Source organism: Populus alba, chromosome 8, assembly GCF_005239225.2.
Source record: "Populus alba chromosome 8, ASM523922v2, whole genome shotgun sequence".
Lineage (NCBI taxonomy): Eukaryota > Viridiplantae > Streptophyta > Magnoliopsida > Malpighiales > Salicaceae > Populus > Populus alba.
The window spans coordinates 15,866,643-15,938,731 of NC_133291.1; the positions used below are offsets into that span (position 1 = coordinate 15,866,643).

The following is a 72,089-nucleotide window of genomic DNA, read 5'->3' on the forward strand; positions in this document are numbered from 1 at the left end:
TGATTTAAGGTAAATAAGATTGGAGGATAGACTAGAATGATACTTTGATAAGTCGATCTGGACGCCACAAATATCAATCTAGGATTTCGACGCCACACTCTTTGTGATTGAAGAGTGATAAGTCAGGTAGGGTTCTTCACAAAACGAATTTGGAAGAACAACTCTAAATTCTCTGAATTAAGTTTTCAAATCTTGGCCAAAAGTGTTTATTTCATATTCTGATACATATTTATCTTTGGAACATCCCTCCAAAGTTAGGTGAATTCAACATGACAGAAGTCAAGCCTAAAAACTAGACTTTTAATAAAGCAAGTAGACAAATTTAACTAACAGACGTTTTTTTTTACATTTCTAAAACATATGCAAACGAAATTTAAAACAGCCATAACTTTTGACACAAAAGTCCAATGAAATCATGGTTGGACAATATAGAAAGATCACGTTCTGAACTTGAATTTTACCTACATAAATCTTGTTTTCACATGCATTGGATGACTTCAAATTCGGGTTCAAATCCATCTACTGTTCTGACCGTAAACAGCATCAATTCCTTCACTTGCATTATCAATCCAAATACAAGTAGTCCAGCATGAAAAGAACCATTAAGGGCTTTTCCCATCTCCAAGTTCCAATTGTAGGCAAATAAGCACCCTTGAACCAATTTCAAACTGATTGCTAATTTTTAACTCCGACGCAGCTTCAATAATTGCAATTTGATTTGTCAAGGCCCGTTGTAGTTGTTTCACTCTCGCTCTTGTCATTGGACCATATGAATCCTCTTGCATATTAGATTCAGCTTTACGAGATGGATTATAATTCCCATGATGCACATCACTAGCCACATAACAAAACAAAAACTTAGACCAACTAGATATGCTAGGGGTACAAAAACAACCAGCTAAACATCAAATTAAGAGTCCATGTTATTGACCCTCCAAAGTCTTTGGATCCTTATGTTTTCATCTGTTGGTTGAACATTCCTCATCAAAACAAGCTTATCGCGAATGATACATTTGATTTGATCAAAAACCAAATTCGAAGCTTTAGACAAATCTGCAAAGATCCTTGCGTTATGTTCTTGCCAGATACAATACACTGTAGCTGCGAAACCCAGTTTACGAGAAAAGTTGACGAAACTTTTGCCATGCCAAGAGACAGTGGCCAATCGAATCCATTCATCCAAGCTTTTTGTCATTCTTGGAATGTCGCATATGTCACAAACATTCCACCATAATGCTTTCGTGAAGGAGCATTTAAAGAACAAGTGGTTGTGATCTTCATTATTGCGGAGATAGAGTGAGCACCTATTGGGACCATGAATACCAAACCGATGAAGTCTATCCTGCGGATTAAAGATTAAAGAACCTATCAGATGAAGATTAAAGAAGCGGATGTAGCAGAGACCGCATTTAGAACTCGTTACGGACACTATGAATTTTTGGTGCTACCGTTCGGGTTGACGAACGCCCCAGCCCTCTTCACGGATTTGATGAATCGGGTTTTCCAACCATACCTTGATAAGTTTGTGGTGGTATTTATTGATGATATACTGGTGTCCTCGAATTCTTTCGAGGAGCATGAAGAACACTTGAGGCAATCCTTACAAACCTTGAGAGATCACCAATTATATGCAAAACTGAGTAAATGTGAATTTTGGCTTAAGAGAGTGACGTTTCTAGGATACGTCATTTCAGTCGAAGGTGTTTTTGTAGACCCCCAAAAAGTCGAAGCAGTCTTGAAATGGGAAAGATCGACTTCGGTCACCGAAATACGTAGCTTCCTGGGACTTGCGGGATACTATCGGAGGTTTATCGAAGATTTTTCCCTGATTGCAACCCCTTTGACCCAGCTAACTAGGAAGAATAAGGAATGGGTGTGGTCGGAAGAACATGAGAAAAGCTTCCAAGAATTGAAGAGGAGGCTCACCACTGCTCCAGTGTTAACCCTTCCCTCAGGGACCGAGGGTTTTGTGGTATATAGTGATGCTTTGGGGAAGGGATTGGGGTGTGTTCTGATGCAACATGGGAAGGTGATCGCCTATGCAACATCAAGACAGTTAAAGACTCATGAGGTGAACTACCTGGAATTGGTTGCTGTATAGAGCTCATTAAGGATTATGATTGCACCATAGAATACCACCCGGGGGAAGCAAACGTGGTGGCTGATGCCCTCAGTCGTAAAAATAAAGCCACCCTGGGAAGGTTAACAGTGGGAAAGGAGCGGCATTTGGAGGAATTGAAAGAGATGGGCGCAGATTTGGACATTAATGACGGAGGTAGGTTAGTAGCCCAACTATTGGTGCGACCAACGTATCGGGAATAGATAATACATGCCCAATTCCATGACAAGGTGGGGTCCAAGATTAGGAAGAATGTGGAGGCCGGGGTAGAAATGAAATTTTGAGTAGCGGATGATGGATCCTTGATGATGGGACAACGGTTGTACGTGCTTAATGACGAAACAGTCAAATGAATGGTTCTACAAGAAGCACATAAGTCCAAGTTCTCCATACATCCTGGCAGTACTAAGATGTATCGAGACCTGAAACACCTCTATTGGTGGCCTAATATGAAAAGGGAAATAGCTGAGTATGTATCACAGTGTGGGATATGTCAACAAGTCAAGGTTGAACACCAAAGGCCAGCGGGACCATTACAACCATTACAAATTCTAGAATGGAAGTGGGAGATGATCACCATGGATTTCATGTCAGGATTTCCCAAAGGGAGGAAAGGAAATGACACGTATGGGTCATCGTAGATCAGTTGATGAAATCCGCACTATTCTTGCCTATAAAGATGACCGACTCGGTGGACAAGCTTGCCAAGATCTACATAAATGAGGTGGTATGGCTTCATGGGATTCCAGTGTCCATTGTATCGGATCGAGATCCCAGGTTCACCTCTTGACTTTGGCCGAGCATACAACATGCCTTGGGGACAAGATTGGACATGAGCACTGCGTTTCACCCTCAAACAGATGGCCAATCAGAAAGAGTCATCCAAGTCTTGGAAGACCTATTACGGGCCTGTGTGCTAGAATTTGGAGGAAACTGGAAGGAGCACATGGCATTGGTGGAGTTCACGTATAACAATAGTCACCAACCCACAATAGGGATGGCCCCATATGAAGCCTTGTATGGTAGGAGGTGCAAAACTCCTTTGTGTTGGGAGGAAATTGGGGATCGAAAGTTATATGGCACGGAGTTGGTCCAAGTCACCACGGAGAAAATGAGAACTATCAGGGATCGCATCAAAGCTGCACATGATAGATAGAAGAAGTATGCTGATGTGAGGAGAAGACCTCTCGAGTTCAGTACGGGGGACCAGGTGTTCCTGAAGGTAGCCCCATGGAAGAACATATTGCGGTTTGGATTGAAAGGGAAGTTAACTCCCCGCTTCATCGGACCCTTCAAAATCTTATAGCGAGTAGGACCAGTAGCCTATAAAGTGGACTTGCCCCCACATTTAGCCAAGGTCCATGATGTGTTCCATGTCTCCTTGTTAAGGAAGGCTGACATGAGGAAACTTGGGAGAGGGAGGTTGAGATGAGGAAAAAGTACCCCAATTTATTTGAACTATCAGGTATGGAGTATGAAACCTCTTAAATTTCGAGGACGAAATTCATATTGGGGGGGGGAATGAAAACACCCAAGAGAAATATATATATATATATATATATATATATATATATATATATATATATATATATATATATATATATATATATATATATGAATTGATGTCTCGGTTTTTCACTGCCGATTTCCTGATCGTTTAAATAGTTTAAATGTTTAAATGAAAGATAGTTTAAATGTTTTAAAATTATAAAAATAATTTTTTAAAAAAAGTAAGTTGAATCTCGGTTTCTTATACTTGAAAGATAGCTTCAATGTTTTAGAATTATAAAAATAATTTTTTAAAAAAAGTAAGTTGAATCTCTATTTCTTATACTTGAAAGATATTTAAATGTTTTAAAAATATTAAAATATTTTTTAAAAAAAGAAGGTTGGATTTGTGTTTCTAGTAGTTGATTGATAGTTTGAATGTTTTAAAATGATAAAAATAATTTTTTTAAAAGAATAAGGAGAAGCTCTGTGTCTTTACTTAAAAGATAGTTTCAATATTTTAATATTATAAAAATATTTTTTTAAAAATGGTAAATAGAATCTCTGTTTCTGATACTTGAAAGATAGTTTCAATGTTGAAAAATTATAAAAATATTTTTTTCTAAAAAACAAGTTGAATCTTTATTTCTGATACTTGGAAGATAGTTTAAATGTTTTAAAATTATAAAAATAATTTTTCAAAAAAAGTAAGTTGAATCTCTGTTTCTGCTACGTGAAAGATAGTTTAAATGTTTTAAAATTATAAAAATATTTTTTAAAAAAAAAGTAAGTTGAATCTCTGTTTCTGATAGTTGAAAGATAGTTTAAATGTTTTAAAAATATTAAAATATTTTTAAAAAAAAAAAGAGGTTGGATTTTTGTTTCTCGTAGTTGATTGATAGTTTGAATGTTTTAAAATGATAAAAATAATTTTTTTAAAAGAGCAAGGAGAAGCTTTGTGTCTGATACTTTAAAGATAGTTTCAATGTTTTAATATTATAAAAATAATTTTTTATAATAGGTAAATAGAATCTATGTTTTTGATACTTAAAAGATAGTTTCAATGTTTTAACATTATAAAAATATTTAAAAAAAAAAAAACAAGTAGGATCTTTGTTTCTTGTAGTTTATTCATAGTTTATATGTTTTAAAATTATAAATTTTTAAAAAAAAAAAAAAGTAAGTAGAATTGATGTTTCTGATAGTTGAAAGATAGTTTAAATGTTTTAAAATAATAAAAAAAAATTAAAAAAATTAAGATGAATCTCTATTTCTTGTACTTGAAAGATAGTTTATATGTTTTAAAATTATAAAAAATAATTTTTTTAAAAAAAAAGTAAGTTGAATCTCTGTTTCTGCTACGTGAAAGATAGTTTAAATGTTTTAAAATTATAAAAATAATTTTTTAAAAAACGTAAGTTGAATCTTTGTTTCTGATAGTTGAAAGATAGTTTAAATGTTTTAAAAATATTAAAATAATTAAAAAAAAAAGAGGTTGGATTTTTGTTTCTGGTAGTGGATTGATAGTTTGAATGTTTTAAAATGATAAAAATAATTTTTTTACAAGAGCAAGGAGAAGCTCTGTGTCTGATACTTTAAAGATAGTTTTAATGTTTTAATATTATAAAAATAATTTTTTATAATAGGTAAATAGAATCTATGTTTCTGATACTTAAAAGATAGTTTCAATGTTTTAACACTATAAAAATATTTTTAAAAAAAATAAGTAGGATCTTTGTTTCTGGTAGTTTATTGATAGTTTATATGTTTTAAAATTATAAAAAAAAAATTTAAAAAAAAAGTAAGTAGAATCGATGTTTCTGATAGTTGAAAGATAGTTTAAATGTTTTAAAATAATAAAAAAAAAATTTAAAAAAAAAATTAAGATGAATCTCTATTTCTTGTGCTTGAAAGATAGTTTATATGTTTTAAAATTATAAAAATATTTTTTTAAAAAAAAAAGTAAGTTGAATCTCTGTTTCTGATAGTTGAAAGATAGTTTAAATGTTTTAAAAATATTAAAATAATTGTTTTTAAAAAAAGAGGTTGGATTTTTTTTTCTGGTAGTTGATTGATAGTTTGAATGTTTTAAAATGATAAAAATATTTTTTTTAAAAGAGCAAGGAGAAGCTCTGTGTCTGATACTTTAAAGATAGTTTCAATGTTTTAATATTATAAAAATATTTTTTTATAATAGGTAAATAGAATCTATGTTTCTGATACTTAAAAGATAGTTTCAATGTTTTAACACTATAAAAATATTTTAAAAAAAAATAAGTAGGATCTTTGCTTCTAGTAGTTTATTGATAGTTTATATATTTTAAAATTATAATTTTTTTATAAAAAAAAAAAGTAAGTAGAATCGATGTTTCTGATAGTTGAAACATAGTTTAAATGTCTTAAAATTATAAAAACAAAACTTAAAACAAAATTAAGAGGTATCTTTATTTCTTGTACTTGAAAGATAGTTTATATGTTTTAAAATTATAAAAATAATTTTTTTAAAAAAGTAAGTTGAATCTCTGTTTCTGATAGTTGAAAGATAGTTTAAATGTTCTAAAAATATTAAAATAATTAAAAAAAAAGAGGTTGGATTTTTGTTTCTGGTAGTTGATTGATAGTTTGAATGTTTTAAAATGATAAAAATAATTTTTTTTTAAAAGAGCAAGGAGAAGCTCTGTGTCTGATACTTTAAAGATAGTTTCAATGTTTTTAATATTATAAAAATAATTTTTTATAATAGGTAAATAGAATCTCTGTTTCTGATACTTAAAACATAGTTTCAATGTTTTAACATTATAAAAATATTTTTTAAAAAAAATAAGTAGGATCTTTGTTACTGGTAATTTATTGATAGTTTATATGTTTTAAAATTATAAATTTTTTTAAAAAAAAAAAGTAAGTAGAATCGATGTTTCTAATAGTTGAAACATAGTTTAAATGTTTTAAAATTATAAAAATAATTTTTTAAAAAAAATTAAGAGGAATCTCTATTTCTTGTACTTCAAAGATAGTTTATATGTTTTAAAATTATAAAAATAATTTTTTTAAAAAAAAAGTAAGTTGAATCTCTGTTTCTGCTACGTGAAAGATAGTTTAAATGTTAATTTTTAAAAAAAAGTAATTTGAATCTTGTTTCTGATAGTTGAAAGATAATTTAAATGTTTTAAAAATATTAAAATAATTTTTTTAAAAAAGGAGGTTGGATTTCTGTTTTTGGTGGTTGATTCATAGTTTGAATGTTTTAAAATTATAAAAATAATTTTTTAAAAAAATAAGGATGATTTCTGTTTCTCGTAATTGATTGATAGTATAAATGTTTTAAAATTATAAAAGTATTTTGTTAAAAAAAAAGTAAGTAGAATCTCTGTTTCTGAATCTTTAAAGATAGTTTAAATTTTTTAAAATGATTAAAATAATTTTCTTACAAAAGTCAGTAGAATCTCTGTTTCTTATACTTGAAAGATAGTTTAAATATTTTAAAATGATAAAAATAATTTTTTAAAAAAATAAGGTTGATTTCTGTTTCTAGTAGTTAATTGATAGTTTAAATGTTTTAAAATTATAAAAATAATTTTTTAAAAAAAGTAAGCAGGATATATGTTTATAATACTTGAAAGATAGTTTAAATGTTTTAAAAATATAAAAATAATTTTTTAATGAAAATAAGCAGGATCTCTGTTTTTGGTACTTCAAAGATAGTTTAAATGTTGTAAAATTATAAATATAATTTTTTAAAAAAAGTACGTTGTATCTCTATTTTTGATACTTAAAAGATTGTTTAAATATTTTAAAATTGTGAAAATAAGTTTTTAAAAAAAGTAAGTTGAATCTCTGTTTCTTATACTTCAAAAATAGTTTAAATGTTTTAAAATGATAAAAATATTAAAAAAAAAAAAGTAGGATTTCTGTTTCTAGTAGTTTATTGATAGTTTAAATGTTTTAATATTATAAAAATAATTTTTTAATAAAAATAAAGAGGATCACTGTTTCTAATACTTCAAAGATAGTTCACATATTGTAAAATTATAAAAATAATTTTTAAAAAAAAACTAAGTTGCATCTCTGTTTCTGATACTTGAAACATAGTTTAAATTTTTTAAAATTATAAAAAAAAATTTTAAAAAAAGTAAGAGGATCTCTGTTTCTGATTCTTAAATGATATTTTAAATGTTTTAAAATTATATAAATAATTTTTTTAAAAAAGTAAGTTGAATCTCTACTTCTTATACTTGAAAGATAGTTTAAATGTTTTAAAATTATAAAATAATTAAAAAAAAACTAAGTTGAATCTATGTTTTTGATACTTGAAAGATAGTTTAAATGTTTTAAAAATATTAAAATAATTGTTTGTAAAAAAGGAGGTTGGATTTCTGTTTCTAGTAGTTGATTGATAGTTTGAATGTTTTAAAATTATAAAAATAATTTTTTTTAAAAGAGTAAGTAGAAGCTCTGTATCTGATACTTAAAAGATAGTTTTAATGTTTTAATATTATAATAATAAGTTTTTTAAAAATGGTACATAGAATCTCTATTTCTGATACTTGAAAGATAGTTTCAATGTTTTAAAAATATTAAAATAACTTTTTAAAAAAAGGAGGTTGGATTTCTGTTTTTGGTAGTTGATTGATAGTTTAAATGTTTTAATATTATCAAAATAAGTTTTTAATGAAAATAAGTAGGATCTTTGTTTCTGGTACTTCAAAGATAATTTAAATGTTGTAAAATTATTGATGCGAACCTCATGATCATGTGGTCACGCAACCCACAATCAACATTAAGATCTGATCCCGGAAAGCCGAAATAGATCTGATAGGAGTGTGACACAATGGAAACCTGCCCCAAGGTACCAACACTATTGGAATGTGTAGAATAACACCACGAAGCCAGTTAATCTTCGATAAGTCAGATTCAGTTCGTTCAAGAACTGAAGAATGCAAGAATCACTCTCACACGTTAAAACTAAAAAATTCAGAATAATAATCATCAAAGCTGTCGAAAATTTAGCTTACATGAGTTTAAATAGTTATTGAATAGTTAACCCTAATAGACCGATGTGGACTTATATGAGGTTCACTCAAAACTGGCTTAAAAACCTAAACTAAAAAGCCCATAACCTGATCCAAACAAGCCTTCGACCCCAGCTCAAAACAAAGTTTTAATTAAGCCCAAAGATGAAAGAAATTAATAAAAATAACTAATCTATCATTAAATACCACCAGTCTTTCTTTCCTTGTGTAACTAGGAATCCTTATAAGAAAATGATTTTGAAACATTAATGAATCACTGCCACACTTGTAGATTATATTGCAGCTCATTAAAGATCCTTGTGGAATTAGAAAATTTTCGAAACCAGCTGCCACATCCTTGTAGGAAAAGAATCCTAACCAAATAGCAAGTCCACAAGTCAAATGGAAGTAAATAACAAAATTCGTACAGCCTCCGTTGACCAGTATTTCGGTTCCTTCCCGAACTTTGATTGACCTGAATTTTTAACCCAAGGTAGTAAGATATGTCTGGAGAGTCCACATAAAATATTAGCCCGATCCAATGGTCGGATTGAGAATTATGACTGTTGTCGTAAACCTGGATTGTTGCGCTTTTTACGCCACAATCCGAATTTAACCTTACTTGGGTCGTATCATAGGGCTGAACCGTATCAAAGAGATTGAATTTATGTTTCTGGTGGTTAATTGATAGTTTAAATGTTTTAAAATTATAAAAATAATTTTTTTGAAAAAGTAAGTATGATCTCAATTTCTGATACATGAAAGATAGTTTAAATGTTTTAAAAATATTAAAATAATTTTTTTAAAAAAGGAGGTTGGATTTCTGTTTCTGGTTATTAATTGATAGTTTAAATGTTTTAAAATTATAAAAATAATTTTTTTGAAAAAGTAAGTAGAATCTTTTTTTCTAATACTTGAAAGATAGTTTAAATGTTTTAAGATTTTTAAAATAATTTTTTTTATAAAAGTAAATAGGATCTCAGTTTCTCATAGTTTATTGATATTTTAAATGTTTCAGTATTATAAAAATATTTTTTTAAAAAAAATAAGTAGGATTTTGTTTCTGGTAGTTTATTGATAGTTTAAATGTTTTAAAATTATAAAAATAATTTTTTGAAAAAGTAAGTAGAATCTATGTTTCTAATACTTGAAATATAATTCAAATGTTTTAAAATTATTAAAATAATTTTTTTACAAAAAGTAAGTAGAATCTTTGTTTCTCATACTGGAAAGATAGTTTAAATGTTTTAATATTATAAAATTAATTTTTTTGAAAAAGTAAGTAGAATCTCTGTTTTTGATACTTGAAAGATAGTTTAAATGTTTTAAAATTATTAAATTTTTTTATAAAAAAAAAAGTAAGCAGAATCACTGTTTCTGAAACTGTAAAGATATTTTAAATTGTTTGCAATTATAAAAATTAATTTTTTAAAAAATAAGTTGAATCTTTGTTTCTGATACTTGAAAGATAGTTTAAATGTTTTCAAATTATAAAAATAATTTTTTTACAAAAATAAGTAAAATCTTTGTTTCTCATATTTGAAAGATAGTTTAAATGTTTTAATATTATAAAATTATTTTTTTTTGAAAAAGTAAGTAGAATCTCTCTTTTTTATACTTGAAAGATAGTTTAAATGTTTTAAAATTATTAAAATACTTTTTTAAAAAAAGTAAGCAGAATCTCTATTTCTGAAACTAGAAAGATATTTTAAATGTTTTAAAATTATCAAAATAAATTTTTTAAACAAATAAGGATGATTTCTATTTCTCGTAGTTGATTGATAGTTTAAATGTTTTTAAATTATAAAAATAATTTTTTTACAAAAGTAAGTACGATCTCAGTTTCTAATACTTGAAAGATAGTTTAAATGTTTTAAAAATATTAAAATATTTTTTTTAAAAAAGGAGGTTGGATTTCTGTTTCTGGTTGTTAATTGATAGTTTAAATGTTTTAAAAATTATAAAACTAATTTTCTTTGAAAAAGTAAGTAAAATCTATGTTTCTGATACTTGAAAGATAGTTTAAATGTTTTAAAAATTTTTAAAAATAATTTTTTTATAAAAGTAAGTAGGATCTTAGTTTCTGATAGTTTCTTGATAATTTAAAAGTTTTAGTATTATAAAAATAATTTTTTTAAAAAAATAAGTAAGATCTTTGTTTTCTGGTAGTTTATTGATAGTTTAAATGTTTTAAAATTATAAAAATAATTTTTTTGAAAAAGTAAGTAGAATCTTTGTTTCTGATACTTGAAATATAGTTTAAATATTTTAAAATTTTTAAAAATAATTTTTTTATAAAAGTAAGTAGGATCTCAGTTTCTGATAGTTTATTGATAATTTAAAATGTTTTAGTATTATAAAAATATTTTTTTAAAAAAAATATGTAAGATCTTTGTTTCTGGTAGTTTATTTATAGTTTAAATGTTTTAAAATTATAAAAATAATTTTTTTGAAAAGTAAATAGAATCTCTGTTTCTGATACTTGAAATATAGTTCAAATGTTTTAAAATTATTAAAATAATTTTTTTTACAAAAGTAAGTAGAATCTCTGTTTCTCATACGTGAAAGATAGTTTAAATGTTTTAAAATTACTAAAATACTTTTTTAAAAAAGTAAGTTGAATCTCTATTTCTGATACTTGAAAGATAGTTTGAATGTTTTAAAAATATTAAAATAATTTTTTTAAAAAAAAGAGTGATGCGAACCTCGTGATCACGTGGTCACGCAACCCACAATCAAGATTGAGATCTGATCCCGAAAAGCCGAAATAGGTCTAATAGGAGTGTGACACAATGAAAACCTGCCCTAAGGCACCAACACTATTGGAATGAGTAGAATGACGCCACGAAGCCGTTAATCTTCGATAAGTCAGATTCAGTTCGTTCAAGAACTGAAGAATGTAAGAATCACTCTCACACGTTAAAACTAAAAAAATTTAGAATAATATTCATCAAAGCTACCGAAATTTAGGCCTACATGAGTTTAAATAGTTCTTGAAAAGTTAACCCTAATGGACCCCTTATGTGGACTTATATGAGGTCTACTCAAAACTGGCCCAAAACCCTAAACTAGAAAGCCCATAACCTGATCCAAACAAGCCTTGGACCCTAGCTCAAAACAAAGTTTTAATTAAGCCCAAACATTAAATAAACATTTGTCAAAATATCATCAGCCCTTCTTTCCTTGTGTAGCTAGAATGAATAAGGAATCCTTATAAGAAAAGGAAAGGAAATGAAGAGCATAAACAAGAGATTAATATAACATCAAATAAAATTTAAACATTACAAAATAAAAAGAAAGAGAGCAAGAGCATAATCTTGATCTAAACACCAAGATACCTAAATGCATGGCAAATGCTTCCTTTTATAGGCCAAAATTTGGAACTATTGATTTGATGAATAATTGTTGAGTGGGTGGCCACATCTTAACTTGGTGAAAATCCTTATCTTCTTGTCTGAATAAAACGTCATTGCTAACATCAGAACTGGAACCATATAAAATCATGAAAGTTCTAGGAAATTCTCTTAGCTTTCCAGGAAAAAAAAATAAGGTCATTTGAACTTCTAGAACTCAAGATATGGGCTGAACGTGTTGCTATAATTTGGACTTAAAAACAACCTTCTTAGATCTTGGTGTCCAAATGAAAGTTGTAGGCCTATGTCTTACCAAATCTGTGTAAACATTTGAGATCATTTGGACATCTAGAACTCGAGATATGACCCAATTACCGAACAATGTTCCAGTTTGGACTGCACCACCATCTCTTTTCTAAGCTTCTCCCTCTCTTTATCTTCATAAATTTCAGTAGTTGAGTTCATCAATCAATCCTTTGATTTATGTGATATGCCTGCATTTAAGATGAACATTTACCATATATTAAGGTATCTTATAGTATTAGACTTGTTATTATAAAACATGCTTTAGTTAAGGAGTTATTGATACTTCAAGTGCAAAATAAGTACTAAGTACGTATCAAATGATAGGTTAAATATTTTAAAATTAAAAAAATTATTTAAAAAAACAAAATAGGTAGGATGTTCATTTCTACTATTTAAATGATAGTTTAAATGTTTTTGAATTATAAAAATAAGTTTTTTTATATAAAAAGTAAGTAGGATTTCTATTTGTGATACTTGAATCATAGTTTAAATATTTTAAAATTAAAAAAATAATATTTTTAGAAAAGTAAGTAGGATTTATGTTTCTGATATTTGAATTATACTTAAAATGTTTTAAAATTATAAAAATATTTTTAAAAGTTTTTTAAAAAAAGTAGGGTCTCTGTTTCTGATAATTGTATGATAGTTTAAATATTTTAAAATTATAACAAAAAAATTTTAAAAAAATGTAAGTAGGATTTCAGTTTATGATATTTGAATGATAGTTAAATGTTTTAAAATTGTAAAAATAATTTATAAAAAAAAAAATATATAAGATTTCTGTTTAGTATACTTGAATGATAGTTTAAATATTTTCAAATTATAAAAATATATTTTTAAAAAAAGTAAGTAGGATTTCTAATCAGGATACCTCAAAGATTGTTTAAGTGTTTTAAAATTATAAAAGTAATTTATAAAATAACAGTAATTAGGATTTTTATTTATTATATTTAAAGGATAGTTTAAATGTTTAAATGTTCTAAAAAAAATTTACTAAAAAATATAATTAGGATTTCTATTTAGAACACTTCAAGAATAGTTTAAATGTTTGAAAATTATAAATATAATTTATAAAAAATATTTCTTTTTTATGATACTTTAAGTACAGTTTAAATATTTGAAAATTAGAAACCTAATATATATATATATATATATATATATAATATATATATATATATTAAAACAAGCAATTAGGATTTCTGTTTGGAATACTTTAAAGATAGTTTAAATGTTTTAAAATTAGAAAAATAATTTATAAAAAAAGTAGTTATGATTTCTGTTTGGGATAATTCAAAGATAGATTAAATGTTGTAAAATTATAAAAAATAATTTATCAAAAAAAGGATTTCTATTTAGGATAGTTCAAGGATAGTTTAAATGTTTTAAAATTATAAAAATAATTTATATAAAAAAAATAATTAGTATTTCTGTTTAAGATACTTTAAGTATAGTTTAAAAGTTTTAAAATTATAAAAATAATTAATAAAAAAACATAATTAGGATTTATATTTCGGTTACTTAAAGAATTGTTTAAATGTTTTAAAATTATAAAACTAATTTATATATATAAATTAAAGTAATTATGATTTTGTTTAGGATTATTTAAGGATAGTTTAAAAGTTTTCAAATTAGTTAATGAATATCATAATAAGTTTGTGCTTATCCATTAGGATTTGACCAAAATTTCAAAAACATCATAAAAAATCAATTTATTTAATTAATATTTATGGTATGAATTTTACAATATAATGCATATTTCCAATATTAAATTAAATAAATTAACAAAAATAAAATGTTAGTAATTAATTATAGAATTTAATATTTAGAGATATATTACATAATAAAATATATCTCCAAGTATAAAAGATATAAAATAAAAATAAATACACCATTAAAATTTTAGCCTTAAAATGGTTAGGATTTAGCCTGATAAGACAAAAACCTCTTTACTGAGAGGGCCCTGACTTGAGACTACAGAGATACTGATATTTTTACTAATGAGGACCTTTCTTAAACCTTAGACATATCAGTAAATATAAACATGACTTAGAAAACAATCAATCAATAATGAAGTTTACCATAGGTAGGGTGGGTGCAATGGAGGTGATTTATCTTCTTAATGCATAATTAGTCTCTTTACTCATAATTATTTTTTCGCATTATTTATGACTTTTTAACTAATATAAATATGGTTATTTAGCATGTATTTATATTTTTTTTTAGGCTAACTTTTGATTTCAAAATAATCTATTATGTGATTATAGAGGATTCTTTTAATTTGATTTTTCATTGAACTGCTCTAACTTATTAAAGAATTAGCAAGATTCATAACATTTTTCATACTACTCGTTCATTTATCTTTAAGGATATTGGGTAAGGGTTTGGTTACTTATAGTCTTGGTAACTATAAATTAACCATAATTGATCAACTATAATTAATTGGGATTGATAATAATCAACCATATGATTGAGCAACCATGATTTTATATGTATGCTAAATTTAAATAAAATTTGTTAAATGTTTCTGTGAATCTATTAATTAGAAATCATATAATTTGAATATAAAACTCCAATTTTTTGCTATATTTGTACAATGAAAAATTTATGCATACCGTATCATCAAGTCACATTGAGTGAGCTCTTATGATATCGGGGTATCTTAGTTGTATCTCATATTGATCATGGTAGTAATAATTTTATTTTTTTTTGTAAATTTCAATTACATCATGTTATTCATACATTAAAAGTAACATAATGATTAAAAACTTTCTTATTATATAAATATAATGGATAATATATGAAAATTTTGAATAATTTTTATGTGAATGCAATTTTGACATAATATTATGGTTTTTTTAAAATCACTTCAAAAGTTCCAACTTTGGTGACTTAAAAAATTCCAAAACTCCAAAAGACTAGCATTACTCCCCTCATTGCTGACCTCTAAACTAAATTACATGACAACTACAAATTACATTGCAATTATAATTACAAAGAAAACTAAGGTAGCTATCGGTTGACTATTAAAAAAATAAATTTTGCACCCTTTCAACTTTCATTATAAATTACAATAATTTTTTTTTTTAATTTTAGTTTTTAATTATTTTTTTTAATTGCATCTTTTAGGGAGTTGTTTTGGATCTTTATTAGTTGACTATCTTTTATGTTTGCATGTTGGAAATTTAAAATTTCTTATTACATTTTAAAACTTGTTTAAAGGTTTAAAGATTAATTTAATGATAAATATTTTGAATTTGTAGTTCAAAAAAACAATTAAAAGAAAAGGAACCAAATTGATAATCAAACAAAAACCGCCAATCTTGAATTAGCATGGAAAAGTGCTTTCTTATCCCTCTATTTTCATTTTTCTTCTTTCACAATCCTTTTAGTTTTTAAAATTTTATTTTTGTTTTAAAATTTCATTCTATTCATTTTTCAGTTTTTTAAAATATTGGCAATTCACCAAGTAATATCTAAATAAATAAGCATTAGCTAAGCAGGTGGACACAATTCACAACCTTTAGCTCATCTTAAAAGACAAATTTGGATACAGCCTAAAATTGGGTATGATGGTTTATTTTCTCACTCGGTTCAAAGTCATGATGAGGACTGGTTGGAGATTAGTGTCACTTAAAATATCACAAGGAGATGTAAAAGGCTAGTAAATTGTTGAGCTTTTCCAAAACAAAAATAGTCTTCTCGAGTTTCTGCAAACTAAGAAGCCGTTTGGAAATGCAGGTTCCAAATAAGAAGTACCAAAATTGATGCTTTTTGATACGATCCATGCAAGGTCAAATTCGGATTTTGATGTAAAATGTGCAACTATCCAGTTTTACGGAAATAGTCATAATTCTCAATCCTACTGTTGGATCGGACTGAAATTTTACGTGGAGGCTCCTGACATGTTTTCGTACCTTGGGTTAAAATATCATGTCAATCAGAGTTCGACAAGTCATCCAAACACGGGTCAACAGAGGCTGTACGAGTTTTGTTATTTACTTCCCTTTGACTTGTGGACTTCCTATTTAGCTAGGATTCTTTTCCTAAAAAGATGCTGCAGCTTATTTTGAGAATCTCCTAATTCTACAAAGATCTTTAATGGGTTGCAACATAGTTTTCAAGTGTGGCAATGATTCATAAATGTTTCAAAATTCTTTTTTTACAAGGATTCCTTATTCATCCTAGCTACAAAAAGGAAAGACAATTTCAGAACTAATTCTACCTTTAGATTTGATTATCTTAGCTTATATAGGACTTCTAAAGGGTTACAAATCTGATCCTATCATATTTAGGATATTAAATTCGGATTTATTTATTTTATTGTTATTTTCTTCTTAGTTTAGGGTTTATTTATATTATTTGGGTTTAATTGTAAGTGAGCATCATATAAGTCCACATAAAGGGTTCATTAGGGTTTATTTTAGTTTGCAGTCACTATAAATAAGGGCATAACCAGACATGTAAGGAAGACAATTTAGATTAATAAAACTTCTTGTTTGCCGCACTTTGTGTGTGTGTGTTGATGAGATAATTTCCCTTCCATGGTTCTCTAAAAAACTGAAAAACGACTTATCGAAGAACAACTGTCTTCGTGGTGTCATCCTTATACTTCTCGTTCGCAAATCAATATTCATTGGGTGGGGGTTTACGTTTTCTAATAATGCTGGTGCTTAGATACAAGTTATTTTTGTGTCACACTTCTATTAAACCTGATTTACTTGGCTTTTCAAGAATTGATGTCTTTACGTATGAGTTGCGTGACCACGTGATCATGAGGTTCGCATCATTTTTTATTTGGTAACGCAAGTTTAAAGCTTTTCATTTAGAAACGTTGGATGAGATGTAAGTAACCAAAAATTACTTTCATTTCAAAATCAATATAATTTAAACACTGATAACACAAAAATTAGGAAAACAACATCCAGAATACAATATCCAATACTTCTACAAGCAATAACAGCAACTGCGAGCAAGCTGACATGCACTATAACTTAAAATGAGAAGAAAAAAAAAAAAAAAAGCAGCTTGCATTGGAATACATCATCAAACCTCTCAAGATGCTGATACCTTGACAGCTTTAAATGCAGGGTGAAGCAAGCCAAGCTCATCCTTCGCTTCAAGTGGATTGCCTGTCTCATTTCTCACTCTCTTAACTCTCCGACTAGCCAGAGATTTATGAGTAAATCCATAAATCTGCAAAATTTGATTATCCCCAAAATTAAATGCGCGATCCATCTGCTTCAAACACCTCTCCACTGAATAATCTCCGAACTTCCCACAAGGCTTGCACCCCACAAAGTGAGTAACAAGCGGCCAACGATGATCACCAAGACCTGGGTGATAATTCTCAATCATTTCCTCATACCTATCAACCAAAATCCCCCAATAACCATGCAAATAATAAGCATTCTCTAAATACACCTTATCACCCCACTTATCCCTTTGTGTAGCCAATAAATAAACCATCGCAGACTGATCATCCGCTTCGAAAACCGGCCTATTCTTGAGTTCCCTGGTAAGCACCTTCCCTGCTTCATCTCTAATCTTCCCTTTTGGCCCCATTGGTGACCACGCATCCAAAAGATCCAACGACCATTGACAATTCCTCAGCAAAAAACTCCCAGTATTCAATCCAATCCAATTCTTTTGATCATAAACCATTTCATTCCATCCGTGCATGACAAAATTCGAATCCTTATACCTCTCCCACGGCACCTCGAAAGCCATATCCGTAAACATAGCATCACTATCCATCCACCACAAAAACTCAATCTCCGGGTGCGAAATCAATAGCTTCCTAATCAAAGGCAATTTCGCCCAAAACCCTGCCATTTCCGCATCCAGCAATGCCATATTATAAAATATCTCAATTCCATGAAGCCTGCAATAATCAATCTTATTTTTTATAGATTTTAACAAGTAATGATCCCCTACCGGATTCTCACACGGCTTCGGCGAAGATCCAGTTACTAACAAAACACGCGGTTTGTTTGCCCCAATAAAATTGCTAAAATTAGGGTTTTCACTCAACCATTTCGCCCGCTGTTCATCCCAATCTGATATTTTCGGACCCAGAATGTACGGTTTATTCGGATCCGGTTTCTCGTCCTCTCCTTCATCGACCAAGATCTTGTTGATGTCAAATGCGGCATAATTATTCGCATCATTTGCATTACTCGCTTCGTCGTTCTTGTTGTTGTTGGACTGATTCGACTCGGTGAGGACTCGGTGTGGCTCAGCGTGTTTGCGAGAGGCGTAGATGTGGTTTCTGAGGTCGTTGAAGTCTTGTTCTGGCGTACCGAACTTGCCGGCGCCGATTGTGCCACGTAGGACGACTACGGTCATGAAGAGGCAAAGAAGTGTGATTTTTCCGTGGCGGGTTGCTCTTTGGATCTGGCGAACTCGATGAGTCCCGAGGCACCGGTCCAGCATCTTCGAATCAGATTGAGTTGGAAACAAATGATTTGGAATTTAGATCTTCCCTTAAAGTTTATTTAAAATTTTGAGGATCGAAGAATGCAAGGATGAAGACTTGGTTGTAAATAAATGAAATCTTGGGGGTTATTAAAAGGAAATTAGTCGGTGAAGCTGAGGAAGGGAGGGAGGGAGGAAAGATCAGGTGAGGAAAATGGGAACAATAAAAAAAAAATTATTATTATTATTATTTTTACTTGGTTGCATTAGGTATATTAGTATTTGTGAGTGTGACTATAGTTAGTTTTAAGAGTATATTTTATTTTAAAATATAATAAAATTATATTTTTTTATATTTTAAAAAAATTATTTTTGATATCAACACATAAAAAATAATTTAAAAACACAAAAAAATATTAATTTTTAAAAAATAAAAATTAAAAGAACACGGTTTGCACCATTTCCTAGCGGTGTCTGTATGGTGTTTCTTGCAGCCTAATTAAAATTGAATTATTATTTATTAAAAAACAATTTCATATAATATTTGTTGTTCTAAAAATAGAATTTATTAAACCAATAAATCTATAATTCAATTTATGTCTATTTATTCTTAAAAAATTATGAGGTAAATCTAGTTTATTATCTAAAATTATGAAATCAAAGCCGATAAAACTTTTATAAATCATTAAATTCAATATGTTACATGTATAAAAATTATAAAATGAAAAAGTCATTTTTGTGTATATAAATTTTTAAAGAAAAAGAACTTAAGATAATTTTTTTAAATAAAAGTTTAAATTAAATTTTTCAATCTTAACGAGTGATGGTGATTCTTGCATTCTTCAATCCTTGAATAAATTGAATTTGACTTATCAAAGATTAACTGACTTCATGATATCATTCTACTTCATTTCAATAGTATTGGTGCCTTGGAGCAAGTTTCCATTGTGTCACATTTCTATCGGCTTTCCATGATCAGATCTCAATCTTGATTGTGGGTTATGTAACCATGTGATCATGAGGTTCGCATTAGTTAATATCAGAGCTAGACTTTGAAACAAGGTCATATCCTTATGTTATTTTCATTTTTTTTAGTGTTTCTATAAGTTTTTCAGTGTTTGTGTCAATAATCTTCTTGTTCTATGTTTCTGCATCATCTAAGAAAAAAAAAAGGGTTATATTTCATCTTGTTACTCTCTCTAATCATATCAATATATTTTAAAAAAAAAAAAAACAAAGAGAGATTAGTTGAAATTTGAATGATGATTCAATTTTGCCATATAAACACAACTCTTAGGAAAACCATAAGCAAATCACCTTGGAATCATTTGAAACTTCATATGGTCTATTGAGGGTGAGATCGCATCATATGTCAAATTTGAGCTTATTTTGATATCGTTTGCTTGAGGTTTTAATTTGAAGTTCAATTCTACCGCAGAAACACAAAACACAAAACACAACTCTTAGTGAGTTACAAGCAAATCACCTCAAAATCAATTGCAACTTCATATTCTATGTATTGGAGGTGAGATCGCATCATATATTAAATTAGAGCTTATTTTGATATCGTTTGCTTGAGATTTTATTTGGAGGTTCAATTTTGCCGCAAACTGATCTTAAAAGGGGCTAACGACATATAAAGTCAGATTTGTTGTTTTCTTAGTATCTGAATACTATATATTAAATTCAAGTTCATTTAGATAGCATTTTATTTAGGTTCCGGAATTTGGTTTTGTCTTGCCGTAACATGTCTATTTTGCGTTATCTTTTAAAACTTGTTTTGTTTCTCTTGATTTTATTCCTACCAGTATATTATCATCATATTTGGGATATTTGGTTGTTGTTTGACTCATTTTAATCACTTTTGCACTTTTTTGTTTTCGATCAGTTCTGGTCCAAACAAAAGTTAGATTTGTAATTTCGAATCTAAATCACTGTTCTTACTGTCATAAACTCTATTCTTGTTATGTCTCGTCTTCTTCTATTTTTCATATATGTATCATGTATTTAGCAAGGGAGAGGGAACGAAGGAGGATTCTAGCTCAAGGATATGAAAAACTAAGCCATGATTTGGGGGTTTTAGAACAAAAAGTTAATAAGCGTACAAGATTATTCTATGATTTTCAAGCTTTATGGGAAGAGGAGGTATAATGCTAAAAAATGAAAAACGAAGAAGAGCCATTGTTGTTATCATTCAAAAGTATATACACAAGTGGTTAGCACGACATGCTTATTTGAAATTCTTGTTAGTCACTACTTCCATACAGTGTTGTTAGAGAAAGTTGTATTTGCAATAAGAGAATTTTGAAGGCTTAATGAAGAGGCTAACGAAGTTGCTTCTAATTGATACGGTTCAGCCCTATAATACAACCCAAGTAAGGTCAGATTCAAATTTTGGCGTAAAAAGCGCAACAATCCAGGTTTACGGCAACAATCATAATTCTCAATCCGACTGTTGGATCGAGCTAATATTTTATATGGACTCTCCAAACATGTTTTACTACCTTGGGTTAAAAATTCAGGTCAATCGGAGTTCGGGAAGGAACCGCAATACTGGTCAACAGAGGTTGTACGAATTTTGTTATTTACTTCTATTTGGCTTGTGGACTTCCTATTTGGTTAGAATTCTTTTCCTACATGGATGTGGTAGCTGGTTTTGGGAATTTCCTAGTTCCACAAGGATCTTTAATGAGCTGCAATATAATCTACAAGTGTGGCAGTGATTCATTAATGTTTCAAAATCCTTTTCTTATAAGGATTCCTTATTCATCCTAGCTACACAAGGAAAGAAGGGCTGGTGGTATTTAATGACAGATTAGTTATTTTTATTATTTTCTTTAATGTTTGGGCTTAATTAAAACTTTGTTTCGAGCTAGGGTCTAAGGCTTGTTTGAATCAGGTTATAGGCTTTTCAGTTTACAGTTTTGGGCCAGTTTTGAGTGGACCTCATATAAGTCCACATAAGGGGTCCATTAGGGTTAATTTTTCATGAACTATTTAAACTCATGTAAGCTAAAATTTCGGCAGCTTTGATGATCATTATTCTGAATTTTTCAGTTTTAACGTGTGAGAGTGATTCTTACATTCTTCAGTTCTTGAACGAACTGAATCTGACTTATCGAAGATTAATTGGTTTCATGGCGTCATTCTACTCATTCCAATAGTGTTGGTGCCTTGGGGCATGTTTTCATTGTGTCACACTCCTATTAGACCTATTTCGGCTTTCCGGGATCATATCTCAATCTTGATTGTGGGTTGCGTGACCACGTGATCAAGAGGTTCGCATCACTAATCCTATTCAAGATTCAAGGGCGAATCTTCTTGAAGAGGGAGGGAATGATATGATTCAGCCATGTGATACGATCCAAGCAAGGTCTTATTCAGATTTTGACGTAAACTTTTCTACCATCCAGTTTTACACTATTGAGCATAACTTTAAATCTAACAATTGGATCGAGTTGAAACCTTACCAGAAGATTCCAAAGGTATATGTCTATGTTGGGGTAAAGTTTTAGGTGAATCGAAATTCAGAATTGACTTGCCATATAGGCCAGAACAAACTGTATGAGTTTTGTTATTTACTTTCTTTTAACATGTGTACTTCATATTTGGCAAGGATCATTTTTCTAAATGAACGTGGCACCTTGTTATAGGAATTTTCTAGTTCCACAAGAATCTTAAATTAGCTTAAACATAATTTCCAAGAGTGAAAATGATTCATTAATGTTCCAGAATCATTTTTTTTATAAGGATTCTTTATTCATCCTAGCAACACAAGGAAAGAAGGGCTGAAGCTATTTAATGACATATTAATTATTTTTATTTTTTTTTATGTTTGGGCTTAATTAAATTTTTTTTTTAGCTAGGATCCAAAGCTTGTTTGGATGGTTATGGGCCTTTTAGTTTAGGGTTTTTGGGTCAATTTTGTATGTGTATCAATTCAGCTCACAAGGGTAAATTCATTATGGTTAATTTTTCAAGAACTACTTAAACTCATGTAACCAAAATTTCAGGAGCCATTAATAAATATAACTTCTGAATTTTTCAGTTTTAACGTGTAAGAGTGATTCTTGCATTCTTCAGTTCTTGAACAAATTCAATCTAACTTATTGAAGATTAATTGGCTTCGTGGCGCTATTATACTTCATTCCAATAGTATTGGTGTTTTGGGACATGTTTTCATTGTGTCGCACTCCTATCAGATCTATTTCGGCTTTCTGAAATCAAATCTCAATCTTGATTGTAGGTAGCATGACCACGCGATCACGAGATTTGCATCACTTATGCTTTCTATTTTAAAAATCCACAAATTTATTCTAATTTTATTTTAATTTTTTAATTTTTTTTAATTAAACATGTTTCAATCCTTATTGTTTTGTTTTATCACGAAATACTAATATTTATAATTAAACATGAGTTAATTAAGACACAAGTTTTAAGAGCCTCAATTCTATTAACCCAATAATGGTTTCGCACCGGTCAAGATTTTCTCGTTCTTTTCACTTTGAGTTGTATCTTGGGGACTCTGATTTCATAAACCAAAGATAAGAGGCTATGGCAAAGCTTTTTGTTTGGAGAAGCTCCATCTCCTCATCATAGAGATCACCAAGTAGATTACATTTGGGATTGAATCAACACAAGATCAAGTACATCAAAGAATTAGATACTCAACCCTCAGACAAAAAAAAAAAATGCAACGGAAATTAATAACAGGGGTTTTAAATCAGAAATCATCATTATCATTATGTAGTGAACATCACATGGGTTTTTTGTATTACGTCATGAACAGTCCACTTACAATTAACATAATCAACGGAAATTAATCTATCTTAGGCAAATAAAAATTAATATTTATGTCAATAAATTGTTGTTAAGTACAAGATTTTAAAATTCACCTATTAACTATCTTACATATTTGAATTTTCATTTTTATTTATTCCACTCCCATCTTCTCAATAAGTGCATACTACATACAATCAATGATCAAACAATACCCATATATTATAAACACTCAAAATACATTAAAAAGAAAAAACAAAAAATATTAAAAATAAGAAAATTACAAAAAAAATAAATTGTTACTGTTATCGTTATGTTTATTTTTATTGATTGATTAATTCCTGCAGCGTGTAATACGACTACACCCGCGAGAGTAAGGATTGGCCTGAGCTCCAGGTCGACAATTATAATACGAGGCGCCGCGTCTCGAACATGGTACAGTGTTCCTCCTCAGCGCACCATAGCTTACGTACCTCGACGTTGCTAGAATGCGCCTGTTGCTCTCTGTGTCCATCCCAAACTCGTCATCCATCAAGCATTCAGCAATGGATCCCCGGCACTCCGACGACGACTCCAAGGGGAGAAAATCAACTGCTGTCGATGATGATAGGCACACACGGACGGCTAGGATTGCAGAAAGTAGAAGGAAAATGTAAAATTTTGAGGTTGTCATTGCTGGAGATGAGGGTAAAGAAAGAGAAGAAGGCAAGGGGGAAATTGGGAAGTGGAGGAGTCTGCGTGGTTAATAGCTTATAAGTGAGGTCGTGTAGGAAAATGGTATTGGTTTTAGGGATTAATTACGAGAACACAACTTGACTGTCTTTACTTGTGATCTAAGAATGTCAATGAGTTAATGGAAAACCCTTTAATCACTCTATTGACTTTGAGTTATTTTTTAAAGTGTATGTTTATTATTTTGATAATTTTTTTAGTTTAAAGATATAAATTAAAAAAATATATATAAACCAATCAACTTCTAAAATTATAATTAATATAAAAATATTTTCAACGACCTTTATAAAAATACTAATAAAATTATAATCAAAATCATTGGTTATTAAGCTTTCATTTAAACCCTTGGAAAATTAGTTTGGTGGTTAAAAAAATGTGAGTACTTTTTTTAATTTTTTGGGTTCAAATCTTGATTAATTGTTGTTTTTTTTTAATTTTCTAGGTTCAAAAAATTGTTGTTGAAAAACATTATTAAAATTTCTCTAAATATATCATGTAGATTTGAGGTTGTATCTTTAATTTTATAAAGAGGGAACTTAATATATCTTTAAAATATATCATGTAAATTTCTCTAAATATATCATGCACAATCTAAAAATAAACCGAGAAGATCCTTACCATAAAAAAAGCTATTATTCATGTTGTTGCTCTCTTATATTGTGCATGTATTGTTAATTTGTTATAGCTTAAAATTATATGTTATTTTCTTTTGTTAATATTATTGTTATTGTTATTTTTTCCAGTAGTTTATTTAATTATAAAAATATACAATTAAGTTTAATTTGATAATTGTGTAAGTTTTGATTTCTATTAATTTTTATTTCTCAATTATACATTGTGAAAAAAACTATTCTTATTGTGTATCTTAAAGTCCATTAAGCCTTTTATTGGAAAAAAATAATACAAAAAACAACTATTTATAAATTCCATTTTGAAAAGAACTTAGATGATCAAAATCAAAATATCCACCAAATTTTCATGGTTGTAAAAAATCATCTCATCTTTATCTTATTCCTTTGAAGATTTTTAAAAGTAAATGAATATTTTAAGAAATCTAGTTTGAATATTAGTATTGTTTGTATAGTAAATCAAAGGGTTAACTTTTGATCTACTTTTATATCATTTTTAGATATTAAATTTATTTTAAAATTTAATTATTAAAACTTAAACTGAATTGAACTTAATTTTGAGAGTTTAGAATAATCTATTAGTTTAATAATAAAATCATAAAAAAATATATATATATATATATATATATATATATATATTAATAATAATTTCCACGGCCTATAATAATCTTTATCTAACCAACAAGTCCGGTTAATGGACAGCCCATATGATGCAATGTAATAATAGCAAGCAAAAATATGATAATGAAGGGTTGTTTTTGTTTTTTTTTCAAAAGGAAGGAGGATGGATTCTCATTTCTTGGATCAAAATCATGAAGGAGAAGAATGAGATACTTATGGTGCTAAATTAGGTGTGATCTTTATGTGTTCTCATGTCTCATTCATGGAGCAACATTATCTTGCCGGCATTATTCATTACCGCGTTTTGTGCCGTCAATGGAATTTGATGATAATGATCCGCACATGCCTTAATGAGGTCAATTTTCTTATCTTTTTCATAATGAGAAAAGCAAAATATATCAATCATCATAAATAAATAAATAAAAATAACATTCACATGATGGCATATTTCTTGCTCTATCAACCCCCTCCGTCAATAAAAAATAATGTATTTAAAATTATAATTGTTAGATTTAAGGATTGACTAAAACATTTTTGGATTATTGAGCTATCAATTTAACACAAGTCTAAGATAATATTGTTTTATTTTTTTGATATAAGAATTCTTAGAGCCAACATGATTGGGATAATTGAGTGAAAGGTCAATCATGTATTATCAAGTTAATTTTTTTTTACTCAATTTAAAATATAATCTAGGTTAGATTCTGAGTTATAGATTTTTTTTTTCAAATTAATCCTTCAAAATATGGTTTAATATCTAAGTTTAATATCAACACATGTTTCATCTTTATATAATCTGTTGTTTGAATTTCTTTAACAGAAAAAAAACATGATAATTGATATCTAATGTTTGAATGTTGAACTTAAATGGGATGGCTTTTAAAGGGTTAAGATGATATCTTATACCAACATTTTGTGATAATTGATATGGTTGGCAGATCTTGCTTGCTTAATTAATCTTGTACTTTTGGTCCACTAAAAATAATGAAGAAAAAAGTACGAGGTTTTATTTCTTTTTTACATCTTGGAAAAAAATGGCCGAGCGTTTGATCCCAAGCCCATTTGGGTTATCTTTGAATGAAGAAAAGTGAAAAGGACCAGTACAATCCAATTAGGCCCAGCACATAATCCCAAGTTTAGCCAGCTTCTTCTGTCCTCTCCGGGTACGCTCCTAGACTTCTTTCTTGCTTAATATGGCTCTTCAACTAGTTTGTTTCTTTAGAAAACAAGCAAAATGAACTTGTGATTATAGTCTCGTGAGTAATAAATGAATCTATTCAAAATATAAACGAGATTGAAGATTAGAATAAAAAAAGAAACAGAATATACAAAATGATAAAACAACACCTGAATATGTTCAATATGTTAAAAATATACTACAAGAAATGAAAACAATAGAAAAAAAATAAATTTTAAAAGTTGACGCAAAACAGACTCATTTATGAATAGTTAAGTCTGAATCTAGGATCTAAAGTAAATGATATCCAATTGATCTAAAATGTTAGATACAATTCGATATCAATCCAAATAGACAAAATATAAAGTTTGAGCAAATTCCGATAAGTTTTGATATGCGACGTCAACTAATGATGTCCTAAAACCTAATATGTTTAAGGAACAAGTTGTTTGGTATTTTGATAGTGGTAATCAAATATCCATACATTTAATCTCCTTCTCCTTAGCATAAGAAGTATAAAACTAATGGATAAGCCTTTTTATGTCACTGTATCACAGTTTTCTATTTGGTGACTCTTTTAGTGAACTACTGTAGGCTTGAAGATTTTTTATTTTGATGCTTATTGGTTGGATCTTGTTCCCAATATTGAGTTGTGTCAACGAATCTAGGGTTGCCAGAGCATTAGTAAACTGATTCTTATCCTAGCTCATGTGAGTGAATTTTATCTCTTCGAACTCATTAGCTAACTTCAAGAGATAATCTTGATATAGCTTTGGCTTCTCATCTTTAGTTTGTTATTCTCCCTTCACTTGGTAGATAATTAGGAGTGAAACTTCATAAACATCAAGTTTCCTATTTTTTAGCTCTAAAGCAGCTCCTAGACCGATGATGCAATCTTCATACTAAGTAGATGATGCGACCTTAATAAAATAGGGTACTGTTTTTTTTCCAGGAAAATTATCACTGCTCTGGCCCTATTTTCTAATACATTCGCTGCTCCATCAAAGCACATGGTCTACTAGTCATTCATCTCACTGTCATCTTCAACTGTTAACATATCCTCATCGAGAAGGTTAAAATTCAGTGGCTTGTATCTTCCATAGTATGATTTGTCATATGGTCAGCAATCACGTTTTCTTTTACAACCTTCCTTATCATATAAATAATGTCATATTGTACTAACAACACTTGTCATCTTGCTATCCAGCTTAACCAGTAAGGCTTTTCACAAATGTATTTAAGTAAATCTAGTTTTGAGGTCATGTAGTACAACATGTATTGATTCGTGAACGTGAAGTATAAGGATGACGCCACGAAGCTAGTTGTTCTTCGATAAGTCCTTTTCAGTTCTATAGAGAACCATGGAAGGGCAATTATCTCACCAACACACATATACACACAAAGTGTGGCAAACAAGAAGTTTGATTAATTAGAAAATTATGTAACATTACATGTTTAGTTATGCCTTTATTTACACTAACTCTAGACTTAAAGAAACCCTAATGGACCTCACCTTAGGTGGTATTATATGAAGCCCACTTATAATTGACCTAAATAAATAATAATAATCCAAAGACTAAGAAGAAAATAATAAAATTTAATAAAAATCCAAAAATCACCATCTTAAATATGTTATAATCAGATTTTCACCCTTAAGAAGTCCCAAATAAACTAGGTGAAATCTGATCTGAATGTAGAATTAATTCTGAAGTCTTCTTTCCTTGTTTTAGCTAGGATGAATAAGGAATCTGATGCGAACCTCGTGATCACATGGTCACGCAACCCACACGCAAAGATACCAATTCCTAAAAAGCCAAGTAAATCAAGTTTGATAGGAGTGTGACACAAAGATAACTTGTACCTAGCCACTAGCATTATTAGAAACGGAGACCCCCACCCAACGAATATTGATTCGCGAACGAGAAGTATAAAGATGACGCCATGAAGACAGTTGTTTTTTGATAAGTCATTTTTTAGTTCTTTAGAGAACCATGGAAGAGAGATTATCTCACTAACACACACACACACAAAAATACAACAAACAAGAAGTTTTATTAATCTGAAATGTCTAACTAACATGTTATGCCTTTATTTATACTCACTCTAGACTTAAATAAACCATAATGGACCCCCCTTAGGTGGACTTATATGAAGCCCAAGTACAATTGATCCAAACAAGTAATAATAACCCAAAGACTAAGAAGAAAATAATAAAAATAATACAAATCCGAAAATTACTATCCTAAATATACTAAAATCAGATTTGTCATCATGAAGAAGTCCCAAATAGACAAGGAAATCTGATCTAAAGGTAGAATTTATTCTGAAGTCTTCTTTCCTTCTAGGATGAACAAGGAATCCTTGTAAGAAAATGATTTTGAAATATTTATGAATCCTTGCTACACATGGAAACTATGTTGCAACCCATTAAAGATCTTTGGATAACTAGGAGATTCCCAAAATAAGTTACTACATCCTTTTAGGAAAAGAATCCTAGCCAAATAGAAAGTTCACAAGTCAAAAGGAAGTAAATAACAAAACTCGTACAACCTCTATTGACCTGTGTTTGGATGCCTTTCTGAACTCCGATTGACTTGATATTTTAACCCAAGGTAGGACAACATGTCAGGAGACTCCACGTAAAATTTCAGCCCGATCCAATGGTTGGATTGAGATTTATGATGGTTGCCGTAAAACTGGATAGTTGCACATTTTACGTCAAAATCCGAATTTAATCTTGCCTGGGATCATATCAGAATCCTTGTAAGAAAAAGATTCTGAAACATTTATAAATCCTTGCCACATTTGAAAACTATGGTGTAGCCCATTAAAGATCTATGTAAAACTAGAAGATTCCTAAAACAAGCTGCCCCGTCGTTTTAGAAAAAAAAATCCTAGCCAAATCGAAAGTCTACAAGTCAAAAGAAGTAAATAACAAAATTCTTACAGCCTATGTTGACCAGTATTACGATGCATTGTTGAACTCCGATTGACCTAAAATTTTAGTCCAAGGTAGGACAATATGTCAGGATACTCCACATAAACTTTCAGCCTGATCCTACAGTTGGATTGAAAATTATGACTATTGCTGTAAAATTATATAGTTGCACATTTTACATTAAAATCTGAATTTGACGTTGCCTAGATCATATCATTCTTGGATCCTACCTGAAAATATAGTATTAATTAAACCCAAACTAGCCCTGGTTTAAAGCTAACAAAATAAAAATAAGTATAAGTCTTGTTCTATTGTGAGAAGAGAAGAAGAAAAGAAAACATTGTCGGTTTGATACAACATTTATTTTGATGCGAACCTCGTGATCTCAAGGTCACGCAACCCACACGCAAAGACATCAATTACTGGAAAGCCAAGTAAATCAAGTTTGATAGGAGTGCAACACAAAGATAACTTGTACGCAAGCACCAACACTATTGAAAATGAAAATCCCCACCCAATGAATATTGATTCACGAACAAGAGATATAAGGATGATGCCACGAAGCGAGTTGTTCTTCGATAAGTTGTTTTTAGTTATTTAAAGAATCATAGAAGAGAGATTATCTCGCCAACAACACACACACAAAGTGCGACAAATAAGAAGTTTTATTAATCTGAATTGTTTAACTTACATGTCTAGTTATGCCTTTATTTATACTGATTCTAAACTTAAATAAACCCTATTAGACCCCCTTAAGTTGACTTATATGAGACCCACTTACAATTGATCCAAATAAGTAATAATAACCTAAAGACTAAGAAGAAAATAATAAAAATCTGAAAATTACGATCCTAAATATGCTAGAATTAGATTTGCCACTATATTAAGAAGTTCCAAATGGATTAGGAAATATGATCTGAAGGTAGAATTAATTTTGAAGTCTTCTTTCATTGTTTTAGCTAAGATTAATAATGAATTCTTGTAAGAAAAGAATTCTAAAACATTTATGGATTCTTACCACACTTGAAAACTATGGTACAACTCATTAAAGATCTATGTAGAACTAGGAAATTCCCAAACAAGCTGCCATATCCTTTTAGGAGAAAAAATCCTAGCCAAATAGGAAGTCACAAGTCAAAAAGAAAGTGAATAACAAAATTCGTACAGCCTTTGTTGACCAGAAAATTTATCCCAAGGTATTAAAACATGTCAGGAGACTCCACGTAAACTTTTATCTCAATCCAACAGTCGGATTGAGAATTATGACTTTGTTGTAAAATTGGATAGTTACGCATTTTACATCAATATTCGAATCTGATTATTTTTTCATTGCCTGGATCGTATCACCTCTTTTGGAACAAGATCTGGTCAACTTCCTTACTTAATTAGGAGAAAAAATATATGACTTTCTGATACGGTTCATCTATGTTATACAACCCAAGTAAGGTCACATTCGGATTTTGGCGTAAAAAGCGTAATAGTCCAGGTTTACGGTAGCAATCATAATTCTCAATCCAACCGCTGGATTGGGCTAATATTTTATGTGGACTCTTCAAACATGTTTTCCTACCTTGGGTTAAAAATTCAGATCAATCAGATTTCAGGAAGGCACAACAATACTGGTCAACAAAGGCTGTATGAATTTTGTTATTTATTTCCATTTAACTTGTGGACTTTCTATTTGATTAAGATTCTTTTCCTACAAGGATGTGACAGTTGGTTTTGGAAATTTTCTAGTTCCATAAGAATCTTTAATGAGCTGTAATATAATCTACAAGTGTGACAATAATTTACTAATATTTCAAAATCCTTTTCTTATAAAGATTCCTTATTTATCCTAGCTACACAAGGAAAGAAGGGTTAGTGGTATTTAATGACAAATTAGTTATTTTTATTATTTTCTTTCATGTTTGGGCTTAATTAAAACTTTGTTTTGAGCTAGGATCCAAAGCTTATTTGGATCAGGTTATGAGCTTTTCAGTTTAGGGTTTTTGGATCAGTTTTGTATGGGGTCAGTTTAGGCCATAAGGGTAGATCCATTAGGATTACTTTTAAGAACTATTTAAACACATGTAACCTAAATTTCGGCAACTTTGATGATTATTACTTTTGAATTTTTCAGTTTTAACGTGTGAGAGTGATTCTTACATTCTTCAGTTCTTAAACAAACTGAAATCTGACTTATCGAAGATTAACTGGTTTCGTGACGTCATTCAACTCATTCCAATAGTGTTAATGTCTTGGGGCAAGTTTCTATTATGTCAACCTTCTATCAGACCTATTTATACTTTCTAGGATCATATCTCAATCTTGATTGTGGGTTATGTGACCACGTGATCACGAGGTTCGCATTAGTTGGAATCAAAGTATCTGATATAGCACGAATGTACCTCTAACAAAATATACAATACAGACTGATTATTTTGATGAGAAAGTTTTTGTTCTTTCTTTCTTTTTTGTTTATAGGAAAAGTCCAATTCATTTTGACCAAAAGAAAACATAAAAAGTCTTATTTTAGACACTCATGCACAGTTCAAAGAATAAAAAAAAAGAAAAGAAAAAGACTTTGTGCTAATTCTGAGATCATAAAATTGGAGGATGATCAAATTTTCCACAGATCAACATGGTCTGGCATCAGATATGTACAATTTGAAACCTATAGCTACAGAATAGAGACAACCAAATATTCTATTGCAAGACAGAGAACAGTCCCATAAAACTTACGCCCAAGTTGATGCCTTTGAGGTGCGCTGGTTTATTCCAAGAATAATCACAATTACAGTCACATCATCATGGTATTTTCTCCTCCTACCTGCTGGAATATTCATCAATTCTTCCATGCTGAAACCTGCAATAGCAATGCTAAATTGTTAAGGAATTTATAATGAATAAATTGGAAAAAGGAGGACATATGTGGTATCAAGGAATTTACCTGCACAATCAGCAGCTCTCCCTACAAGCTGCTCTAGTAGAAACTTTGCTGGATCACCATTGGGGTTGCTCATGATGTAAGAATGCACAAGCTTTACTGCCTCATCATTAGTGAAGAAATCAAACAAACCATCGCTGCCAACGATAACAAAGTGATCTGATTTTGATATCCTATGCACATTCAGCGATGGTTCAGTAGAAATGTATGGAGGGCTTATGAGGTTACGAACTCGAAGAATACCCATCAGTGCATCATTTAGGTTTTTCTGCATGAAAAAGAATATGCAAACATTACAAATAGAGTAAGAATTTCAGGTACATGTACCATGGTTCTTTTGGAATGTCATTGCTAACTTGATTATGGAGATAGATTGGATGAATATCTTACAAACCTTTTTTAAGTATCCAACTCCTAAGGCTCGAGTGACCTTCAGTTTTCCCTTAACTTTTCCACCTGCAATCACTGCTGGGTCATCGGGATGATCAGACAACACTCTACTTCTTTCAAGTTCATTATCTACAGTGTGAGAATCAGTGAGCTGGATAGGTTTTATTCGCCCAAAACCCTTCATATTGCTGCCCTCATCGTATGTTGCCAATACAGCTCTGCTATCACCCAGATTAAGCGTATACAAATCCATCCCATGAAGAAGACCGACCAAGACACATGAACCAACAGATACTAAATCAGGGCGATCCTCCATTTCCTGCTCTACCATGTACAAGAAATCATTCTCAGCCTGACTAAGGGCACGCTGAAGGCTATCTAGCATCCCCTGTCTAAATGAATCAGATGAATCATGAACTAGAGCATTATTAATGGACTTTTTTATACTTGAATTGTTCTTATCAAAAGTTCCTGTCGGTGGTTTCTCTACATGACTATTATTAGCTCCCTTGAAAGCATGTTGAAAGGGACCATGCGGATAGAAAACATTTGAAGCTCCGGTAACATCCTGCTTCAAGTCACAATCTAATAATCTAGTCTGATGTATGATGTTCTCATATAATGTCCCAGCCAGAAAATCAGCTGCATCTCTTCCATTGAAGCCATCATAGATTGCGCAAAAGAGCCAGCCATTTTCTTCAGAACAGACAGCTTGAACCCTGTCTTCACCAGCAGCTCCACCTGCCACTTGAACTTCCATTGCATTAAGAAAACCTTCATTTCTAGAAGGAGCACTCATGGATCTAAATGAACAAGAATCATATTCAGGTGGACTTGGGGTGGGTGGACTACAACTTAGGTTTGATATAGTGCTTTGAAGAGAAGATGATAATACATCCAACCTTGAAAGAGTTGGTGATGAAGGAATCCTACGAAATGAATTAGGGGAATCCCAGGTGGGAAGTATTTCTGCCCCTATTACACCATTGCAGATATTTGTGTTGGCCAATGTGGCATTCGCACTTAAGGCAGCACCAGACAAGCGAGAGAAGCTGCTATTCTTAGGGATTTTTCCAGGAAGACTTTCAAATCCACTAGGAACCATGCAAGAGCAACCGTTATGGGCATTGCATTCATAACCAAAACTGATCTTGAATTCTCCTTCAGGATTAACTGTATTTTCTCCTAGCATTATTTTTCAATGAAATAAGGAAAGCACCTGCAATTAATCTCTCAATATAGAACATCAAGATGTAAAATTTTACAAATTAATCAAAATTAAGAGATTAACACACGCATGCTAATGACTATAACACATCATAAATCATAAATAAGAATCAGCCACCGGATACTAGAGATCCTTAGAACAGCTTGGGTTCAAAACTTATAATAGGGACGAGAGATCCTTTCAGAAAGCTATGTAAATCTTAAAAGAACACCTTGGGTCCATTTGCTCGTCAAGAGATTGTCAGAATCAATCAAGTTTTACCCCCCATGTTAGAATTGTCTCCCAAAGACGATGATTGCAAGGTAATATTAGGCAACTTGAAAAGGGATCCTAAAAGCACTTAGACATAGCTTATACATCCAAATTTCAACCCTATTTTATGCAACTGGTAAAACCATTCAATAGCTTTTTCTTAGATTTTAAGCATCTAAGTTCAATAAGCATCAGAAGATTCAATCAAAATATATCATGTCTATCAAGAAACTCTGAATTTGTTCAGTAATCATGATCCATATTTGTACTTGGCATTCCATGGATTTCATATATTCCTCGAAAGATTTTATTGTCTATATTGAATTAACTTCTGAAGTTGGCTGACAAGAAAGCACCGTTAAAGACTAGATAGATGATTACTTCAACAAAGAAAAAGCCAAAATCTCCAAATCAAGAAACAGACACCAAATTAAACAAGAAAACAAGAAAAACATTCAAGTATTCAAGAAAACACCGATGGTATCAAAACAGTAAGCCAAATCCATACAGCAAACAAAATTCAAACGAAAAACAGAACATACAGAGCTAAAAAATGAATTCCCACCTCAGTAGTTTGGCCCAAAACAAGGGACCAGACAGAGAATGTAAGCTTGTTGTGTCTCTTAAGTGAAAAGGTGTGGATAAAAGGGCAAGAAGTACTAGAAATAGGCAAGGCAAGATATCTAAGAGAGAAAGATATAGAAGGAAAGATTATATTTTAGGTGGTGGAGAATATATATATATACATAAAGGAAAACAAGAAGAACTTTCTTTTCTTTTGCTTGGTTCACGTTAACCAGTAATTCCCTTATGAGTTCTATTTGAACTCTCTTCTCGCTATCTCCTCCGAACTCCAAGCTCCAAACTATATTTTAGTCCCTAAGATTTTCAAAATATTGAACTTAGATTCCTACAGTTTACTTTAACTTTTTCCAATTTCAATTCTTTTGTTTCCAAAAAGTTTCAGCCCCCATTTTTTTCTCTCACTTTTCATGTTTTTCTTTTATCTTTTTCTTCTAGGCCACCATACATATGATAATATCCAATAAAGAATGCTTTAAAATTTTCAAAAGAAAAATTACTTTGGCCCTCCCAAAATTTTAAATGCAAGTTCACTTTCTCTTTGTAGTTTTTAGAGAATTATATTTTATATCATACTATTTATATTAGTTGATAATCCTTTATATATTGAGTCAAAATTTAATAAAAAAAACAACCTTATATATAAAGTGTAATTTCTAAAATTAACAAAAGTGAAAGTGAAATTTGGTTCAAATCTTATAAAAAATAAGAGTAATTTTTCATTTACAAAAATTAATTTAAAAGGTGTTGCTTGCCCATAATTAGCTTTATTGAGCCATTACAGTATTTGTGGAAAAAAAATGAAAATTCTTGGAAACATCAATTCTTTGCATTAGAGTTGATCCCAAAGTTTAAGAGTTTAAGTGGATTAGGATGGATTATAGGGACGAAAATTTAGTAATACCTCTCTATGCATTTTCTTTTATATGAATAATGGTATTGTAGTTGGTGTGTTGTGTTGTGTTGTTGATTATTATTAAATATAATTTTTTTATTTGTAACTGATATATTTAGATGAATTTATGTGTATTTTGATTAAATCTTCGAGCTCTTATACCCATGCCCATGGAAATTTCTAACACAAGAACAAGGGGTAAATCACTGGTGTTTACAATAGGGGCCATAACCGCAAGAAAATGTAGCTAAAGAGATTCAAATCCTGAACTTAAATCTTAAGCCCCAAGACCTTTATCATTAGTCCAACCTCTGCTAAGTTGACTTGAAACCTTTTAAATTGTTCCCTGACTTGAATTAAGTGTTAAAAAATTAATTTAAAAATTAATATAATTTAACTTGATAAATCAATCTTTAACTTGATTTAAAATTTGACTTTTTTCTATTTTGAACACAAGATAAAATATCTCCTTGAAGTTACCATAAAATGATAGGCATATCTTTTTGGGTATTTAAAAAAAAAAAATTAAGAAAGAAAGAAAGAAACTTTTTTATGTGGGAGTTCATTATAAAACTAACAGTAATATTAAGGAGCTGATTTTGTTTATTATGAAGGAATACTTCAATTTTTTTAATTTAAAATTTTGAACCAAGACCACCATGCTGACACGGGAGGGTGTTATTAAGATTGTTTTAAAAACAAAAAAGACATATGGTAGGGACTGGGCACCGGAGAAGATGACCCATCAATAGACCAGAGCCCCAAAGTGGATGTTTATATGTGCGGACCGCAAAAGGTACATGAAGTCCACTAGTTCGCCTGCTTCTTGACTACACACGTGTGTTCCTATAAAGAGTGAATTTTGAACCACAGGACCAAGCATTTATGGATTGCTTATTTTCCATGCATTTGGCGTCCAGACTGGATATTTAAATGGCACTGGATACGTACTTTTTTATAGAGGGCGATAAGGAGCAACCAGCGCTTATTCGTTTGACAGCAGAGGTCATGCCGAAATATGAAGGGTAGAACTAATGGCTGCTGTTTTTTAGTGATCAAGCTGATGGAGGACTGTTATCTAAGGCTGTTTTAACAAAAGAATCACATAATAAGACACAGATTTGGGGTGGAAAGGACAGTTGTTTTGAAACCACACACTCACACACAGAAGAAATGTTTTTCAATCAGCTTTAGCCAGAAATCTACCGGGCAAATCGAGTCTCAGCCAAGACAACAATTGTTGAATCAACTCTGGCTGCTAATATACGTCTACTTTGCCAAATGCTGAAATTATTTATTGTTTGAAAAGCTCTAAAATCTCAAACTAATATTGAATAAATATATATAAAAATAAATAAACAAATCATATAAAAGTAGATGCGATTCAACAATTTAGATCACTTTATATACGAAGACAATAATAAATTTAATTAAACAATGAAATAAAAAAAAAAATTATAAGATGTTGTATAAAATTCTAATGTGCAGGGATGAGTACCGATGCAAATTATAAGCTGTACCGTTTTAATAACTTTGCTCCGTACTTGAGTTGATTTTCAATTGTTTTGCCCGCCCAAACACATTACAAAAGAATCAAAATTTTGTTTTTTTTCACGTGTAGACAGAAACCCCAACCGACAACACAACACATCATTTTCCACTGCGGCTACACTCCACTCCACTCCACTCCCGCCCCGCTCCCTCTTCATTTTTATTAAACCTCAACTAAACAAAACAAACGAAAAACATGTAAAAAATAATAATCTCCTACAAACTTGTTTTTTAAAAACACACAAAAATTCCGATTCTTCGATACTTAAACAAATCCAATCAATGGCCAACTCCGATTCTTCCACCGCTACCACTTCCTATCGCTCCTGTACACACCACACAACTTCTTTCTCCTCTCCTCTCTCTGTGTCTCCGATTTGATGTCGTGTTTGTGTTTTTTTTTGTTTGCGAAGCCTGATAATTTTATTTTTTTGGCAAGAAGAAAGAAAACACAGTTCCGATTGGTTCAAAAGATCGCTGTAATGTTTCCTATTATCTATATTTCATTCTAACATTTTGCTGCCTACAACTGTTGTAATTGCCCACATTTTTTAAAAATTATTAGGAATTTAAATGAATCCAGGGTGATCTTCTTAACAGAATCCAAGGCTTAAAGCAGGTTAATTTTCTTCTTTTCTTTTTTACATATTTACTTGTATTTTCTTTTCTCCAGTTTTTTTATTTTATTTTGTAACAGGATTTGCAAAGTTGGAGATCGAAGCTGGACACTCAAGTCAAAAAGGTCCATTTCGTGATGTAAGTCATTTTATATTATTTATTTATTCATTCTGCAATTTTTTTCCCATCTAATAGAACGGCAGAGATACACACTTTTACATGTGTTTGATAATGCGGGTGAAACTGCTTTTTCTACGTGGTTTTGGTTAGATGTTTTGATTTAAGATGTCGAATCCATCTAAAAATACCAAAAAAGACACTTATTTGATGCGTTTTTCAGATGAAAATCACTTTGAAAGCAACATCCAAACCGCAATGCCAAAACGGCGGGACTGTTTATCATTTTTTTTTTCTTCCTTTTCTTGCCGAATTAGATAGAAAAAAAAATTGCTTAGATTTTGGTGGAACTAAAAATAATAAAATCTTGGAGATCGAGAATGTGCTTGGAAAGATTTTGTGTGAAATCATCTGGGAAATGTTGATGTGGCAACAGAATAAGTGCCAAGGCGGCTTTGCAGCAAGCAATGTTACCCTGCAATTTTTAAGGACAACATGCAGTTTGCTCAATTTTAGCACTGTGTCAACAGATCATTAGTCCAACATGCGTGTTTTTTGCATTCAATCGTTGTTTGAGTCTCTTGTTCTTCTTTTTATTTTATCCTCTAGAATGGAATTTGTAGATTAAAAAAATGTCTTTTTAGTAGTGCATGTATTTCAACTCCAACCCTTACATCTGACCTGAGTGTTCCAAGCATACAGGAAAAGTAATAAAGTGCAAGGAATGTCAGTTTTTAAAATATGCCCCACAACGTTTCTAGGAATGAACCGGAAACCATATCATAATTTGTGGTAATTGTTAGTCTGAAATTTTATACTAAATTTTATAATTGAAAACACACAATTTAGCCATTTTTGCTTTAGCAACTCCCTACCTTCACGTAGTTTTACAAAATTTGACTAGATGAATATTTTAGTTGAAGCATTTTACTGATTACATGTATTCTATATCTCTATCCAATTTATGAGCACCTTAGTAGTTTATTCTAATTAGTTGGCATGAGATGCAATTTCAGTTGAATTCAAGACTCTAATGCAAATCTTTCTTGCCTCATTCAGGAGTTATCGGAATTGAAGAAGTCATTGAATGTTGAGGTCGATCAACTTTCGTAAGGTAACTGCTGCCTAAGTAATACTGATGCTGTTTTCTTTTGGTTATTATTTTTTCTTAACATCTGTCTGAATCAAAATCAGGGAATTTCAAGAACTGAAGAACACACTGCAGCAGCAACAAGAAGATGTTACAGCCAGCCTACGGAATTTAGGGTAAAGGTTTCTTTGAAAATTTTCTTCATGTGACTTGTGCATATGATTTGTTGGCTAACTTGGAAGATGCTTTTAGAAATAAATATAAAGCCCGTGGTTGATGATTAATGAAACTTTTGCAGCTTCAAGACAGCACAGGTGATGCTAAAAGAGGCTCAAGAACCCATGCTTGATGTAGAAGACCAGGAAGTACACGCTTCAGTTGAAGAGGTTATTGAGAAAAGAGATGATGAAAACTAGGATGTTTTGTTATGGAGCGAGTATTTCCTGTACTTTAGCTCTACTGGAGATGAGAGTATCAATCAATTTGCTTTCCTGGCGCTTTCTCTGGTGGCTTGGAGTCAAACTTTGCAACTACGTACTTAGCTTTCCAGTACAAGGCATAAACTTTTTTCTGAAATATATGTTAATTGGCATTTGCATATCTTTTTTGAAGCACCGTTCTCCATATATTTGAATATTTATCGTCTAGTGGAAGCCCGGTATAAAGTAATTATTTAGACATCTCTTTCTTTGTTCTTTTTTTTTAACGTGCGTGCTGGCACTTTTATAGATTGTTTGGTATTGTGGTTCTTATGACCTTCAAGTGCTTTAAAAAAATGTTTTTTTTTTTTTATTTTGAAAAAAAAATTTAAATTGATGCCTTTTTATATGTTTTTGGGATAAAATGTATTCTGAGAAACACACTACATTTTCAACAACTTGGGCGATAAGATTGCCTATTGACGTTCATGTGTTGGCTCATAGTTTTTCTTCTCCGTTGTCTCTTGGATTGGCATTGCAGTAGTGTTGAGTCCCCACATAGAGCTTTATGTTTGTGGAAATTTCTTTGATATGGCTGGTAAGGGACTAGTAGGCAATTGGTTTTTACCATCTAGTAGGTTTATTATGGCTATTTTTGTGTCCATGATCTGTGGAGACACAGGAAAATGAGGCCATCACAGAGGATTACTAGTCAGGCAATCATAAATTCACAGCTTCCTTTAATCCCTCTTTTAATAATTGCCATTGATATGCATACCCTATATTTGGCTTTGGATAAGGAAATTAAATTAGGATGAATATCATTTGCTTCTTTAAAAGGGACGCTCTTGAGATCATTTTTTCTATTCTTTTCTTAAGAATTTAAATTTCAACCGTTTGTTTCATTTTTATTTGCTTGAAGAATAAAGAAGCATCTTCACATACTGTTTAAACAAGAGATGTAATTGATGCACCACTTTCCTGATTATATGATAACTAGCTTTGATACCCAAGCGATGCCGTTGGTTTATTTTTTTTTGTATAAAAAATATTAAAAAAAATAAAAAATTTAAAAATCTTGGGTTTTTTCTGCAAAGTTATACCCAAAAATCTTGGGTTTGGCTGCAACGCCTGACCCAAGAGTAATATTTATAATATTAATAATAAAATTTAAACTTGCATTGATCCAAGTTTAAGTGAGCATGATTGTAACACTGGACCAAGAATATTGGATATGGGTCTGGCTATAAGGTCATGTCATAAAAGTGTAATAAATTAAATAGATTAATTAAAAAAAACAAAGAAAAAAAATCATCAAAAAGAAAAAACTAATGAAGAAAAAGAAAACGAAATTGAATTAATTGGGTTAACCCTTTAAACCAGGTTATCCCGTAAAACCTACGGTGAACGTTTCATCTATGATTCAAGTATGGAACACAATGCGAGAGTGAACGTGCTGATTAATAACTTAGAATGGAGAATTCCTATCACTCATGCTATTGGCTGGCACCCCATTATAGAAGCTATTCCTTCCACATCTACTCCTAAGGGGCAAAAGGATGAGATTGTTTGGTTGGATTCGCCAAATCAGAGTTTCTCGGTCAAAGTAGCTTGGGAACAACTAAGAATTCATCATCAAATGGTTGATTGGCATGACATCGTGTGGTTCAAGAATATTGTCCCAAGACATGCATTTCTTCTTTGGGTGGCTATCCAACGAAAACTCTCAACGCATGATAGACTTCATCGGTTTGGTATTCATGGTCCCAATAGGTGCTCACTCTGTCTCTGCAATAATGAAGATCACAACCACTTGTTCTTTGAATGCTCCTTTACAAAGGCATTATGGTGGAATGTTTGTGACAGATGCGACATTCCAAGAATGACAAAAAGCTTGGATGAATGGATTCGATTGGCCACTGTCTCTTGGCATGACAAAAGTTTCGTCAACTTTTCTCGTAAACTGGGTTTCGCAGCTACAGTGTATTGTATCTGGCAAGAACGGAACGCAAGGATCTTTGCAGATGTGTCTAAAGCTTCGAATTTGGTTTTTGATCAAATCGAATGTATCATTCGCGATAAGCTTGTTTTAATGAGGAATGTTCAACAAACAGATGAAAATATAAGGATCCAAAGACTTTGGAGGGTCAATAACATGGACTCTTAATTTGATGTTTAGCTGGATGTTTTTGTACCCCTAACATATCTAGTTGGTCTAAGTTTTGTTTGGTTATGTGGCTAGCCTGTAGCCATTTGTTGGTTTTCGTTTCTGTCCACATTGTAAATCTTGGGTATGCCCATTATATTCTTTGTATCATTTTCTTTTAATACATAAGTCAGCTTACCAAAAAAAAGGTTATCCCGTAAAACCTGAGATTTGCGTCATGAAAGTTTGATAACTAAATAGAAAAAAAAATGATTGGTTTACCTAGAATTAACCGAGTTAACCCATCAAACCAAGTTAACCCGTCAAGCTCAGGATACGTGTCATGAAAGTCTGATAATTAAATAAAAAGAAATATTAACTTTAATAAACTAAAAACTAAAAAAATAACTCGTCAAATCAGGTTAACCTATTAAACCCAAGATTTTGTATCATGAAAATATGATAATTAAATAAAAAAAAATTAACATTAACAAACTAAATCAAACAAAAAAAATTCATTAAAAAAAAATAAAAAGAAAAAAACAGTCATATAATATAATACAATATAATAATAATTATAATGAAAAAAACGTGGGGAAAGCTAAAAGCTAAATTCTCAAACCAACTCAATTATTAAAAAAATAAATTTACAAAGATAATTTAAAAAATAAACATGTGGGGAAAATACTACAACCAAACAAAAATCATGTAAGGGAAACACTGTAGTAATCCATAGTGTTTTTTTTTTTTAAAAAAAAAAAGCTACAAAAGCTAAGTTTTCAACCGCTTAATATATAAAAAAACCGAGGAGATCCCTCGTGTATGAAAGTATGATAAACTAATTAAAAAAAATTCACATTAACAAACTAACTTAAACAAAAAAAATTCATTAAAAGAAAAAAAAAACACAAAGAAAAAAGCAAAAAAAAAAAAAACCAATGGGGCAAAACAAAAAAAAAAAAAGAAAAAAAGTCAAGTGTTTCATTATGTGCACATTTATACATTATATGTAAAAAAAAGAAGAAACAAAAGCAAGGAAAAAAAAAAAACAAAGCTGCTACAGTGAAAAACCCACGCATTAAAAAAAAACATGTAAATTTTTTTAAAAAAACTGCTAGTAAAAAACCCACGCGTTAAAAAAAATACAAGTAAAAAAAAAAGCGCCTATAGTGAAAAAAAAGCATTTAAAAAAAAACAAAAGCAAAAGCAAAAAAAAAAAATGGAAAAAAAACTGCTGCTCCCGAGGAAAAAAAACCAAAAACCAAAAAAAAATGCAAGAAAAAAAAAAGCTTAAATAAGTAAAAGGCGTGGGGAAGCTACTGTAGGCTTCCCACCTGCCTTTAGTATATTATACTTAATACTGAAAGTAGCCCTTCTCTATTAGGCAACATTTTGTATTATGTTGAGCGCGCCTGCTGCTGGGTGGGCCAAGCGGCTCAAACCCACAAGCGGAGCCGTGAAAAAGTTTTTAGGGTAAGATTAGAAAAATTTTTTTCAAGTGGGCAAAAACTTAAAATTTTAATAGTTTTGACTTGAAAATTTAAAATTATTCTTTTTATAGGGATATAATATTAATTTTTTTAGATGCTTGGACCTAACCTCCAACCCTGGATGAGCTTAGCCTTTTGCTCTCTTCTTTTCCTTTTTTCTTATTTTTTACACTTCACAATTTTTTTTCTCAATACGAGTCAAACAAGATCAAATTCGGATTTTAATATTAAAATTTTCATATTATTTAATTTTATGTTATTGAGCATAACTTCAGAATCAAATTGTCTGGATCGAGTTTACCAAAAGATTCTAGAGGTATTTTTTTATATTGAAATAAATACTTTAGCGTGAATCATTAGTTTTAGGAAAGACTTGTGATATATGTCAGGACAGACTGTAAAAATTTTGTTATTTACTTCTTTTTAAATTTGTGAACTTTCTATTTGGTAAGTTGCGGAAGAATCTTTTTTTACAAGGATACGAACAGCTCTGTTTTGAAAGTTTTTGTTAGTTTTACAAGGATTCTTTAATGGACTAGAATATAATTCCCAACTGGGGCAAGGATTAATTAATGTTTCAAAAAAAATTTCTTTATTTATCCTAAACTAAACAAAAAAAGGTGATGCGAAATCTCGTGATCACGTGGTCACCCACCCACAATCAAAATTGAGATCTAAATCTCGGAAAACCCGAAATAGGTCTGATAGGAGTATGACACAATGTGATGCGAAACCTCGTGATCACGTGGTCACGCAACCCGACACACAAAGAGAAATCAATTCCCGGAGAAGCCAAGTAAACCAGGTTTTTAAAGAGTGTGTGACACAAAGATAAGTTATACCTAGGCACCAGCACTATTGAAAACAGAGACCCCCACCCAATGAATATTGATTCGCAAACGAGAAGTATAAGGATGATGCCACGAAGACAGTTGTTCTTCGATAAGTCATTTTCAGTTCTTCAGAGGAACCATGGAATGAAGATTATCTCTCAAACCAACACACACGCAACACAAAGTGCGGCAAACACAAAAGTTTTATTAATATGAATTGTCCCCTTACATGTGCTGGTTATGCCTTGTATTTATAATGACATACAAACTAAAATAAACCCTAATGGACCCCTTATGTGAACTTATATGATGTCACTTACCAATTAAACCCAAATAAATATAAATAAACCCTAAACCAAGAAGAAAATAACAATAAAATAAATAAATCCAAATTAATATCCTAAATATGATAGGACACCAGATTTGTAGCCCTTTAGAAGTCCTATATAAGCTAGGAGAATTCAAATCTGAAAGGTAAAATTAGTTTTTAAAATCTTATTTCCTTTTTGTATAGCTAGGATGAATAAGGATCCTTGTAAGAAAAGGATTCTGAAACATTTATGAATCCTGTTGCCACACTTAGAAAACTATGTTTTGCAGCAAAATTCATTTAAAGATCTTTTGTAGAATTAGGAGATTCCCAAAATAAGCTGCGCGCATCCTTTTAGGAAAATAATCTTAGCCAAATAGAAAGTCCACAAGTCAAAAGAAAAGTAAATGACAAAAACCCGTACAACCTTTGTTGACCCCGTGTTTGGATGCCTTTCCGAACTCCGATTGACATGATATTTTAACCCAAGGTATGAAAACATGTCAGGAGCCTCCATGTAAAATTTCAGCCTGATCCAATGGTAGGATTGAGAATTATGACTATTTTCCATAAAACTGAACTGGATAGTTGCGCGATTTTTACGTTAAAATTCGAATTTGGACCTTGCCTTGATCATATCACAATTGGAAACCAGCCCCAAGGCACCAACACTATTGAAACCAACGTGAGTAGGAATGACGCCATGAAGCCACTTAATCTTTGATAAGTCATATTCAATTCGTTCAAGAATTGAAGAATGCAAGAATCACTCTTTTTTTTTGGTAAGCTGACTTATGCAAGAATCGCTCTCACACGTTAAAACTGAAAAATTCAAAATAATAATCATCAAAGCTCCTAGATAACCCAAATATAGCAGAAAAAAAATAGCTGGACAAAACTAAACAGAAAAGACATGTTTGGAAACTCGAGGCAAATCTAACCTTCTACATAATTTTTACGTAACAGGATTTGAAACCCCAAACCAAATGATCTCGAAAATGACCTCAAACTCTATATTTAGTATTACAATACCATGACAACACTGAATATCAATTTATAGGTCCTTCTCTTATGGCTAGGTATCCAAACCTGATTCGAAGACTGGTTTGTTTTATGGTTTCACACCAATAGTAGTGTTTCTGCGGCAGAATTGAACTCAAATTAAAAACCTCAAGAAAAAAACATCAAAATAAGTCCAAATTTGACATATGATTGCGTTCTCTCACCCCCAAATATACTGAACATGAAGTTGTGGTTGATTCTGAGATTGTAATGGTTATGGTTCCCGGCCTCACAATTTGCTTTCTTTTGGTTCTTTGGGAACTGAAATCAACAAATCAAATTCAATAGCTCTTGCAGCGCACTCTAAAATATAATTTCTAGACTCAAGAATCAATTGAATATAGTGAAAAACAAAGCAAAACAAAACTACGATTGTGATTTTGCGAGTAGCAATGCAAAACTCGTACGGAATTTAGGGATGAAATAAAATGGAAGCGAGATGTTAGTGAAAACAAACTGCTTGACTCCTAGATAACCCAAATATAGCAGAAAACAAAAATATTTGGACAAACTAGAGAGAAAAGATCACGTTTGGAAACTCGAGGCAAATCTAACCTTCTACACAATTTTTACGTAACAGGATTGAAACCAAGACCAAACGATCTCGAAATGACCTCAAATTCTCTATTTAGTATTACAATACCATGAAAACACAGAATGCCAATTTATAGGTCCTTCTCTTATGGCTAGGTACCCAAACCTGATTCGAAGTTGGTTTGCTTATGGTTCACACTGATAGTAGTGTTTCTGCGGCAGAATTGAAACTCCAATTAAAACCTCAGGCAAACAAATCAGAATAAGTCCAAATTTGACATATGATGCGGTCTCACCTCCAATATACTGAACATGATGTTCTTCGGTTGGATTCTGAGGTGGTAACGGTTATGGTTTCCGCCCTCACAATTTGCTTTGGCTTTTTTGGTTCTTTGGGAAACTGAAATCAACAATCAAAGCCAGTAGCCCTCGCAGCGCACTTCAAAATAATAATTTTCCAAGACACAGGAATCAATTAAATAGATTGAAAACAAAGGATGAGAATTGGGCAAAAGGATGAGATTGTTTGGTTGGATTCGCCAAATCAGAGTTTCTCGGTCAAGTAGCTTGGGAATAACTAAGAATTCATCATCAAATGGTTGATTGGCATGACATCGTGTGGTTCAAGAATACTGTCCCAAGACATGCATTTCTTCTTTGGGTGGCTATCCAACGAAAACTCTCAACGCAGGATAGACTTCATCGGTTTGGTATTCATGGTCAAATCAGAAGTAATTGCATACTTCCAGCGTGTATTGGGAGTGAAACAGATGCCTAGGGTCCTGAACGAGGAAGTGATGCAATCAGCAATTATTTACAAATTGTCGGCAACTCAACAGCATGTACTAGCACAAGATGTAACAAGAGAGGAGATTAAGCATGCTATGTTTAGTTTGAAAACAACAAAAGGGCTTCTGGTCCAGATGGCTTCAACGCAGGTTTCTTCAAAAGAATTGGCACATAGTGGGGGAAGATGTAATCAACGGCTGTTAGCTCCTTCTTCCAGACTCGTAGAATGCTTAAAGAAATGAATGCTACATCCATTTCCCTTATCCCTAAAGTTGCTAATCCTACGAGGTTGACAGATTTTCGTCCTATATCTTGCTGGGCAAATACAGTATACAAATGCATCGCGAAGATTCTAGCTGGGAGAATGAAAGTTGTTTTACCATCCTTAGTAGGTCCGTATCAAACAGCTTTTATCTCTGGACGGAGAATCAACGACAATATTCTTTTGTCTCAGGAACTAATGAAAGGCTATCACACAACTACGGGTCCTGCTCGTTGTGCTATGAAAGTAGACCTGATGAAGGCTTATGACTCTGTTCGGTGGGATTTCGTTGATGCTACGTTGATAAAAATGGGATTCCCTAGAACAGTCATTGATTGGATCATGGTTTGTGTTACATCATGTCAATTCTCAATCAACGTCAACGGTGAACTTGCGGGTTACTTCCAAGGGGGGAGAGGGCTGAGACAAGGTGATCCATTATCTCCATATTTGTTTGTCCTATGCATGGAAATCCTGTCAGGGCTGTTCTGCAATATGAGTGCCAACCAAAACTTCAAGTTCCACTGGAGATGCAAGAAGGACAGAATTTCTCATCTTTGCTTTGCCGACGACTTGATGATATTCAGCAAAGGGGATGTACATTCAATCCGTATGATCAAAAATGTACTCACAGAGTTTCAAGTTCTATCAGGTCTATATCCAAATCCAAACAAAAGTGACATCTTCTTGAGCGGTTCGTTAGGAGCTGAGAGGGATGAGATTGTTTGGTTGGATTCGCCAAATCAGAGTTTCTCGGTCAAAGTAGCTTGGGAACAACTAAGAATTCATCATCAAATGGTTGATTGGCATGACATCGTGTGGTTCAAGAATGCTGTCCCAAGACATGCATTTCTTCTTTGGGTGGCTATCCAACGGAAACTCTCAACGTAGGATAGACTTCATATCGGTTTGGTATTCATGGTCCCAATAGGTGCTCACTCTGTCTCCGCAATAATGAAGATCACAACCACTTGTTCTTTGAATGCTCCTTTGCGAAAGCATTATGGTGGAATGTTTGTGATAGATGCGACATTCCAAGAATGACAAAAAGCTTGGATGAATGGATTCGATTGGCCACTGTCTCTTGGCATGGAAAAAGTTTCGTCAACTTTTCTCGTAAACTGGGTTTCGCAGCTACAGTGTATTGTATCTGGCAAGAACGGAATGCAAGGATCTTTGCAGATGTGTCTAAAGCTTCGAATTTGGTTTTTGATCAAATCGAATGTATCATTCGCGATAAGCTTGTTTTGATGAGGAATGTTCAACAAACAGATGAAAACATAAGGATCCAAAGACTTTGGAGGGTCAATAACATGGACTCTTAATTTGATGTTTAGCTGGTTGTTTTTGTACCCCTAGCATATCTAGTTGGTCCAAGTTTTTGTTTTTGTTATGTGGCTAGCCTGTAGCCATTTGTTGGTTTTCGTTTCTGTCCTCATTGTAAATCTTGGGTGTGCCCATTATATTCTTTGTATCATTTTCTTTTAATACATAAGTCAGCTTACCAAAAAAAAAAAAAAAACTACGGGTCCTGCTCGTTGTGCTATGAAAGTAGACCTGATGAAGGCTTATGACTCTGTTCGGTGGGATTTCGTTGATGCTACGTTGATAGAAATGGGATTCCCTGGAACAGTCATTGATTGGATCATGGTTTGTGTTACATCATGTCAATTCTCGATCAACGTCAACGGTGAACTTGCGGGTTACTTCCAAGGGGGGAGAGGGCTGAGACAAGGTGATCCATTATCTCCATATTTGTTTGTCCTATGCATGGAAATCCTGTCAGGGCTGTTCTGCAATATGAGTGCCAACCAAAACTTCAAGTTCCACTGGAGATGCAAGAAGGACAGAATTTCTCATCTTTGCTTTGCCGACGACTTGATGATATTCAGCAAAGGGGATGTACATTCAATCCGTATGATCAAAAATGTACTCACAGAGTTTCAGGTTCTATCAGGTCTATATCCAAATCCAAACAAAAGTGACATCTTCTTGAGCGGTTCGTTAGGTGCTGAGAGGGGACAGATTATCAGTATTCTTGGGTTTAGAGAGGGGGAGCTTCCTATGAAATATTTGGGAGTGCCTCTTATCTCGTCCAGACTAAAGGCTGTTAATTGTAAGGGCCTCGTGGATCGAATTACCGCCAAAGTTCGACATTGGACCTGCAGAACACTCTCTTTCGCAGGGCGAGTACAACTGATTAACTCAGTCTTATTCTCCATCCAGGTCTATTGGGCATCTCTATTCCTATTACCTGGGGAAGTAGTGAAAAATGTTGAGCAAATTATGAGATCCTTTCTTTGGTCAGGTTCAGATATGAGCGCTACCAGGGCTAAAGTGGCTTGGGATCAGGCATGTCTTCCAAAAAAGGAGGGGGGGGCTAGGCATAAAAAGGATAGCAGAATGGAACAAGATTGCCTTGTTGAAACATATTTGGAACTTGTGCAATGACTCAGATGGCTCGATCTGGTCTACTTGGATCAGATCCAATCTCTTGCGAGGTAGGAATTTCTGGACAATCAAGGCGCCAGGAAGCTGCTCTTGGGCTTGGGGAAAGATTCTAAAGCTCAGATCCTTAGCATGGCCGAAGATGAAGCACGTCATCGGAGATGGAATGACAACCTCTCTATGGTTTGACAATTGGCATCCTCACAGCCCGCTCGCTGATACCTACGGTGAACGTTTCATCTATGATTCGGGTATGGAACACAACGCGAGAGTGAACGTGCTGATTAATAACTTAGAATGGAGAATTCCTATCACTCATGCTATTGGCTGGCACCCCATTATAGAAGCTATTCCTTCCACCTCTACTCCTAAGGGGCAAAAGGATGAGATTGTTTGGTTGGATTCGCCAAATCAGAGTTTCTCGGTCAAAGTAGCTTGGGAACAACTAAGAATTCATCATCAAATGGTTGATTGGCATGACATCGTGTGGTTCAAGAATGCTGTCCCAAGACATGCATTTCTTCTTTGGGTGGCTATCCAACGGAAACTCTCAACGTAGGATAGACTTCATATCGGTTTGGTATTCATGGTCCCAATAGGTGCTCACTCTGTCTCCGCAATAATGAAGATCACAACCACTTGTTCTTTGAATGCTCCTTTGCGAAAGCATTATGGTGGAATGTTTGTGATAGATGCGACATTCCAAGAATGACAAAAAGCTTGGATGGATGGATTCGATTGGCCACTGTCTCTTGGCATGGAAAAAGTTTCGTCAACTTTTCTCGTAAACTGGGTTTCGCAGCTACAGTGTATTGTATCTGGCAAGAACGGAATGCAAGGATCTTTGCAGATGTGTCTAAAGCTTCGAATTTGGTTTTTGATCAAATCGAATGTATCATTCGCGATAAGCTTGTTTTGATGAGGAATGTTCAACAAACAGATGAAAACATAAGGATCCAAAGACTTTGGAGGGTCAATAACATGGACTCTTAATTTGATGTTTAGCTGGTTGTTTTTGTACCCCTAGCATATCTAGTTGGTCCAAGTTTTTGTTTTGTTATGTGGCTAGCCTGTAGCCATTTGTTGGTTTTCGTTTCTGTCCTCATTGTAAATCTTGGGTGTGCCCATTATATTCTTTGTATCATTTTCTTTTAATACATAAGTCAGCTTACCAAAAAAAAAAAAAACTACGGGTCCTGCTCGTTGTGCTATGAAAGTAGACCTGATGAAGGCTTATGACTCTGTTCGGTGGGATTTCGTTGATGCTACGTTGATAGAAATGGGATTCCCTGGAACAGTCATTGATTGGATCATGGTTTGTGTTACATCATGTCAATTCTCGATCAACGTCAACGGTGAACTTGCGGGTTACTTCCAAGGGGGGAGAGGGCTGAGACAAGGTGATCCATTATCTCCATATTTGTTTGTCCTATGCATGGAAATCCTGTCAGGGCTGTTCTGCAATATGAGTGCCAACCAAAACTTCAAGTTCCACTGGAGATGCAAGAAGGACAGAATTTCTCATCTTTGCTTTGCCGACGACTTGATGATATTCAGCAAAGGGGATGTACATTCAATCCGTATGATCAAAAATGTACTCACAGAGTTTCAGGTTCTATCAGGTCTATATCCAAATCCAAACAAAAGTGACATCTTCTTGAGCGGTTCGTTAGGTGCTGAGAGGGGACAGATTATCAGTATTCTTGGGTTTAGAGAGGGGGAGCTTCCTATGAAATATTTGGGAGTGCCTCTTATCTCGTCCAGACTAAAGGCTGTTAATTGTAAGGGCCTCGTGGATCGAATTACCGCCAAAGTTCGACATTGGACCTGCAGAACACTCTCTTTCGCAGGGCGAGTACAACTGATTAACTCAGTCTTATTCTCCATCCAGGTCTATTGGGCATCTCTATTCCTATTACCTGGGGAAGTAGTGAAAAATGTTGAGCAAATTATGAGATCCTTTCTTTGGTCAGGTTCAGATATGAGCGCTACCAGGGCTAAAGTGGCTTGGGATCAGGCATGTCTTCCAAAAAAGGAGGGGGGGCTAGGCATAAAAAGGATAGCAGAATGGAACAAGATTGCCTTGTTGAAACATATTTGGAACTTGTGCAATGACTCAGATGGCTCGATCTGGTCTACTTGGATCAGATCCAATCTCTTGCGAGGTAGGAATTTCTGGACAATCAAGGCGCCAGGAAGCTGCTCTTGGGCTTGGGGAAAGATTCTAAAGCTCAGATCCTTAGCATGGCCGAAGATGAAGCACGTCATCGGAGATGGAATGACAACCTCTCTATGGTTTGACAATTGGCATCCTCACAGCCCGCTCGCTGATACCTACGGTGAACGTTTCATCTATGATTCGGGTATGGAACACAACGCGAGAGTGAACGTGCTGATTAATAACTTAGAATGGAGAATTCCTATCACTCATGCTATTGGCTGGCACCCCATTATAGAAGCTATTCCTTCCACCTCTACTCCTAAGGGGCAAAAGGATGAGATTGTTTGGTTGGATTCGCCAAATCAGAGTTTCTCGGTCAAAGTAGCTTGGGAACAACTAAGAATTCATCATCAAATGGTTGATTGGCATGACATCGTGTGGTTCAAGAATGCTGTCCCAAGACATGCATTTCTTCTTTGGGTGGCTATCCAACGGAAACTCTCAACGTAGGATAGACTTCATATCGGTTTGGTATTCATGGTCCCAATAGGTGCTCACTCTGTCTCCGCAATAATGAAGATCACAACCACTTGTTCTTTGAATGCTCCTTTGCGAAAGCATTATGGTGGAATGTTTGTGATAGATGCGACATTCCAAGAATGACAAAAAGCTTGGATGATGGATTCGATTGGCCACTGTCTCTTGGCATGGAAAAAGTTTCGTCAACTTTTCTCGTAAACTGGGTTTCGCAGCTACAGTGTATTGTATCTGGCAAGAACGGAATGCAAGGATCTTTGCAGATGTGTCTAAAGCTTCGAATTTGGTTTTTGATCAAATCGAATGTATCATTCGCGATAAGCTTGTTTTGATGAGGAATGTTCAACAAACAGATGAAAACATAAGGATCCAAAGACTTTGGAGGGTCAATAACATGGACTCTTAATTTGATGTTTAGCTGGTTGTTTTTGTACCCCTAGCATATCTAGTTGGTCCAAGTTTTTGTTTTGTTATGTGGCTAGCCTGTAGCCATTTGTTGGTTTTCGTTTCTGTCCTCATTGTAAATCTTGGGTGTGCCCATTATATTCTTTGTATCATTTTCTTTTAATACATAAGTCAGCTTACCAAAAAAAAAAAAAAACTACGGGTCCTGCTCGTTGTGCTATGAAAGTAGACCTGATGAAGGCTTATGACTCTGTTCGGTGGGATTTCGTTGATGCTACGTTGATAGAAATGGATTCCCTGGAACAGTCATTGATTGGATCATGGTTTGTGTTACATCATGTCAATTCTCGATCAACGTCAACGGTGAACTTGCGGGTTACTTCCAAGGGGGGAGAGGGCTGAGACAAGGTGATCCATTATCTCCATATTTGTTTGTCCTATGCATGGAAATCCTGTCAGGGCTGTTCTGCAATATGAGTGCCAACCAAAACTTCAAGTTCCACTGGAGATGCAAGAAGGACAGAATTTCTCATCTTTGCTTTGCCGACGACTTGATGATATTCAGCAAAGGGGATGTACATTCAATCCGTATGATCAAAAATGTACTCACAGAGTTTCAGGTTCTATCAGGTCTATATCCAAATCCAAACAAAAGTGACATCTTCTTGAGCGGTTCGTTAGGTGCTGAGAGGGGACAGATTATCAGTATTCTTGGGTTTAGAGAGGGGGAGCTTCCTATGAAATATTTGGGAGTGCCTCTTATCTCGTCCAGACTAAAGGCTGTTAATTGTAAGGGCCTCGTGGATCGAATTACCGCCAAAGTTCGACATTGGACCTGCAGAACACTCTCTTTCGCAGGGCGAGTACAACTGATTAACTCAGTCTTATTCTCCATCCAGGTCTATTGGGCATCTCTATTCCTATTAACCTGGGGAAGTAGTGAAAAATGTTGAGCAAATTATGAGATCCTTTCTTTGGTCAGGTTCAGATATGAGCGCTACCAGGGCTAAAGTGGCTTGGGATCAGGCATGTCTTCCAAAAAAGGAGGGGGGGCTAGGCATAAAAAGGATAGCAGAATGGAACAAGATTGCCTTGTTGAAACATATTTGGAACTTGTGCAATGACTCAGATGGCTCGATCTGGTCTACTTGGATCAGATCCAATCTCTTGCGAGGTAGGAATTTCTGGACAATCAAGGCGCCAGGAAGCTGCTCTTGGGCTTGGGGAAAGATTCTAAAGCTCAGATCCTTAGCATGGCCGAAGATGAAGCACGTCATCGGAGATGGAATGACAACCTCTCTCTCTATGGTTTGACAATTGGCATCCTCACAGCCCGCTCGCTGATACCTACGGTGAACGTTTCATCTATGATTCGGGTATGAACGTGAACGTGCTGAATAACTTAGAATGGAGAATTCCTATCACTCATGCTATTGGCTGGCACCCCATTATAGAAGCTATTCCTTCCACCTCTACTCCTAAGGGGCAAAAGGATGAGATTGTTTGGTTGGATTCGCCAAATCAGAGTTTCTCGGTCAAAGTAGCTTGGGAACAACTAAGAATTCATCATCAAATGGTTGATTGGCATGACATCGTGTGGTTCAAGAATGCTGTCCCAAGACATGCATTTCTTCTTTGGGTGGCTATCCAACGGAAACTCTCAACGTAGGATAGACTTCATATCGGTTTGGTATTCATGGTCCCAATAGGTGCTCACTCTGTCTCCGCAATAATGAAGATCACAACCACTTGTTCTTTGAATGCTCCTTTGCGAAAGCATTATGGTGGAATGTTTGTGATAGATGCGACATTCCAAGAATGACAAAAAGCTTGGATGGATGGATTCGATTGGCCACTGTCTCTTGGCATGGAAAAAGTTTCGTCAACTTTTCTCGTAAACTGGGTTTCGCAGCTACAGTGTATTGTATCTGGCAAGAACGGAATGCAAGGATCTTTGCAGATGTGTCTAAAGCTTCGAATTTGGTTTTTGATCAAATCGAATGTATCATTCGCGATAAGCTTGTTTTGATGAGGAATGTTCAACAAACAGATGAAAACATAAGGATCCAAAGACTTTGGAGGGTCAATAACATGGACTCTTAATTTGATGTTTAGCTGGTTGTTTTTGTACCCCTAGCATATCTAGTTGGTCCAAGTTTTTGTTTTGTTATGTGGCTAGCCTGTAGCCATTTGTTGGTTTTCGTTTCTGTCCTCATTGTAAATCTTGGGTGTGCCCATTATATTCTTTGTATCATTTTCTTTTAATACATAAGTCAGCTTACCAAAAAAAAAAAAAAACTACGGGTCCTGCTCGTTGTGCTATGAAAGTAGACCTGATGAAGGCTTATGACTCTGTTCGGTGGGATTTCGTTGATGCTACGTTGATAGAAATGGGATTCCCTAAACAGTCATTGATTGGATCATGGTTTGTGTTACATCATGTCAATTCTCGATCAACGTCAACGGTGAACTTGCGGGTTACTTCCAAGGGGGGAGAGGGCTGAGACAAGGTGATCCATTATCTCCATATTTGTTTGTCCTATGCATGGAAATCCTGTCAGGGCTGTTCTGCAATATGAGTGCCAACCAAAACTTCAAGTTCCACTGGAGATGCAAGAAGGACAGAATTTCTCATCTTTGCTTTGCCGACGACTTGATGATATTCAGCAAAGGGGATGTACATTCAATCCGTATGATCAAAAATGTACTCACAGAGTTTCAGGTTCTATCAGGTCTATATCCAAATCCAAACAAAAGTGACATCTTCTTGAGCGGTTCGTTAGGTGCTGAGAGGGGACAGATTATCAGTATTCTTGGGTTTAGAGAGGGGGAGCTTCCTATGAAATATTTGGGAGTGCCTCTTATCTCGTCCAGACTAAAGGCTGTTAATTGTAAGGGCCTCGTGGATCGAATTACCGCCAAGTTCGACATTGGACCTGCAGAACACTCTCTTTCGCAGGGCGAGTACAACTGATTAACTCAGTCTTATTCTCCATCCAGGTCTATTGGGGGGAAGTAGTGAAAAATTGTTGAGCAAATTATGAGATCCTTTCTTTGGTCAGGTTCAGATATGAGCGCTACCAGGGCTAAAGTGGCTTGGGATCAGGCATGTCTTCCAAAAAAGGAGGGGGGGCTAGGCATAAAAAGGATAGCAGAATGGAACAAGATTGCCTTGTTGAAACATATTTGGAACTTGTGCAATGACTCAGATGGCTCGATCTGGTCTACTTGGATCAGATCCAATCTCTTGCGAGGTAGGAATTTCTGGACAATCAAGGCGCCAGGAAGCTGCTCTTGGGCTTGGGGAAAGATTCTAAAGCTCAGATCCTTAGCATGGCCGAAGATGAAGCACGTCATCGGAGATGGAATGACAACCTCTCTATGGTTTGACAATTGGCATCCTCACAGCCCGCTCGCTGATACCTACGGTGAACGTTTCATCTATGATTCGGGTATGGAACACAACGCGAGAGTGAACGTGCTGATTAATAACTTAGAATGGAGAATTCCTATCACTCATGCTATTGGCTGGCACCCCATTATAGAAGCTATTCCTTCCACCTCTACTCCTAAGGGGCAAAAGGATGAGATTGTTTGGTTGGATTCGCCAAATCAGAGTTTCTCGGTCAAAGTAGCTTGGGAACAACTAAGAATTCATCATCAAATGGTTGATTGGCATGACATCGTGTGGTTCAAGAATGCTGTCCCAAGACATGCATTTCTTCTTTGGGTGGCTATCCAACGGAAACTCTCAACGTAGGATAGACTTCATATCGGTTTGGTATTCATGGTCCCAATAGGTGCTCACTCTGTCTCCGCAATAATGAAGATCACAACCACTTGTTCTTTGAATGCTCCTTTGCGAAAGCATTATGGTGGAATGTTTGTGATAGATGCGACATTCCAAGAATGACAAAAAGCTTGGATGGAATGGATTCGATTGGCCACTGTCTCTTGGCATGGAAAAAGTTTCGTCAACTTTTCTCGTAAACTGGGTTTCGCAGCTACAGTGTATTGTATCTGGCAAGAACGGAATGCAAGGATCTTTGCAGATGTGTCTAAAGCTTCGAATTTGGTTTTTGATCAAATCGAATGTATCATTCGCGATAAGCTTGTTTTGATGAGGAATGTTCAACAAACAGATGAAAACATAAGGATCCAAAGACTTTGGAGGGTCAATAACATGGACTCTTAATTTGATGTTTAGCTGGTTGTTTTTGTACCCCTAGCATATCTAGTTGGTCCAAGTTTTTGTTTTGTTATGTGGCTAGCCTGTAGCCATTTGTTGGTTTTCGTTTCTGTCCTCATTGTAAATCTTGGGTGTGCCCATTATATTCTTTGTATCATTTTCTTTTAATACATAAGTCAGCTTACCAAAAAAAAAAAAAAAACTACGGGTCCTGCTCGTTGTGCTATGAAAGTAGACCTGATGAAGGCTTATGACTCTGTTCGGTGGGATTTCGTTGATGCTACGTTGATAGAAATGGGATTCCCTGGAACAGTCATTGATTGGATCATGGTTTGTGTTACATCATGTCAATTCTCGATCAACGTCAACGGTGAACTTGCGGGTTACTTCCAAGGGGGGAGAGGGCTGAGACAAGGTGATCCATTATCTCCATATTTGTTTGTCCTATGCATGGAAATCCTGTCAGGGCTGTTCTGCAATATGAGTGCCAACCAAAACTTCAAGTTCCACTGGAGATGCAAGAAGGACAGAATTTCTCATCTTTGCTTTGCCGACGACTTGATGATATTCAGCAAAGGGGATGTACATTCAATCCGTATGATCAAAAATGTACTCACAGAGTTTCAGGTTCTATCAGGTCTATATCCAAATCCAAACAAAAGTGACATCTTCTTGAGCGGTTCGTTAGGTGCTGAGAGGGGACAGATTATCAGTATTCTTGGGTTTAGAGAGGGGGAGCTTCCTATGAAATATTTGGGAGTGCCTCTTATCTCGTCCAGACTAAAGGCTGTTAATTGTAAGGGCCTCGTGGATCGAATTACCGCCAAAGTTCGACATTGGACCTGCAGAACACTCTCTTTCGCAGGGCGAGTACAACTGATTAACTCAGTCTTATTCTCCATCCAGGTCTATTGGGCATCTCTATTCCTATTACCTGGGGAAGTAGTGAAAAATGTTGAGCAAATTATGAGATCCTTTCTTTGGTCAGGTTCAGATATGAGCGCTACCAGGGCTAAAGTGGCTTGGGATCAGGCATGTCTTCCAAAAAAGGAGGGGGGGCTAGGCATAAAAAGGATAGCAGAATGGAACAAGATTGCCTTGTTGAAACATATTTGGAACTTGTGCAATGACTCAGATGGCTCGATCTGGTCTACTTGGATCAGATCCAATCTCTTGCGAGGTAGGAATTTCTGGACAATCAAGGCGCCAGGAAGCTGCTCTTGGGCTTGGGGAAAGATTCTAAAGCTCAGATCCTTAGCATGGCCGAAGATGAAGCACGTCATCGGAGATGGAATGACAACCTCTCTATGGTTTGACAATTGGCATCCTCACAGCCCGCTCGCTGATACCTACGGTGAACGTTTCATCTATGATTCGGGTATGGAACACAACGCGAGAGTGAACGTGCTGATTAATAACTTAGAATGGAGAATTCCTATCACTCATGCTATTGGCTGGCACCCCATTATAGAAGCTATTCCTTCCACCTCTACTCCTAAGGGGCAAAAGGATGAGATTGTTTGGTTGGATTCGCCAAATCAGAGTTTCTCGGTCAAAGTAGCTTGGGAACAACTAAGAATTCATCATCAAATGGTTGATTGGCATGACATCGTGTGGTTCAAGAATGCTGTCCCAAGACATGCATTTCTTCTTTGGGTGGCTATCCAACGGAAACTCTCAACGTAGGATAGACTTCATATCGGTTTGGTATTCATGGTCCCAATAGGTGCTCACTCTGTCTCCGCAATAATGAAGATCACAACCACTTGTTCTTTGAATGCTCCTTTGCGAAAGCATTATGGTGGAATGTTTGTGATAGATGCGACATTCCAAGAATGACAAAAAGCTTGGATGGATGGATTCGATTGGCCACTGTCTCTTGGCATGGAAAAAGTTTCGTCAACTTTTCTCGTAAACTGGGTTTCGCAGCTACAGTGTATTGTATCTGGCAAGAACGGAATGCAAGGATCTTTGCAGATGTGTCTAAAGCTTCGAATTTGGTTTTTGATCAAATCGAATGTATCATTCGCGATAAGCTTGTTTTGATGAGGAATGTTCAACAAACAGATGAAAACATAAGGATCCAAAGACTTTGGAGGGTCAATAACATGGACTCTTAATTTGATGTTTAGCTGGTTGTTTTTGTACCCCTAGCATATCTAGTTGGTCCAAGTTTTTGTTTTGTTATGTGGCTAGCCTGTAGCCATTTGTTGGTTTTCGTTTCTGTCCTCATTGTAAATCTTGGGTGTGCCCATTATATTCTTTGTATCATTTTCTTTTAATACATAAGTCAGCTTACCAAAAAAAAAAAAAAAACTACGGGTCCTGCTCGTTGTGCTATGAAAGTAGACCTGATGAAGGCTTATGACTCTGTTCGGTGGGATTTCGTTGATGCTACGTTGATAGAAATGGGATTCCCTGGAACAGTCATTGATTGGATCATGGTTTGTGTTACATCATGTCAATTCTCGATCAACGTCAACGGTGAACTTGCGGGTTACTTCCAAGGGGGGAGAGGGCTGAGACAAGGTGATCCATTATCTCCATATTTGTTTGTCCTATGCATGGAAATCCTGTCAGGGCTGTTCTGCAATATGAGTGCCAACCAAAACTTCAAGTTCCACTGGAGATGCAAGAAGGACAGAATTTCTCATCTTTGCTTTGCCGACGACTTGATGATATTCAGCAAAGGGGATGTACATTCAATCCGTATGATCAAAAATGTACTCACAGAGTTTCAGGTTCTATCAGGTCTATATCCAAATCCAAACAAAAGTGACATCTTCTTGAGCGGTTCGTTAGGTGCTGAGAGGGGACAGATTATCAGTATTCTTGGGTTTAGAGAGGGGGAGCTTCCTATGAAATATTTGGGAGTGCCTCTTATCTCGTCCAGACTAAAGGCTGTTAATTGTAAGGGCCTCGTGGATCGAATTACCGCCAAAGTTCGACATTGGACCTGCAGAACACTCTCTTTCGCAGGGCGAGTACAACTGATTAACTCAGTCTTATTCTCCATCCAGGTCTATTGGGCATCTCTATTCCTATTACCTGGGGAAGTAGTGAAAAATGTTGAGCAAATTATGAGATCCTTTCTTTGGTCAGGTTCAGATATGAGCGCTACCAGGGCTAAAGTGGCTTGGGATCAGGCATGTCTTCCAAAAAAGGAGGGGGGGCTAGGCATAAAAAGGATAGCAGAATGGAACAAGATTGCCTTGTTGAAACATATTTGGAACTTGTGCAATGACTCAGATGGCTCGATCTGGTCTACTTGGATCAGATCCAATCTCTTGCGAGGTAGGAATTTCTGGACAATCAAGGCGCCAGGAAGCTGCTCTTGGGCTTGGGGAAAGATTCTAAAGCTCAGATCCTTAGCATGGCCGAAGATGAAGCACGTCATCGGAGATGGAATGACAACCTCTCTATGGTTTGACAATTGGCATCCTCACAGCCCGCTCGCTGATACCTACGGTGAACGTTTCATCTATGATTCGGGTATGGAACACAACGCGAGAGTGAACGTGCTGATTAATAACTTAGAATGGAGAATTCCTATCACTCATGCTATTGGCTGGCACCCCATTATAGAAGCTATTCCTTCCACCTCTACTCCTAAGGGGCAAAAGGATGAGATTGTTTGGTTGGATTCGCCAAATCAGAGTTTCTCGGTCAAAGTAGCTTGGGAACAACTAAGAATTCATCATCAAATGGTTGATTGGCATGACATCGTGTGGTTCAAGAATGCTGTCCCAAGACATGCATTTCTTCTTTGGGTGGCTATCCAACGGAAACTCTCAACGTAGGATAGACTTCATATCGGTTTGGTATTCATGGTCCCAATAGGTGCTCACTCTGTCTCCGCAATAATGAAGATCACAACCACTTGTTCTTTGAATGCTCCTTTGCGAAAGCATTATGGTGGAATGTTTGTGATAGATGCGACATTCCAAGAATGACAAAAAGCTTGGATGGATGGATTCGATTGGCCACTGTCTCTTGGCATGGAAAAAGTTTCGTCAACTTTTCTCGTAAACTGGGTTTCGCAGCTACAGTGTATTGTATCTGGCAAGAACGGAATGCAAGGATCTTTGCAGATGTGTCTAAAGCTTCGAATTTGGTTTTTGATCAAATCGAATGTATCATTCGCGATAAGCTTGTTTTGATGAGGAATGTTCAACAAACAGATGAAAACATAAGGATCCAAAGACTTTGGAGGGTCAATAACATGGACTCTTAATTTGATGTTTAGCTGGTTGTTTTTGTACCCCTAGCATATCTAGTTGGTCCAAGTTTTTGTTTTGTTATGTGGCTAGCCTGTAGCCATTTGTTGGTTTTCGTTTCTGTCCTCATTGTAAATCTTGGGTGTGCCCATTATATTCTTTGTATCATTTTCTTTTAATACATAAGTCAGCTTACCAAAAAAAAAAACTACGGGTCCTGCTCGTTGTGCTATGAAAGTAGACCTGATGAAGGCTTATGACTCTGTTCGGTGGGATTTCGTTGATGCTACGTTGATAGAAATGGGATTCCCTGGAACAGTCATTGATTGGATCATGGTTTGTGTTACATCATGTCAATTCTCGATCAACGTCAACGGTGAACTTGCGGGTTACTTCCAAGGGGGGAGAGGGCTGAGACAAGGTGATCCATTATCTCCATATTTGTTTGTCCTATGCATGGAAATCCTGTCAGGGCTGTTCTGCAATATGAGTGCCAACCAAAACTTCAAGTTCCACTGGAGATGCAAGAAGGACAGAATTTCTCATCTTTGCTTTGCCGACGACTTGATGATATTCAGCAAAGGGGATGTACATTCAATCCGTATGATCAAAAATGTACTCACAGAGTTTCAGGTTCTATCAGGTCTATATCCAAATCCAAACAAAAGTGACATCTTCTTGAGCGGTTCGTTAGGTGCTGAGAGGGGACAGATTATCAGTATTCTTGGGTTTAGAGAGGGGGAGCTTCCTATGAAATATTTGGGAGTGCCTCTTATCTCGTCCAGACTAAAGGCTGTTAATTGTAAGGGCCTCGTGGATCGAATTACCGCCAAAGTTCGACATTGGACCTGCAGAACACTCTCTTTCGCAGGGCGAGTACAACTGATTAACTCAGTCTTATTCTCCATCCAGGTCTATTGGGCATCTCTATTCCTATTACCTGGGGAAGTAGTGAAAAATGTTGAGCAAATTATGAGATCCTTTCTTTGGTCAGGTTCAGATATGAGCGCTACCAGGGCTAAAGTGGCTTGGGATCAGGCATGTCTTCCAAAAAAGGAGGGGGGGCTAGGCATAAAAAGGATAGCAGAATGGAACAAGATTGCCTTGTTGAAACATATTTGGAACTTGTGCAATGACTCAGATGGCTCGATCTGGTCTACTTGGATCAGATCCAATCTCTTGCGAGGTAGGAATTTCTGGACAATCAAGGCGCCAGGAAGCTGCTCTTGGGCTTGGGGAAAGATTCTAAAGCTCAGATCCTTAGCATGGCCGAAGATGAAGCACGTCATCGGAGATGGAATGACAACCTCTCTATGGTTTGACAATTGGCATCCTCACAGCCCGCTCGCTGATACCTACGGTGAACGTTTCATCTATGATTCGGGTATGGAACACAACGCGAGAGTGAACGTGCTGATTAATAACTTAGAATGGAGAATTCCTATCACTCATGCTATTGGCTGGCACCCCATTATAGAAGCTATTCCTTCCACCTCTACTCCTAAGGGGCAAAAGGATGAGATTGTTTGGTTGGATTCGCCAAATCAGAGTTTCTCGGTCAAAGTAGCTTGGGAACAACTAAGAATTCATCATCAAATGGTTGATTGGCATGACATCGTGTGGTTCAAGAATGCTGTCCCAAGACATGCATTTCTTCTTTGGGTGGCTATCCAACGGAAACTCTCAACGTAGGATAGACTTCATATCGGTTTGGTATTCATGGTCCCAATAGGTGCTCACTCTGTCTCCGCAATAATGAAGATCACAACCACTTGTTCTTTGAATGCTCCTTTGCGAAAGCATTATGGTGGAATGTTTGTGATAGATGCGACATTCCAAGAATGACAAAAAGCTTGGATGGAATGGATTCGATTGGCCACTGTCTCTTGGCATGGAAAAAGTTTCGTCAACTTTTCTCGTAAACTGGGTTTCGCAGCTACAGTGTATTGTATCTGGCAAGAACGGAATGCAAGGATCTTTGCAGATGTGTCTAAAGCTTCGAATTTGGTTTTTGATCAAATCGAATGTATCATTCGCGATAAGCTTGTTTTGATGAGGAATGTTCAACAAACAGATGAAAACATAAGGATCCAAAGACTTTGGAGGGTCAATAACATGGACTCTTAATTTGATGTTTAGCTGGTTGTTTTTGTACCCCTAGCATATCTAGTTGGTCCAAGTTTTTGTTTTGTTATGTGGCTAGCCTGTAGCCATTTGTTGGTTTTCGTTTCTGTCCTCATTGTAAATCTTGGGTATGCCCATTATATTCTTTGTATCATTTTCTTTTAATACATAAGTCAGCTTACCAAAAAATGACTACAACCAACCTAAACATCAAATTAAGAGTCCATGTTATTGACCCTCCAAAGTCTTTGGATCCTTATGTTTTCATCTGTTTGTTGAACATTCCTTATCAAAACAAGCTTATCGCGAATGATACATTCGATTTGATCAAAAACCAAATTCGAAGCTTTAGACACATCTGCAAAGATCCTTGCATTCCGTTCTTGCCAGATACAATACACTGTAGCTGCGAAACCCAGTTTACGAGAAAAGTTGACGAAACTTTTTCCATGCCAAGAGACAGTGGCCAATCGAATCCATTCATCCAAGCTTTTTGTCATTCTTGGAATGTCGCATCTATCACAAACATTCCACCATAATGCTTTCGCAAAGGAGCATTCAAAGAACAAGTGGTTGTGATCTTCATTATTGCAGAGACAGAGTGAGCACCTATTGGGACCATGAATACCAAACCGATGAAGTCTATCCTGCGTTGAGAGTTTCCGTTGGATAGCCACCCAAAGAAGAAATGCATGTCTTGGGACAGCATTCTTGAACCACACGATGTCATGCCAATCAACCATTTGATGATGAATTCTTAGTTGTTCCCAAGCTACTTTGACTGAGAAACTCTGATTTGGCGAATCCAACCAAACAATCTCATCCTTTTGCCCCTTAGGAGTAGAGGTGGAAGGAATAGCTTCTAAAATGGGGTGCCAGCCAATAGCATGAGTGATAGGAATTCTCCATTCTAAGTTATTAATCAGCACGTTCACTCTCGCGTTGTGTTCCATACCTGAATCATAGATGAAACGTTCACCGTAGGTATCAGCGAGCGGGCTGTGAGGATGCCAATTGTCAAACCATAGAGAGGTTGTCATTCCATCTCCGATGACGTGCTTCATCTTCGGCCATGCTAAGGATCTGAGCTTTAGAATCTTTCCCCAAGCCCAAGAGCAGCTTCCTGGCGCCTTGATTGTCCAGAAATTCCTACCTCGCAAGAGATTGGATCTGATCCAAGTAGACCAGATTGAGCCATCTGAGTCATTGCACAAGTTCCAAATATGTTTCAACAAGGCAATCTTGTTCCATTCTGCTATCCTTTTTATGCCTAGCCCCCCCTCCTTTTTTGGAAGACATACCTGATCCCAAGCCACTTTAGCCCTGGTAGTGCTCATATCTGAACCTGACCAAAGAAAGGATCTCATAATTTGCTCAACATTTTTCACTACTTCCCCAGGTAATAGGAATAGAGATGCCCAATAGACCTGGATGGAGAATAAGACTGAGTTAATCAGTTGTACTCGCCCTGCGAAAGAGAGTGTTCTACAGGTCCAATGTCGAACTTTGGCGGTAATTCGATCCACGAGGCCCTTACAATTAACAGCCTTTAGTCTGGACGAGATAAGAGGCACTCCCAAATATTTCATAGGAAGCTCCCCCTCTCTAAACCCAAGAATACTGATAATCTGTTCCCTCTCAGCTCCTAACGAACCGCTCAAGAAGATGTCACTTTTGTTTGGATTTGGATATAGACCTGATAGAACCTGAAACTCTGTGAGTACATTTTTGATCATACGGATTGAATGTACATCCCCTTTGCTGAATATCATCAAGTCGTCGGCAAAGCAAAGATGAGAAATTCTGTCCTTCTTGCATCTCCAGTGGAACTTGAAGTTTTGGTTGGCACTCATATTGCAGAACAGCCCTGACAGGATTTCCATGCATAGGACAAACAAATATGGAGATAATGGATCACCTTGTCTCAGCCCTCTCCCCCCTTGGAAGTAACCCGCAAGTTCACCGTTGACGTTGATTGAGAATTGACATGATGTAACACAAACCATGATCCAATCAATGACTGTTCTAGGGAATCCCATTTTTATCAACGTAGCATCAACGAAATCCCACCGAACAGAGTCATAAGCCTTCATCAGGTCTACTTTCATAGCACAACGAGCAGGACCCGTAGTTGTGTGATAGCCTTTCATTAGTTCCTGAGACAAAAGAATATTGTCGCTGATTCTCCGTCCAGAGATAAAAGCTGTTTGATACGGACCTACTAAGGATGGTAAAACAACTTTCATTCTCCCAGCTAGAATCTTCGCGATGCATTTGTATACTGTATTGCAGCAAGATATAGGACGAAAATCTGTCAACCTCGTAGGATTAGCAACTTTAGGGATAAGGGAAATGGATGTAGCATTCATTTCTTTAAGCATTCTACGAGTCTGGAAGAAGGAGCTAACAGCGTTGATTACATCTTCCCCCACTATGTGCCACATTCTTTTGAAGAAACCTGCGTTGAAGCCATCTGGACCAGGAGCTTTGTTGTTTTTCAAACTAAACATAGCATGCTTAATCTCCTCTCTTGTGACATCTTGTGCTAGTACATGCTGTTGAGTTGCCGACAATTTGTAAATAATTGCCGATTGCATCACTTCCTCGTTCAGGACCCTAGGCATCTGTTTCACTCCCAATACACGCTGGAAGTATGCAATTACTTCTGATTTGACTGCCTCGTGTCCTTCAGCGACTTCTCCATCCTCCCTTGTAACCGAGAGAAGCTTATTTCTATTCTGTCTACCATTTACTGATTTGTGAAAGTAGCTAGTATTCTGATCCCCCAAGCTAAGCCATTGTATCCTTGCCTTTTGTCTGAAAAAACACTCTTCCGCCCTGACAGTAGAAGCATAGTTACGAACAGCATCTCTTTCTCGCATACGCAATGTTGGATCCTCAGGCGCTGTATGCAGAGCTTGTTGAGCCCTATCCATGTGATCTTTTGCATCTTTGACTCTATCGGAAATATTGGAGAAGTGAGTCTTATTGAAATGTTTAAGTTCCTGCTTTAGCTTCCTTAGTTTGCAACACAGTTGATACATTGGACACCCTCCTGAATGCTGATCCCATACTTTCTTCACCAAGGGCATGAACTCGTCATGATCCATCCACATATCGAAGAATCTGAATGGTTTCTTTATGTTCTGAACATTGCCAGTGACTTTTACCACCATGGGAGAATGATCTGACATACCAGCAGGCAAGAATCTCGCTTCCGACAATGGGAAGCGCATATTCCACTTCTCATTCACAAGCACTCTATCTAGTTTCCGCATAATCATATTCTCAGGACATTGGTTCGTCCAAGTATAATGCATACCTGAATACCGAAGATCATCCACTTTCGCTTCACGTATACATGTTTCCAATCTGTCCATATGACCAGCCCACGTAGAAGACCCCCTAACCTCTCTGACTGGTTGCGGATAGCATTAAAGTCGCCCATAAGAATCCATGGGGTTGACTCCCATCCATCACTACGACTCACAATATCAGACCATAAAGCCTCACGTACAGATGCATTATTGTCTCCGTAAATGATTGAAGTATTAAAACAGATATTGGTAGCTAATATCATGACAGAAACATGGATAGCCTGGTCTGACATTCCCAGAACATCCACCTTCACCAAATCAGCATTCCAACAAACCCAAATACGACCACGACAAGAGAAATCATAATTATACAAGAATGACCAATTACGCAGAAGAAGTTGCGAAACATTATCTTTATTCCTGTCTCTAACCCGAGTTTCAACCAAACCAAAAAAAAACCATCCTCTCTTGATGGATGAGCTGACGCAGTTCTGAATGCTTTATGGGATCATTCAAACCTCTAACATTCCAACATCCAATAATCATAGGGAAATAGAGAGGAGTACCAAACATCAACACACGGATTACCTTGACTTGCCCCCCTCGAGGAGCCAGATTTCTTACTCTTCTTTGAAAAGCCTGGAGAACCCGTTTTCTTTTTTTCTAGAGAGTCTCTAGCCTTGCTAGCTAACTGATTAATAAAAGTTTCCCCGTCAGAAGAAATCGGACTTTGCGGACTTGTTGGGATCAGTGACGTCGACTCCTTATCATCATCTTCCTTACCTGTACCACCTCCCATAACTCCAATATCAACATTCACCTCATGACTAACAGGGTTCATGGTTGCATTACAGATGGTTGAACTTTGATCTAAAGAAGTACATGCATCCCCTTCCTCCGGCACCATGTCTGCTCGTAAGCTCTTCAAAATAAGAGGAGAGGTAGGATTTTCATCTTCATAACAACCAGCATTGGGCACATCTAATGTCGCAGATTCATTCGTATTACAATCAGCACTCTGTAAAGCAGATGCTAAACAACCATTCTCATTACAATTAAGCTCTTTAGATGCCAAACAATCATTCTCACCAATCGTAACACCCTTATTTCGTTTACCAACTACCTGCCATTGAAGCTGATTCTGCTTATTATCTGCATGTTTAGAGTTCACAGCTCCTATTTTCCTTTTGCCCTCTGCCCCCATTGTACGATCATCAACTTTACTGGTAGCACATATCGCTGTGGTATGTCAAAGACATTGCAATTATTGCACCTTGAAGGAATCCATTCATAATCCGCTGAAATTGTTATGAATAACCCATTTGGACAGCGAAGGTCGTATTCCTTCAGCGTTTCGAAGATGATAGCCTCGCTAGACTTGCCAGTCACCATTTCTGCTACACAGTTAGGCTTGACAAAAAAGCTTGGACGATTGGCCACCGTCAACTAAACTGGGTTTCGCAGCTACAGCTGGCATGCAAGGATCTTTGCAGATGTGTCTAAAGCTTCGAATTTGGTTTTTGATCAAATCGAATGTATCATTCGCGATAAGCTTGTTTTGATGAGGAATGTTCAACAAACAGATGAAAACATAAGGATCCAAAGACTTTGGAGGGTCAATAAACATGGAGATGTTTAGCTGGTTGTTTTTGTACCCCTAGCATATCTAGTTGGTCCAAGTTTTTGTTTTGTTATGTGGCTAGCCTGTAGCCATTTGTTGGTTTTCGTTTCTGTCCTCATTGTAAATCTTGGGTGTGCCCATTATATTCTTTGTATCATTTTCTTTTAATACATAAGTCAGCTTACCAAAAAAAAAAACTACGGGTCCTGCTCGTTGTGCTATGAAAGTAGACCTGATGAAGGCTTATGACTCTGTTCGGTGGGATTTCGTTGATGCTACGTTGATAGAAATGGGATTCCCTGGAACAGTCATTGATTGGATCATGGTTTGTGTTACATCATGTCAATTCTCGATCAACGTCAACGGTGAACTTGCGGGTTACTTCCAAGGGGGGAGAGGGCTGAGACAAGGTGATCCATTATCTCCATATTTGTTTGTCCTATGCATGGAAATCCTGTCAGGGCTGTTCTGCAATATGAGTGCCAACCAAAACTTCAAGTTCCACTGGAGATGCAAGAAGGACAGAATTTCTCATCTTTGCTTTGCCGACGACTTGATGATATTCAGCAAAGGGGATGTACATTCAATCCGTATGATCAAAAATGTACTCACAGAGTTTCAGGTTCTATCAGGTCTATATCCAAATCCAAACAAAAGTGACATCTTCTTGAGCGGTTCGTTAGGTGCTGAGAGGGGACAGATTATCAGTATTCTTGGGTTTAGAGAGGGGGAGCTTCCTATGAAATATTTGGGAGTGCCTCTTATCTCGTCCAGACTAAAGGCTGTTAATTGTAAGGGCCTCGTGGATCGAATTACCGCCAAAGTTCGACATTGGACCTGCAGAACACTCTCTTTCGCAGGGCGAGTACAACTGATTAACTCAGTCTTATTCTCCATCCAGGTCTATTGGGCATCTCTATTCCTATTACCTGGGGAAGTAGTGAAAAATGTTGAGCAAATTATGAGATCCTTTCTTTGGTCAGGTTCAGATATGAGCGCTACCAGGGCTAAAGTGGCTTGGGATCAGGCATGTCTTCCAAAAAAGGAGGGGGGGCTAGGCATAAAAAGGATAGCAGAATGGAACAAGATTGCCTTGTTGAAACATATTTGGAACTTGTGCAATGACTCAGATGGCTCGATCTGGTCTACTTGGATCAGATCCAATCTCTTGCGAGGTAGGAATTTCTGGACAATCAAGGCGCCAGGAAGCTGCTCTTGGGCTTGGGGAAAGATTCTAAAGCTCAGATCCTTAGCATGGCCGAAGATGAAGCACGTCATCGGAGATGGAATGACAACCTCTCTATGGTTTGACAATTGGCATCCTCACAGCCCGCTCGCTGATACCTACGGTGAACGTTTCATCTATGATTCGGGTATGGAACACAACGCGAGAGTGAACGTGCTGATTAATAACTTAGAATGGAGAATTCCTATCACTCATGCTATTGGCTGGCACCCCATTATAGAAGCTATTCCTTCCACCTCTACTCCTAAGGGGCAAAAGGATGAGATTGTTTGGTTGGATTCGCCAAATCAGAGTTTCTCGGTCAAAGTAGCTTGGGAACAACTAAGAATTCATCATCAAATGGTTGATTGGCATGACATCGTGTGGTTCAAGAATGCTGTCCCAAGACATGCATTTCTTCTTTGGGTGGCTATCCAACGGAAACTCTCAACGTAGGATAGACTTCATATCGGTTTGGTATTCATGGTCCCAATAGGTGCTCACTCTGTCTCCGCAATAATGAAGATCACAACCACTTGTTCTTTGAATGCTCCTTTGCGAAAGCATTATGGTGGAATGTTTGTGATAGATGCGACATTCCAAGAATGACAAAAAGCTTGGATGGATGGATTCGATTGGCCACTGTCTCTTGGCATGGAAAAAGTTTCGTCAACTTTTCTCGTAAACTGGGTTTCGCAGCTACAGTGTATTGTATCTGGCAAGAACGGAATGCAAGGATCTTTGCAGATGTGTCTAAAGCTTCGAATTTGGTTTTTGATCAAATCGAATGTATCATTCGCGATAAGCTTGTTTTGATGAGGAATGTTCAACAAACAGATGAAAACATAAGGATCCAAAGACTTTGGAGGGTCAATAACATGGACTCTTAATTTGATGTTTAGCTGGTTGTTTTTGTACCCCTAGCATATCTAGTTGGTCCAAGTTTTTGTTTTGTTATGTGGCTAGCCTGTAGCCATTTGTTGGTTTTCGTTTTCTGTCCTCATTGTAAATCTTGGGTGTGCCCATTATATTCTTTGTATCATTTTCTTTTAATACACAAGTCAGCTTACCAAAAAAAAAAAACTACGGGTCCTGCTCGTTGTGCTATGAAAGTAGACCTGATGAAGGCTTATGACTCTGTTCGGTGGGATTTCGTTGATGCTACGTTGATAGAAATGGGATTCCCTGGAACAGTCATTGATTGGATCATGGTTTGTGTTACATCATGTCAATTCTCGATCAACGTCAACGGTGAACTTGCGGGTTACTTCCAAGGGGGGAGAGGGCTGAGACAAGGTGATCCATTATCTCCATATTTGTTTGTCCTATGCATGGAAATCCTGTCAGGGCTGTTCTGCAATATGAGTGCCAACCAAAACTTCAAGTTCCACTGGAGATGCAAGAAGGACAGAATTTCTCATCTTTGCTTTGCCGACGACTTGATGATATTCAGCAAAGGGGATGTACATTCAATCCGTATGATCAAAAATGTACTCACAGAGTTTCAGGTTCTATCAGGTCTATATCCAAATCCAAACAAAAGTGACATCTTCTTGAGCGGTTCGTTAGGTGCTGAGAGGGGACAGATTATCAGTATTCTTGGGTTTAGAGAGGGGGAGCTTCCTATGAAATATTTGGGAGTGCCTCTTATCTCGTCCAGACTAAAGGCTGTTAATTGTAAGGGCCTCGTGGATCGAATTACCGCCAAAGTTCGACATTGGACCTGCAGAACACTCTCTTTCGCAGGGCGAGTACAACTGATTAACTCAGTCTTATTCTCCATCCAGGTCTATTGGGCATCTCTATTCCTATTACCTGGGGAAGTAGTGAAAAATGTTGAGCAAATTATGAGATCCTTTCTTTGGTCAGGTTCAGATATGAGCGCTACCAGGGCTAAAGTGGCTTGGGATCAGGCATGTCTTCCAAAAAAGGAGGGGGGGGCTAGGCATAAAAAGGATAGCAGAATGGAACAAGATTGCCTTGTTGAAACATATTTGGAACTTGTGCAATGACTCAGATGGCTCGATCTGGTCTACTTGGATCAGATCCAATCTCTTGCGAGGTAGGAATTTCTGGACAATCAAGGCGCCAGGAAGCTGCTCTTGGGCTTGGGGAAAGATTCTAAAGCTCAGATCCTTAGCATGGCCGAAGATGAAGCACGTCATCGGAGATGGAATGACAACCTCTCTATGGTTTGACAATTGGCATCCTCACAGCCCGCTCGCTGATACCTACGGTGAACGTTTCATCTATGATTCGGGTATGGAACACAACGCGAGAGTGAACGTGCTGATTAATAACTTAGAATGGAGAATTCCTATCACTCATGCTATTGGCTGGCACCCCATTATAGAAGCTATTCCTTCCACCTCTACTCCTAAGGGGCAAAAGGATGAGATTGTTTGGTTGGATTCGCCAAATCAGAGTTTCTCGGTCAAAGTAGCTTGGGAACAACTAAGAATTCATCATCAAATGGTTGATTGGCATGACATCGTGTGGTTCAAGAATGCTGTCCCAAGACATGCATTTCTTCTTTGGGTGGCTATCCAACGGAAACTCTCAACGTAGGATAGACTTCATATCGGTTTGGTATTCATGGTCCCAATAGGTGCTCACTCTGTCTCCGCAATAATGAAGATCACAACCACTTGTTCTTTGAATGCTCCTTTGCGAAAGCATTATGGTGGAATGTTTGTGATAGATGCGACATTCCAAGAATGACAAAAAGCTTGGATGGATGGATTCGATTGGCCACTGTCTCTTGGCATGGAAAAAGTTTCGTC

The 72,089-nt window shown here is 34.9% G+C and overlaps 4 protein-coding genes across 6 annotated transcripts in view; 1 reads left to right on the plus strand and 3 right to left on the minus strand.

The window, feature by feature from the left end:
- The window catches only part of LOC140955876 (uncharacterized), a 5,412-nt gene extending 3,090 nt beyond the window's left edge, over nucleotides 1-2,322 (plus strand). Inside the window, exons 5-6 of the mRNA XM_073411040.1 lie at nucleotides 1,664-1,964; nucleotides 2,102-2,322. Of these exons, the coding sequence (XP_073267141.1) occupies nucleotides 1,664-1,964; nucleotides 2,102-2,322 (522 nt within the window). The remainder of the gene's footprint in view (nucleotides 1-1,663; nucleotides 1,965-2,101) is intronic.
- A 14,796-nt stretch (nucleotides 2,323-17,118) lies between these two features.
- LOC118039444 (xyloglucan 6-xylosyltransferase 2) lies at nucleotides 17,119-18,902 on the minus strand. The gene has a single exon (XM_035046145.2). It carries the CDS (start codon nucleotides 18,705-18,707, stop codon nucleotides 17,328-17,330), a length of 1,380 nt encoding a protein of 459 aa, XP_034902036.1. The 5' UTR covers nucleotides 18,708-18,902; the 3' UTR covers nucleotides 17,119-17,327.
- A 4,767-nt stretch (nucleotides 18,903-23,669) lies between these two features.
- LOC118039443 (protein RALF-like 33) lies at nucleotides 23,670-24,207 on the minus strand. Its single transcript, XM_035046143.2, has one exon. It carries the CDS (start codon nucleotides 24,139-24,141, stop codon nucleotides 23,803-23,805), a length of 339 nt encoding a protein of 112 aa, XP_034902034.1. The 5' UTR covers nucleotides 24,142-24,207; the 3' UTR covers nucleotides 23,670-23,802.
- A 2,195-nt stretch (nucleotides 24,208-26,402) lies between these two features.
- Nucleotides 26,403-35,170, minus strand: LOC118039447 (probable protein phosphatase 2C 40). 3 transcript variants are annotated; one of them, XM_073411134.1, is made up of 5 exons: nucleotides 34,930-35,170; nucleotides 32,889-34,103; nucleotides 32,498-32,762; nucleotides 32,290-32,413; nucleotides 26,403-26,666 (listed from the first exon to the last, which is right to left on the minus strand). In XM_073411134.1, exons 2-5 carry the CDS (start codon nucleotides 34,074-34,076, stop codon nucleotides 26,639-26,641), a joined length of 1,605 nt encoding a protein of 534 aa, XP_073267235.1. In that variant the 5' UTR covers nucleotides 34,077-34,103; nucleotides 34,930-35,170; the 3' UTR covers nucleotides 26,403-26,638. The 3 variants fall into 3 exon arrangements, with proteins under 3 accessions (XP_073267235.1, XP_073267236.1, XP_034902039.2); XM_073411135.1 differs by having other exon boundaries at nucleotides 26,654-26,723; nucleotides 32,889-34,069; XM_035046148.2 differs by having other exon boundaries at nucleotides 26,654-26,723.
- Between the last annotated feature and the right edge of the window lie 36,919 nt (nucleotides 35,171-72,089).

Bases quoted from the DNA above. Each gene is read 5' to 3' on its own strand.
- LOC118039443 (XM_035046143.2), bottom strand. From the start codon at position 24,141: ATGACAACCTCAAAATTTTACATTTTCCTTCTACTTTCTGCAATCCTA.
- LOC118039447 (XM_035046148.2), bottom strand. From the start codon at position 34,076: ATGCTAGGAGAAAATACAGTTAATCCTGAAGGAGAATTCAAGATCAGT. The intron at 32,763-32,888 runs GTTTGTAAGATA...TTTTTCATGCAG, and splicing joins GAGTTGGATACTTAAAAAAG to AAAAACCTAAATGATGCACT. The intron at 32,414-32,497 runs GTAAATTCCTTG...TTGCTATTGCAG, and splicing joins GAGAGCTGCTGATTGTGCAG to GTTTCAGCATGGAAGAATTG.
- LOC118039444 (XM_035046145.2), bottom strand. From the start codon at position 18,707: ATGCTGGACCGGTGCCTCGGGACTCATCGAGTTCGCCAGATCCAAAGA.